We start from the raw sequence: 72,089 nt of genomic DNA, 5'->3' as shown, positions 1-72,089 counted from the left end.
TTAAGTTTGATCTGTCTTTATTTTTGTCTCGTAAAGTGGTTTCACATAATTCTGATAATGTCTTCGAGACTAATTTAGCAAATAATGGAAAATTTAAAAAGGAGTGTTTAGCATATTAATATATTGTTTGAAATAAGAATTTTTATTGAAGACGGTACATATAAATTTTTTTTTCGTTAATTTTTCCCCAAATGTGTTAAGTATCCAAAACAGTCTAAACATAATGGTCAGTTCACAAAAACAATTTGTTTGCAGCAGCATTAGCAAAGCTCTCTCTTCGAAGCCCCTATTCACTCACTATTAATACTTCATCTAATTTACATTCTGGTGTAGGCTCACCAAGAAACTGAAATTACAGAAAAAGAATTAATATAACAACGTCATGTTATCTAAATTAATATTACTCGTTGAATAATAAGCTTCTATAGTTACGAGGCGATTTCATCCATTATTTCCTAGATGTTTAAGTAAGTGATATAGTATGACGCAAACATTGTATTTAATGTTCCGATATGTTTGTCCGTATTAATGTTAGGATGTTTCATTCTATTATTCCTATGTTTCAATGCTAACAACCGAAATCAGCGATTTATGTTTTGCTCATTTTCTATTAAGAGAAAAGGAGAAAAGAAGATAAAATTTGGTAATCACATCGAGGTTGACAATCCTTTAACCGAGCTCCATGTGAAACTTCTGAAGAGGATAATTATCGCACAGTAGAAAGGCGGAAAATGAATATATCTAAAGGAAACGTTTTATAAGTTATCTCAATGCAGTTCGAATGAACAAGCATTCTTCTTTAAGATTCAATTAATAAGTTATTTAAATGAATTGGTATTGTTAATGCAAAATAGTTAAATGCATTTAATCGTTGACTTACAGAGATATGTATCTATCAAATGATTTAAAGGAAAGAGTAATATTTCACCAGTGCCATCTTTACTGCAGTGCTGTGTATGAAATGCATTTTATTCCTTCCCATTATGACGTTTTTCCCCGCAATTTCTGTTATGTAAATGATAAGCGAAGCAGAGCTTTCCTGAAAATGTATCCAGTAAGGAAAGCTGGTACACAAAAGTATTTGGATTCCGAAATGATGGGATACTTTCGCTACTTTCAAAAGCAGGGTATAAAATAATACTAAAGGAAAGATCGTTTAAGTGGTGAACGCTCCTAAATCTATCTATTTCTTATATGCATAAGAGCCACATAATACTCAGTTTTTATTACACACAAAAATATTGTGCATTATTTTTATTTTTATGGATATATAGGTCTTACTCTAATGTTTATATTTTAATAAAATCAATTTTATAAGGTCATAAAGTAAGTAGACTTGCAATTCTTTCTTAAGCTTACCGTCCAATCATAGGCAAAAAATAGCTTCTATTCATTGATTTTATTTAAGATTTTAAACTGAAACTGTCAGTGTATTCAAGATAAATCCTTTTGTTTAATAATTTCTGGCATATGCATGTGTTATTCCTGTTTATATAAAATAACAGATAAATGCATAATTTAATGCAAAAGAGAGCTCATAGCATGATAAATTAAAAGCTGTAGATCAGTTTCAGATTTGACGTTTGATGCTTTGGATCTGCATTGTAAACTATTAGAAAATTTAAAATTATTATTGCCATATGGTGAAGGTGGAGAATTTGTAACAATACTTACTTAAATAATATTATATGTATATATAATATTATGCATAAAAGTACAAAAGCTTAATTTAGGAAAATGTCATGATACTTTTATGAGATAATACCAACATATTTAAGTGACTGCTTTTTTGAAAAGTTACTACGTTTTGCTGAATTAAATTAACTGAGGACTTTTTGCTTTAAAACCTCGGCAAATGTTAAGATATTTTGATTACTTTCTTTGGGGACGTTTGTGATGTTTGACTTAAGCTATGTAAATGTTTAGTCTTATATTAAAATGGGAAGGCTCTCCTGAAAATATGTAATGCATATAGATGTATAATTTGCATGCCAAAAATTAAATAATATTATATTTTCTTTCTGCTATAACATTTAAATATCAGTGTACTTTCATTTATATTATTTAGGTTGTAAGATTACAAACCTAGAAGTTATTGCAATGTATCTGGAACGTTGAGAACTGGTAAATGAATAATCGCTTAGTTCAAAATGATAGAAGCGTAAACGTACTAAGGGTTGAATACCTTTTATTATTCAAAATAAGTTTAACAGACGGCTCCTTCCTTGGAGTTTACAATAAAGCCTCCACATAGGCTTGGATTTAGGAATACTAAGAATTAAAACTTAACTAAAATTAACAAAAAATGATACAGCCCAAGCTATTAAGATTCTAACAGTGTTGGCCACTTAACGCTAACTAACAGCGAAAGTATCTCGGGCCTAAGGTACGAATGAGCGTAATAATAGCTTAAGAGAGAGTAGTCAAAAAGGCGAACGCGCGCTGCTCAGAATATCTAGCTCTCTAATGAAATCAGTAGAACTTCAAAGTTAAATACTTTCTCCTCCTTTATTTGCATTTAACCGCGATTCTGAAACTACGGCCTGGCAGGAAATTGTAAGCTGAAATTAAGAAAAGAGAGGAAAGTAACTTTAACTAAAAATTAACTGTTAGGAACTTGGGATAATCCTTACAAGATTTTGTGAAGCAAAGGTCTTGGTCTTTGTTTTCATTAATCTTAGCTCAACTAACACGTTACGCCGTTTACCAGCATATTCAGCATTCGGGTTCGGTATTCAGCGTTCGAGTCCCAAGCGTACTGAGACAAAATTTCGATGGTACTAACTAAATGCCCATAGGCTCGGATCTACATCTCGTTAAAAGCATAATGTGCCTGGATATGGTTTCTGATTGTGTAGTTTTTTATATTAATAATCAATGCTGTAATGTATTTTGCAGTAATTGACAAAACAGGCAATCTTCTTATTAGAACATAAATTTTATTTCTAGTTCACAGAGATAGATAATTTGAAGAAATTATTTTGTGGCAAAATTTTCATACTACTACTAGCTGGTAAAAACTTCAGAATTCTAGTTTTAAAACAATTTCTCTCGTTGCTGAGCAACGGTTACATGATACAAACATGGCTTTGCCACTTCAATAATAAATATATTTATTTATTAAATAACAAGATATTACAATGGTCTCGGATCCGCAAGAGGCTTCTATTTTCACCTCAGTGGGATCAGTTGCAAATCTCCGGTAAAAGCACAAACATTTATAAATAACCTATACATACGCTTCTATTTTTATTCCCCGTGGTATACTAGACGAAAATTAGGATGTATTAGATGAGATTTCTTATGCAAAGCGTACAAGGGATAACTGCCTGCGGGGAAGGATGACTCTGAAGTATCCTGGATCCTGGATCCTGATCCTGGATCGTATTTCCATTACATATGAACTACAAATTTTCCTATACAGCTAGCCCGTTTCGGGAGATTTGAGCTCCGGTCAAACTATCAGCGTTCAGTGAATTTAGCACATGGCAGCTTGTTGACCTACAGTTGGAAGAGAGTTTAGGCAGACAGCTTTCCAGACGTGTTACATTAACTATACAAGCGAAACCAAGCTTTCTCATCTGAAAGTAATATTGGTTCCGAAATGAATCACTGAACATAATGACAATGACTCAATGGAATTACAAATTTGCTTACTTAATTTCGAAGTAAATTTCTGTACATTTTCAATAGTAATTTGAACTTTAAAGCATACATGATGCTGAAGCTGAATACATTTTAATCAAAAAGTAGGAAACATATATTTTAAAAATTTAGCATTGTGCAACATAATAAAAATTATCTAGCACAATGCTAAATTTAATAATAATAAATATAAAAAAAAAAATAATTACTGCTGAAATAAGTTTTACCAATACAAAAATTATTGCTGAAATATGCATCTTAACTACTTAATATTTATTTTACAAATTTAACAAATGCTTTTGTGTTGTATAGCATACAAATTTAAAGCTTATTTAAAATTGTCAAATTTTATTTATTTTTTTGTTTTAGAAAATTGGAGAATAATTTTAGCCACTGAAAATTTAATCTCCTGCTAGTCAGAAACTTGCTTAGATAATATTAAATCCTTTGATGAAGCTTTAACTGGATAAAGAAGTTCTTCTGAAAATACTAATAGGATAAAATCTCTTCTTTGATGGAATACAAACGAGATAGCGTTTACGCTTTGATGAGCAATCTCAGATAAAGTTTCTCCTAAATTTTCGCATGGTTAGTTAAAAACAAATAGCCGGCCAATGAAACACTAAGTTATGGTATAAGAGAGAACGTATTGTTTTGTAGAATGAAAAATAGCTACCGTATTGTTAAACCCAATTATCAAAAGCTTTCCTTTAAATTACTGCACAGCGCTAGGTGAGTAGCATGCTTTTCTCTTTTTTTTTAGGTTCTCATAAAATAAATTAATCAAGTATTCGGTTCACTGATCCTCCTACGCAAGAAATATCTCTGATTAAAAATGTGAGGCTTCTTTTTGATTTAAAAACACTTGGGTATCATAACAAACTTTCCACTTCGTCAAATATGTGTGAAGTGCATATTAATGAATGTATTTTTATATACGCTTGTCTGAGTTAATTTTAAAAGCAACACATTCAAATGAGTTATCGGAAATTCGAATTACAAAAGGCTAAAAACTTATTATTCATTTGAACAAGGAGATTAGAAGTACGTAATGCACAGTTAAACTTTAAGATGAACCGTCACTTGATATTATTTTTTTTCAAATCTTCTCATTTCTCGGCAGTAAATTTGATTTCGGAATTCTGCATTTGTTTAAATTTTAAATTTCCTCAGTTGGTTTGAATTACAGATATTTCATCACATTTTTAACTAAATGCATAAATGCATCTTTTTCAGTACATTAGGATTAACCTCTTTAAAGTAATAACTGTTATTAATCTGCGATGAAAGTAGACGAAGGAAGCGTTTATATATATTACTTTAAAATTTTCTTAGATCATTGTATGCAATTTGAATGTGTAGATAAGGAAAATTTCATAAATACAGCATCAACAGGCTTTATGCATACAGAATGATCTCATTTAAATACATTTAGGAAAGAGTGTTCAAGGAAAACCACTAAGAATGCGTTCTATTTTTTTAATGTTCTAGTTCTGTCTATGGAATACCGTCAATTTTGTCGCCAAATGAGAGTTTTTATAGAGCGTTTTGATTAAGATTTTAAGCTTTAAGAAATCTAGATTCCTTACAGTAGTGACATCTTCCTTAAGGGGATATAGAAAGACCAGGATGTCCATAAATTTCAAAGGATAGTGGGGGTTTTATCTTTTGGTAGCACAATAAGCATTCACATCTATTCGTCAGCCAAGCATTGTAATTTATATTCTGTTTGGTATTCCTGACAGACCTTTGACTTTTATCTAAAACCTTTTGAATTAGTCTATAATATATTGTTGCGTTCTACGGGTTCGTGGATTTAAATAATTGACTGTAACACTTGATGAAGAATCAAAATACAATTATTTCGCCAGTACTGCACAGAAGAGTTCCAAAGACACGTTTACAGTTGTCGAAAAACTATGATAAACATGCTGAAAAAATCAACAACCCGGGCCTCAGGCTACAGCGCTAAAGAGAGCTTCATAACAAAGCACTAAAATACAGCTCCCGTCTCGGTTCGGTCGCTCACAAACTAATCTCTAAACTCAAAGCACTACTAAAGAATTCAACATACTTCTTAAGGTATCCGACTACGTTCTGATCGTCAATTTTGAAGAAATTTTTCAAAAAAAAATTATTACTTTAATTTAAAGCTTATATTTTTAACTTCCAAAAACTATTTTTGTTTTGTCTCTCCGGTGATTAGAAATAGAGTTATAGCTGTTTTTGTTCTACACCATGAACCGGAATTTGCTGTTTAAAAGGCCTGAAGTTGCTATTTAAATGGCCGGAAGTTGCTATTTAAATGGCCGGAAGTTGATGTTTAAGGGACACAGACTGCTCTAAACACAAATATTTCATTTGAATACTGTTGGCGACATTGAAAAGATGATTTTGAAATACATGTATTATTATTATGTGCTTGGAAGCAAGATTACTTTCGAAATTTCAGTATTATATTTGGCAACATTTTGGTTTGCGTTTACATTCTGATTTGATTACACTCTGATTTAGCTTGCTTGCTGTTATTCAGTATTATTTTTTCATCTCATTCTGCTTTTTTATTTTAACATTGTGATAAAAAAAATTTCACTTTATTATTGTAAATGTCGTAATGGGTCGGCGTGGAACTTTTCGTTCTAAAAATCAGCGATTTGCTGGAAGCAGATGTACTGTGAAAGCTTCTACCAGTGAATCAAAACTAGGAAACAATAAAACATTTCCTGAAAATTATAATGAAGCTAATAATGCTGCTGGTAGTGAAGCTGGTAAAAGAATATTTGATGCTGAAATTTTAAAATCTGTATTTTCTGCATTAGCCTGTCCAGTTTGTTTCGAAACTCAAAACAATAATGAGAGTTTTAATAACGTAACATACCAAAACAAGTGTTTGTTGAGTTGACAACATTGTGTCTTGGTTCCTATATAGGAGTAATATAGTTTAATTATGGATTTTGGGGTATGTTAAAAATATTGGGAAACTTCAAGAGCATTCCCAAGGGAAAACCACTAAGAATGCGTTTTTTTTTTTTTAATATGTTCTAGTTCTGTCTATGGAATATCGTCGATTTTGTCGCCAAATGAAAGTTTTCGGGCCAAATCTGGCAACTCTTACCCCGCTTTGAAGAGAAGCTATGTTATCGCAGCCGGGTATTTCGTAATAATATTATATGTATCAAAGAATAATATCAACCGTTGAAAATTAAATCTATTTCTCATTGGAAAACCGACTAGGTATTGCCAAATTCTGCATTTTGCTATCGTTAAGTCCATGTCTTCTCCTTTTTCACTACCTCTTACATTCGCCAAGTTCAGTGTCATAGATATAGAGAAAAAATATAAAACTTTTAGTGTACAAGTAATTACTTACTCTGTCAAAATATTCGGAGAATGCTTGTTGGGAAATTCTATCTGAAATATGAAAAAATAATTATCTGTTTTTGATTAAAAACAGAAAAAAAAAACACTCCTTCTAAAGTAGTGGCATCTTATCGAATGGTAAAAAAATGCTTTAACTCTGTTTACATTATAATATAAAAACTACGTTCGGTTTTTATAGGGAAACGGAGCAAAATAAGCTTTTACCATGCAGCGCTGTCCTTTTTGATGACTCTGGTACTTAAAACTGCCATATGGCATTATAATAGGATGTACCTTTATTCCCCATGGTCATCCACATTTACTGGATTCATATAGCAATAGTTGAAAACTTGGCTTGTTCCCCCAATAAACAACAACAAAAAAAATCTGCTATATTTGAAAACATTATGCATAAGTATTCATTCAGCCGACAATTCAGACCAAAATAATTCCAATTTCTTTTTTTTTTTTTTTTCAATTTTTCGCTATAATTATATTAGTCTTTTTATGTATGTTATTTTATCCGTAATATCTTTTCTTGTTGTTTCATAAAATGTTAAAATACATGAAGATATGAACAAAATATACATTGTTACCGCCGATCTCGAAGATTATAGTACTGTTATTCGCACTGTGCTGTTTTGCGCATTAGAAAAAATCACATGTGGGAAGAACCTTATGAAATTCATAATCAGCACTCAGAAAAGTATTATTCCTTTACATCTATATGCATAAATGTACTTTTTCACTTGTCCACCAATCTTTATGATTAATCTTCCTAATTATTTTGTTTACTCATCGATTTTTCAAGGCTATTATATAAATAGCATTAGGAAATCGATTGGATAGTGATAGTGCTTTGTGGCCGATGATTTGTTCTTCTTATAATAAAATTTATTTTAAGCTTGATGAAGAAGACTTTAAAAAATAAATTATTTTCACGAATTTAAAGCCAATAATTTTTCCATTGTTATTGGGAGCGCTATGACTAGAGTCATTTGAATACAACAAAACCACGAGGACTATATGTCTGAAAGCAGGGATGTCTTCGTGGAGAACTTCCTGAATTAAAAGACTCATATTAACCGGTTACTGGAGGGCAGCTGAAGCGTTTATTAAGGTTAGCGTTTCAGATTAAGTATGCTACAATACGGTGAGGGAAGTAATTTCGCGAATTATAAGTTCAAATTACTTTCTTTAGAATACTATGAATGGTTAAGCGAATTTATCGTCACTCACAAAATATCAGCTGAGTCCTGCGAAGAGTAATCAGAATATTGTGTGACCTATAGAGGGCATAACCAAATTCATCACTCTGCTTTGGCAGCTAAAATTAAGTAATTTGTTTTCTTATCGCATCTCATGCACTTTTTACTGCCTTCATTAAACATAAACCAAGTTTGTTATGCTTACCACATTTATAAATACTTCTTTCCAAAATATACGTGTTCAGTACATCAAATAAGCTTCTGTTATTTATGTGTGTTTGCATTTTAGCAACAAATATATTCTACTGATCGAAAGTATAGAATTAAAGGCAGTCAGTCTCTGAAAAAAAAATTCTAAAACAATTTACTGAGCTAAAGTTGGTTTAAAGGATAGTGTAATACTTCCTTTGCAGTTGAAGCAAACTGTATTGATGGAACACAGCAATGACTTTATTTAACACTTTAATTTCACAAGATAAAAGATAGATTCAGGAAAAAAGGCGACACGCAAACAAGAAACAGAAAACGTATTTAATTTTTTAAAAATAAAATAAATACTTTCATCGTGCGAGAACGGCATGCGGCTCTCGAGCCTGCGTTTCAAACACTATCGTTAACATTGTAGCTTAATTAGAAGCAACGCCCTCACTGGGAATCGAACCACGGACTTCTGGAATACGCACTCAGCGTGCAGACCACTACCCTACAAAGGCATGCTAAGGCGAGAGAAATACCTTATAACATGCACATTATTCTTCATCAATTTAAATTGTACAAGTGTTTAACAACAATATTTAAAGCTGTTACAACCTCTCTCCAAACGGAGAGACTTTTTCCCAAGAAAAACGTTCTGTAAAATTCGAAAGTTTATGAGCTCGGTTTTCTCATTTATTTAAGAGAAGTTAAATAAATGTCTGCCACTGCAACAGAATCTGGATAGTTGGACGAAATGCATATAGCTGTGACAATATATTTTTTCCAGTCCTTGAAGTAAGTAGCTGACCAACATTTATTTTAGTGAATATTTCGGAAAATGACTGGTACTAACATCATTGGAGACTTCTTTTTGTCATTTCCCTTCCCAGCGCGCTGACAAGCATCACAGGGTTTACAAAATCTTGGGTTTCTTTGTAACACCTCGTCCAATAAAAATGTGTTATATAAAACAATATAAATTCATACTTAATAAATACAAATGAACACTATATCTGTGAAACAACTAGAGCAAAAGTTCATTCTGGGTTAAGCGGTAGGTAACTGTGTGTATAAGTCACTTAACTGAACATATCAATCAATATTGTAACAATAACATACTAAGTGTGTGAGCAGTCATAGTGAAACATAAAAACATAATACGTAAACAATTCAATAATTGCGTTGTGGAAATATTGTTAACACACACATGGTGGTAACATTGTTGTTGTGAAAATATTGTAATGTTTAAGGTCCAGTGTAAAAGATAATTACAATAATTGCCCCCACACATGGTGGTAACATTGTTGTTGTGAAAATATTGTAATGTTTAAGGTCCAGTGTAAAAGATAATTACAATAAATACAAACAGGAGAATAAAATCAACTTACGTTTATTTAAGGTAGGAAAATATTATGATTACAAAACATAAAAAGAGAGTCATGACCTCACTAAACATTACAATTAAACGTGGTGGCTGGATCAATTAAAGAACTAATTTGAAAACAACAGAAAGGGATGACATACCCTTCTTTAACATATTTGGGATCCATCATACATTTTAGTTTTGTTAGCGAACATTATTTCTCAAGGAAACCTTGGGATAGTATCTGAAATTAGAAAACAAAAAAAAAGGGTTAGATTGACGAGACTCAACAAAGCTATTGTTTCGGAGGCCAGGCTTCCCTCCTATTACTGCTTCCAACCAGCAGGACACAGGTCTTCCCTCCACAGGCCATCAAGACAGCGTAAATTTTAGGATGAAAATATAGATGTTGCAGCCTCTCTTCGGTGCTGGTTAATTTACGTTGCTACGTCTACAATGAGGCTCACCTCCGAGCTGCTCGCCCAAGTTGACATCTTTTATGTTCTCCTGAAATTTCCGTTTTTCGTCTCTCTTCTGTCGTCCCCGTCACTCTCCCCGTCTGCCGAAAAAACACTGCGCAGCCGTTTTAGTAACTGGCGTGTTTTTTGAAAACTTGGCTTAGATGTTGACTATCAGGAAGCCAAAAAAGGGCAACCCACACTCTGGATCTTCACGGGAAGGGGTTTGCCGACTACTAAAAGGAGCCGTTTCTCGCCATTCCATCGTTCAACCTCCAAGGCCACACCAATGTGTCATCACAACTGCAGGCGGAAACAGGGGGGAAAGAAACTAGCCTCGCTCCAGAGTCCCAGTCGATAATGCAGATCTCCTGTCTCAACGAATATTTTCCCCCACCATAAGTATGCTGTAGAACACCACACTGCTAGCCTGGTCCAGCAAAACAGGGTCCTCTTTTCGTGAAAACCACATGGTAAAACTATCAAGCACTTCGCCCCCCACACATGGTGGAACGCTTAGCAGAAAGGAATTTTGGGGTGCAGTACAATTGCTGATAAGAATTTCCGCTGAAGGAAAGAGGGCAAGAGGCGAAAAATCTCTGAACTAAGTTAATACAAAATGACTTTGGGAAATTTAAAAAAAATGAAGCTACTAATTACACAACATTATAATTCATAATAAAAATGTCAGCACTGTAATAATTGTTTCCTCAGCCACCAATTGAGACTAAACACAATTTATCCAAAAGAAATACAAATAGAATCAAATTATTTTTCTTCTACCGCCAGTCAGAAAGTATGTATTCGTTTAACGTTAAAAGAAAGAGGGATACAAATTAAATTACTCAAAGTTAAGGAAAAAAAATTTAACACACAAAAGTGCAACAGCAAAGTTTTAAAATAAAAATTAAAGTTAAAAGTTAAGCAACCTTAAGGGTCAAAACAACTAAATACAAAACCAAAAATCTTAAGTCCCTAAACTCAAATTAAAATTAAACAACTTCAACTCAGAACTTTAAAGCAACCTAACCAAAAATTAAGTTTACAAAAGTTACAATTTAAATTTACAACCAACTTTAAACAGCAAAAAAAAAAAAAAAAAAAAAAAAAAAAAAAAAAATTAGAACTTCAATTACAAATCAAAACTGAAATAAGCAAAACAACTTAAGCTTAAAAAAATTTATAACGATTAATAGATAACAAATGTCTGGCCGGCCTACCTTTGGCCTTTTTAACTCCCAAATGACCAGAAGTTCCTTCGTGGCACATCTTTATAATTGACAACTTGAGGTTTTTATGTATAACTACAAGCTGTCTTTTAAAGCCCGTTTTATCTGTCTTTTTAACTAAAAGGTCCGTTTCTTAACGTCTTGGTTGATTTTAGATAGTTCCTTATGAGTATACTGAAGTCGTGAAATTTCTTTTGAGTCAATGCTTACTAATTTCCTGAGAGCTTCATCTTCGGTGTTTAGTTCCGCTAATTGAACTTCTTCAAAGGCATTTCTGGTTGCTACATTTTCTTCCTTCATAAACGAACTAATAACATAAGGCAATTCAATATTAACAGGAATAATAACCTGGTATCACTAATATTACGTTCAGTGGGCAACTAATAAAATAAAAATACGCATGATTATTCGATCTTGGTCGGTGCCTCCAAAAATAAGTAAGACTGTGAATTTTCTTTAGCACTTGAAACAAACTCCATTGATGGAACACAGCAAAAGACTGTATTTAACACTTTAATAATTTCACAAGATAAAAAGATACATTCAGGAAAAAAGGCGACAAGCAAACAAGAAACAGAAAACGCATTCTAACTTTTTTAAAATAAAATAAATGCTTTCTTCATGCGAGAACCGCATGCGGTTGTCGAGCCTGCGTTTCAAACATTGCCGTTAACGTATATATTATTCTTCATCTTTTTAAATTGTACAAGATTTTAACAATAATATTTAAAGCTGCTACAACAGGCTTTGTAACTGCGTGCACTGCTTATGTATCCATATGATATTTTACGATGTTTTCATATGCTACTTTTCTAATTTCAGCGAAAACATTTGTCAGTCCTGTCCATAGCTATGTAGGACATACTGAAATTAAATAAACGTACGGTCTTCATCACACTACAGGATGGAATGCCACATTCGCAACTGCACCCTGCAGATGAGTTTTGACGTTTCGTCTTCTTGGCTAACATACAATGTAACTTTGTAGATAATATTAGTGAATCATAGCTGTCTTGTAAGTACCACAGAGACAGAGAAAGGGTGTGTACAGTCTGTGTATCGTACGAAAAGCCCTTGCCAGTTAGTCTGCAGCAGTCTGTTGCCGTAGAAACGAGCCTTAATCCATTTTCCGTAGGGGTGTTTTCAAGATTTACTCTTCAGTTTGCCATCTTGCCGTATTTAAAGATGAATTGGCAACCCTTGGGTCGCCCCTATTTGAAATATACTAGCCCTGTTGCTGTAGCGATCGCCACCCGCCAGACACTGTGGCGGAACCTGTTCTCGAAGACAGACAGTAGGACCCTTTTATTTGACTCAAAGTTAACAGACGACACCACTCGTTCTTACAAAAGCCAATAATTTTGGCTTAAATCAAAGATAATGGATTAACTAGAATTAAGAAAATAAATTAGTTAAACGGTCGCACAATTATAATAATGCACAACCTGGCTCTGACCTAAGGGGTGCATAGTAATGGCGAGAAGAATGCAACGCCGCAAGCTTTCAGTAGCAAGAGAATACATTTAGCAACGTGGCCTTCAGGAAGGAGAACACGCTCCGATTCTACACTCTATCATCTTCCTTTAACTACTCTCTTTCTTTCACCTCATTTAAATATTACGCAAGCTGGAAATTTACATTCTGGCAGGAAGATGAAAATGAGGAAGATAGGGAAGCAGTTTAACATAAAATAACTCGTTAGAAACTAAACCAATACACTACAACGCACATTTTGATGTTTGCTATCACGCTGTGTCATACTGCATTTTTCCGTCTGCCCATTTCTTTTAATTTTCTTATGAAGTAGACAAGCCTTTCTTGCACATTTCATTAAAGAAAGTTTCAACTTGAAATAAACGGGAAGAGGAGTAGAAATCATATGATTAAAAGGGTAATTAAAACAAAATTTCCAAAATAATTTTTATCTCTTTCAAATAATTATTTCAAAGTTTTATAAACTATATAAAAAAAATTCATACCTTTTAAACAAATCATGCTCTTCCTTGTTAAATACACTCGTGTTCAAAAGTAAAAGGATTTTCACATTATGTCGAACGTCAGAAATAATAATGGACAAATTTTAATGAAATTTGGTGCAAACATGCATTTGTAACAAAGAAAGAGATGTATCATTCAAAACTCATTTTATGTATCAGTTTATTTATCAGTGAAACTCATAATCTACGTTGTGACACCGAACTGAAAATGAGACTAATGTGGGGTATGGTCCCCTATACTTGTGACAAATCTTTTATTTTAAAAGGGAGAAGAATATCATATATTATCTCAAGCAAAGTTTCAGACCGTGAACAAGAGGAAAAATTAAAAGAAATTTTCAGATACCTATAAATTTTTAAAACGTAGATTATCTAGAATCGCCACTTTCATAGCTTTTTTAATTCAAAATTGATGTCGTTATCCTCTTTTACCTCATGATAATTTGCTAAATAAGCACTTTTCCAAGCTGCCATAATTTCAATAAAATATTTAAAATTGGAAAAAAAAAACTTAAAATATGGAATAAAATTTCGGAAGCGTTGTTGAAAGGGAAAAAGAGACTCACATTATTGCAATAAAAATATTGATTAGTGCTAATGTCTAGTAAGTAAAATAAAATCTTAATGGCTTACAGTGTCGCATATCAGTGCAATATTACCTTGTCCACTGTCAGGCAGCAAACAAAGGAAACATAAATTAGATTTTGTCATAAGATGATCGCACGCACATACCACTGCGATATTATTGTTTGGAATTATGAAAACGTGCTCATGTACGTCTATTGTGCGAAAGCGGTCTACGAAATACAAGAACAAACATAAACCTCAATACAGAATATATGAAGTATGAAACTTGTTATAGGTTTTTGTTTTTGGTGAAACTTGCATCCAGGTATTTGATGCATCTCTGACCAAAAGAAACGGATTATTTACACCGAATGTCCTTACTCATTATATTTTTAATATCTCCTTACTTCTTATCAACTTTAAACAATTTCGATAAGCAGAAATTTCGAGACATCTTTTGAGGTCCTACTACAGGTCAGGTCGAAATACAATGGCCACCCAAAGTTGAACTGCATATAATGAGAGTAAAATTAGCTGCACTCTGTTTTGACCTCAACAAACCACAGGGCTGTACAAGGACCTGCCGAGTACCTTGAGAAATGTCTTGTAGTTGAGCTCTTTGGCACTTACAAAGATTTAGAAGAGTTGGTGCCTTTCATACTTAACACAAACTTAAAACAGGTAGTGCCTTTTGCGCTTACATTAAATGAGAACTGTTGGTTTCGCACTTGTAAAAAGTAAACTTCTAAAAATTTTACAATTATATAAAAATTTGCACGTATAAATATGAGATACTTTATGTGTAAGTTAAATAACTAATTTTCTGTTACAAAATATGTATGCATAATATCCATTATTTACCAGGTCTTTTACGCAAGGTTTGTTAATACAAAATTCTTTGATGTAAAACTACTTAATGGAAATTTCTTTTATGCTATGCAAAGTTCTGTTCTATGTACAATTTGTTTTTGCAATTCCTTTATCCAAAGTTTTTTAGTGTAAAAATTCTCATATCTTACTTCAGAAGAAATTTTATAACACCTCTGATTCATATAAACTAAATATAAAAAATAACTCAAAATGCTCGCAATGTTATAAAAATTTACTGCGCAAGAACTAATTACCTGGCATTCTTCTTAATAATTATGCATATTCTATTTCTACCTATTTGTCTATTTTACTTAATTTATATTTTAGAACTCTATGCATCATTTGATTGATTAAAAATGTTTGATAAATCTAAATAATGTTATATATGATATTAGCGAAGACAGAAGGTATTCTAATAGTATATGGTATGTAGTTGAGGGTAGCTTGCGTGATGTTCAGCAATGTTTTCTTTTTTCTTTCTTTCTTCTTCTTCTTACTTAATTTGTGTATTTATGAAATCTTTCTGACAGATGAAGCTGGTATTCTTCATAGCAAGAGCTTACTAAAGTTAGGAAGAAGTCTTGAGAGAAAACAAGCAAAAGTAGTTAAGCCATTACAGCGGGCAAGAGGCAACTCAATGGAACTTTTTTTGAAGGAACCTCTTCTTTTCTGTTATTTGAACAACGTCATTTCTGCTTGTCATTTTCAGAATCTTTTCTTTTCAAAACTCTTTGGTATGCTTGAAATAAATCAGCTTTATTGCATGGCTACTGAGGAGTTTCTGTGACAGTAATACTTAACTATTAATATATATTACATTGCGACAACTATTTATATTCAACATGGATTACTGCGACAAGATAGACTTATGATACAAAATATTAATAGCTATTTAATAAACATATTCCTTATCAATGGAAAAACCCCATAATTTGATGGAATCGATTCATTTTTTAAAACAATCTGAAATAAATGAGTTCATATGGCACAAATGTAATTATATGACGAATTTGCCAAAACTATTTTGTCCACCAAAATGCAATAATTAGTCTAAACTACACACTTGGGCAAGATATATGACATTAAGAATTCGTAAAATCGAAGGTTAATTTGCATAACAATTTTCTGAGGAGATTTAGGCCTTTTTATTTCTTTGTTAAGTAATTGATGACCCTTCTGCTGCTATAATGATCTAGAAGAAAATAAGAGGTAAATATTGGAGTGTTAAGCAGCGAAAAGTTATTGACCAGGTGAATTGAAATTCCTTGCATACAAAAGCGACTTCTTAGAATACCCGCTTTCGAATTAATCTTACTTTCGATTTGCTTTGTTCAAGAATGAGCTATTTGGATGGTGAAGAGCTCTTCTAGAAGACTGTTATCGGTTTGAAGAAACCATTGGGTTTAGCAAGTAATGTTAATGATGAAAGGAACTAAAGGAAGTTAATTCCTATCCTTTTGATTTTTGTACTATTAATTTTGTTATTTCTTTTTTTCTCCATTTTAATCAGTGCATCTGTGCTTGATTACGACTCTCCGTTTTAAGAGCTATAAAATTTTCACGATTTTTCTTTTTTTTATCTGGATGTGACGAAATATATTTTGTAGTAAAATCTTGTAAAAGTCATTAATACTTTAAAAATTTAAACCGTTACGCATTCTGTAATTTCTTGATCTTTTGAAAACAATAACAAAAGAGCTAGAGAAATTTAAAGATTGATATAATCAAAAGTAATAGATTCCATATATAGATGTAACTACGTTCTAGCATTTACGTTATTTTTGTATTATAAAAGTTCAACTATCGGTATGTGTTTTCCCATTTCCTCAAAGCTCAACTAAAAGAGTAGCATAGTACATCTATATGTACGGCAAAATCACATTGCAAATCCGGATAAAAATGAAAACTTTTAATCTGCAAGGTTTATTTTAAAGAACATCTTAATTCGTGTTTAGTATTTTCTTTACCTTGTATTCCTTCCATAGTCTATCACCACAGTGCAGATTAATTTCGGTTTAAATAGGGAAACATATGCAGGAAGAGTTGTGGACAGCCGCTGGAGTATTGTTCATTCATGAAACGCCCACCTATGTGTTGATGTTTATTTTGAAATCGCGTTATCTGCAGCTGTACTAGTAAAGTGTTGAAATTCATCTTCTGTGTTGAGACAGAATTTAGACATTTAAATTTCTGAGACCTTGCAAGTAGCCTGTGACTAGTTTCTGTTATGTTTTACCTGTACGGCAAGATTTAAATTTAATAAATCTCTAAAGATTTTACTGTAGTTAGAGTCTTATGTCAGAGTCTTGCAGACCCTACTAGACTGATATCGAGTTATCTCTTAGTCTAAAACAAAGCACGAAATCTAAAATAAGGTTAAAATAACCTTTTTTTATTGAAGTCATAAAGAAAAAGGCACTATTTTTAAATCCGCATAACAGAACTAAAATTTCACTGTATGTAAGGTAGTCTGAGGATACACATAAACTATTCAAGTTGGCTCAGATATTTAACAATGCGTACTATAAAACATCGGCTAGCAAAACACTGAAGCTGGAATACAATTTAGGCAGAGCTGGTGATAGTAAATAGCAGCAAGACACTGATACCAGATGCTCTAATCTAAACTATGAAAACTCTCAGCTTAAATACACAAACCTAACTTACATTCTGGTAAGCACTACGGAAAGTAAAAGTTATGGTAAAGGTTTAAATCATATTAATTAATTAATAAACATAAAACGAAAAAACAAAGCTTTTAATTAAATTTTAGGTATTGCTCACGTAAAATTTAATTAAAAGCTCTCTGAACGTAGCATTCTATTAAATGCGAAGATTAAAATTGTTATAAGTGGAGGAAGGTTAAAGATGTATTTTTTTAACACTCTACACTACAAATTCTGTAAAATAAATAATCATTTTAGACTGACGAGCCAAAACTTTATGACCATCCCCACATTTTTAAATGAACTCGTCTGGATGACGTGGAAAGCACGTGATTAAATGGGAATGGTATTTAACTGCTACTGGAGAAGCTAAGGAATCATTCTTGCACTTACTTTTTGTGAGTGATGGGACAGGCTACTGATCTAAGCGAATTTGATAGAGGGCAGATTGCAATGGGCCGCAGACTGGCAACGAGTATCTTTAAAACCGGTACTGCATGACTGGTACGTTCTTCACGATCTGTCGTGGTTAGTAGTATTTAAGCAAAGTGATTAAATGACGGTGAAACCAGCAGTAGACGCCAAGGTTTTGGACGTCTACTCGTCATCAAAGAAAAAGGACTTCGGAGACTGTCCCGCTTGGTACATCAACATCGGCGTCAGAAAGTGGCTCAGCTGACAGCCCAATATAATGCAGGTCCAAGTGTAAGTGTTTCGGAACACTTCAGCAGTTCAGCGAACAGTGTTGGATATGGGACTGCGCAGCAGACGTCCCACTCATGTGCCTCTGTTAACCAAGCATCATTATCAACTACGGTTAAAATGGAATCGGGAACATCGAGACTTGACCATGAATAAATGGAAGACAAATTCTTGGTTGAATTCTCATTCATCATGTAGATGGTCGTATCAGGATACACCGTCTTCGAGGCAAACAGTCGCCCAACCTGTACAGCAACTCATACACAGGCTGGTGGTGGCTGTATTATGCTTTGGAGGGCGCTCTCGTGGGCGGCTCTGGAACCTTTAGTTGCGGTAGAACAAATCATGAAAGCTGCGAAATCCTGAACATGTTCGCAGCTTAACTGCAGATATGTTGCAGCCTTACATGGTGTTTGACTTTCTAAGTGGAAATGGAATCTTCCAGCAGGACAATGCCCCATGTCATTAAGCTCGAACTGTGGTAGAGTGATCCACAGAACGTAAGGATAAATTCCAGTTAATTTCCTGGCTACCAAACTTGGCGGATTTTAACCCGATACAGCACATTGGGATGCCATGGAGCCACGGCTCAAAGTTCAAACACAATTATGTCGAAATATTTTGACTTTGTGTGACCACTGCTGAGATATTTGATAGAGTTTGTTGCCACTCTTCTATCAAGAACTCTAGCATTTATGCCAAGGCGAGTTACAGTTGTTTTTCAGGCCAAAATTCACGCAACGCGTTATTGAGTAGGTGTCATAATGTTTTGCCTCTTCCGTGTATATTTTCTCTCATTTGAAGAAGCCATATTTTTCCAAATGCCTATATTGTGTCAAAGACATTTAAATTTACCCGAGTTTGGCCCCATAATTTATAATTACTATGAATAAAATGCATTTTATCATCGAAATTTCTCATGATATTTATGTTTCTTTCCATTTTTTTGATATATCTCGAGCAACAATATATTGTGTAACGTTTCAAAATATTTTAAGGAAATTTAATTTCCGAAAAGTGGACTAAACTCTAAGAATAATAAACAAACTGCAATAAAAATCCGTGGAATAAATATTAAAAAAGTAAAGATTTGTAATAACGTAAGCAAGATATTACATTACCGAAAGAAACAACGCAGGTTGTCTAGTTTCTAAACAAAAAATTACCTTTTCATATGTATTACAATAAGCTCGCGATTAACAAGAATAATTTAACCGAAAAATACGTCTAACAGTTTATCTGAACTTTTTCAACAGAGTAATCTAGAAAATAAGTTCACTTCGTTAAGTAAATTAAATCGGTTTTCAAATAAAGGAATTTTGAATATCATTAAAAACTTCGGAAAGAAGTTATAAATGACAATAAAGAACAATATTGTTACGTTTACGTAGTTAGTTACGGGGTTCGTGCGGATTTGGACTGAATAACGACGACACTTGATGAAGTATCGAAACACACTTTATTTGGCCAATGTTAATCAGGCCAGCTCTAATAACACTTTTTACAGTCATCGAAGATCTACCATAAACACGCTGGAACAATCAGCGACACAGCCTTCACACTGTCAGGCATTAACGGTGGAGATAGCTTCCTGCAAAGCACCCGACTCTGCTTTTCGGTGTACAGCTCCCGACTCTGCTTGGTCGTTCTCGGAACTCCACGTACTCTCGAGACTCTCCACGCTACAACTCGCGATGCACTCGACGAAACACGAGCACAGCTCCTGACTCTTCGGTTCAGTCTTTTCCGGAGCTCAACACGCTCTCTCGATGATGCACTAACCGCGATACACTAACAGACTCCTTCAGTGGACTCGACGACCCACTCGGCAGTCGCTGCCCGGCTGTCAACTCGATCGACTCCGCAGGGATTGACTCGCTAGACGAGACACACTCACTCGATGAGAGACGCACACACTTCCTGACTGCAGACCAGCACGGTTTATATAGCGTTCGGCTTGTGTTCGGGAACGTTCTGGACTAAACCGGTAAGAATTCGTTCCAGAAGGTTCTCCAACCGGCCATGGTATATCGCCAATTTTGTCGCCAAATGGGCGATTTCTTGCCAAATGTGGCAACCATGCCCTCCTTGTTATTTTATGGAAACCCTAAAACTGCTTTGCGGGGAAGCTATCTTACCGCGCCTTTGCATTTCGTAACAATATTTATTAGAGAACGTGAACAATATCAGTGAAGTGAAATTCTCATAAAATAGTCTATTAGAACGTTTTTTTTTTGGCAGAGTTTTCCTTTACTATTATCTATGTTCTTTCCTTAAAAAGAATCAGCTTATCACTCATTGTGATGTTGATCTTCCAAGTAATCGAAAAAGAAAAATTATTTTAAATATTGTTAGTGATAAATGTAACATATATAACAGATGTTATAATAACCTTTTAAAATGATCTAACTACATCTTTCTAAAAATTCTCTAAAATTATTTCTTTCACAGATGCAATGCTCAAACCTTAAAGCATTGCTTTATTAACTCTGCAAGTAATTCCCACATATAAGCATACAATAAAATACAAACAATGTCTATAAATAACAGAAATGAAAACAGAAGGGAAGTGATATGTTTGTCTACCGCTTTAGATATGACGCTCACAATTAACGGATTACATGTACTTCGCAAAGGATTAGTCTCTATGGAATCAAATCTAATGGAGATCTAACTAAAATCGTGAAAAGAAGGATAAAGGGATTCTGCCGAAAATCAGCTAAAGAAATCATAATTAAACTAATTCCATGTCAGAATTATACAAACGTATTTCTTTTCACGTTTAATGGGCTGCATTTTCTAATGCATATAATGATAATATAAGTAGCTGTTAAGCACATGATTTAGGATTTGGTTAAACTATGGATTGTAATTACAGGCTTAAAACATTTAGTCGAAAATTTTACCGTTTTAAATGTTTTTGTAAGGTTTATAACACTGATAATTAAAGATAACCTCGAATAAGTAATATCTTAGGCTTAAATTTCCTTCTGCAAGCAAACATATCTCTGCCAGAAAATATGTATATTGAACATGAGTTGATAGTTTTTACGAGATTCTAAAGCATTTCCTTCTTCGAATTTGATATGTTTGTAAATTGACTGGAGCTCTCTTTATAAAAAATAAATACCATTAATGCTGGTTATATGACGGTTCTTACTGTTTAATGCACAGAAAACCTTTTTCATGCAGCAATAAAATCCCCGTTATTTGATTTTCAAATGGAAGGTAATATTGAATACTATTTGCGCGTAGAAAGCCCGAAGCGTCCGAAATATGAAAAACATACGCATAAAATACGCGATTCCACTTTCAGTGTGATTTGCAATATCATTTCGAGCAGTTGTAGCTAGAGGGCAAAACATAACGTTTATATAATACGTTTTGGATGATAAAACGCTAATATTTTTGGATATTGCAAATAAAATCTCACCATGGATACTTCTGAACCGATTTACATGGAAAAAGCATTTAAACGTAACTCTTTTATTCGATGGCTTTAGAATATTTCTTACCATCAGGTCTGCTAGTGATCAAATAATGCTTATCATTGAATTTTTCTCATGAATTTCCTCGCTTAGAATAGAGAAAATAGCTTCAGAGTCTTTTATAAACTGAAATCTGAATACAGAATTACTTTCAGTTGCATAACTACTCGGAACATATTATATTCTTCAACATTAGTTATACTTATGTTTTCTCCTTTCGCACATTTTCCTTTCTGTCGAGTGACTTATGCATCAAACTTTAAAATTTCTTGTAAAATGTTTTAATTTAGGTGAACGTTAAATGGGAATATCTATACAAGGAAAACTGTATGGAAAAGGTATTTTCTCTAAAAACTTGCCATTTAATTGGAAATGCAAGGAAGCTTCTGCTTCAGTTTTGTTTATCTAAGGATCATAAACATCTGAAGTATTAAAGTTATGCTATCCGACATACATTTTAAATGCACGAAAATGGATTTACCGATTCAAACTTTATTTAAAGCTTTAAATTTGTACCCCTGATTTAGAGTAATGAATTTTAAGATGTAGAGTTATTAACGGAATTTCTTCCTGAGGGAATTGTGTTCCATTCCATACGCAAAAGAAAGAGCTTGCAGTTGTTATGCACGTAACTTGACTATTGAAACTAAATTGCAAATCTTAGTATAAGCAAATGCGATAAAAGCTAATACTAACTTTAAAAACCGTTAACTGTATAGCCGCAATATTACTCAACTGAACACGAACTTATCCTCTTCTGTTAAAATACAAAATGAATATTACTCGGGACTAGTGTTAAAGAATACGTTACTCATAAATAATAATTGTTTTCTTCCTAAAGAGATAAAGTATTTAATAAAATATTATGTTCTAATATATGCGTACATTTTTTTTATATTTATGGCTATGAAATATGAAAAGATTATTCAAATTCAAATTATAAAATTGAAGTGAAAGTTTTCAAGTCATTGACGTAAGTAACAGGTAAATCTCAAGAGAAAGATATAAATTCAAATGATGAATTCAGTAACATTTAGATGGCAGTAATGGTACTACGAAAAAGATTTGAACAAGCAAAATATTCACGTCTTAGAATGGCGTTTTAGTGTTAGGAATACAGTGCATAAGAATGGCTTATCATCCTGAATATGTCCTATGCGATAAAATCCGGCTGCAAGGCTATCTCATTCTATTTTTAGGAATCCGTTAAAATACGTTTATCTATATGATATGATTAGGTATACATATAGCAGTAAAAACAAGGCAAGCGACAACGTGTGAAAGTCGTAAGGATTTATTTTATTCTAGCCAACTAGTTTTAGTTTTTCTTCCCTTTCCCTCCTGATTTCAGTTTGCCGGAATGTAAATTTTGTAATGACATAGATGCAAATCTAAACGTGTTTCAGAAGCAGTATTTAAGCTGAGTTTTAAGAGTTCTAAAGCAGTTGTACTGGACTTAGCTCGGAGTTTATGCCGCGTGTTTGAAATTAGTTCTCTGGTCGGTGTTAGACACTTTTCTGATTATACTAATATTTCTAGGCTCGGCTTTGCGGTTCGCAGTCCATTTAGCGTTTAGTTAAGCTAAGGAGCCAGTCGATAGATATCTTAATTCATTAGTGATTTGTTACTTTCTTATTTTCTGTTAAATTTACGTTAGCCATAAGTGGTGGTGATTTGTGAGCACCAATTGCTTGCATCTTTTTTATTTTAGTTAAAATAAAAATGTTATTTTAGTTAAAATAAAAATGTTATTTAAAACCTTCCTCTGAAGTATTTATCCTCAAAATACATAGCGAGTATTCGCTACCTCGTCTTCTACGTAGAGTCTCCAGTGTATGTTACCAAAAAGAATCCAAAGACTCTATAAAGTTACATACGATATTTAAATGCTGAAATTTAGTTTTGGAAATTAATGAAGCGTCGCAATGCATAAAGTAAGAATTTTCTATAAGGCGTAAGGTGAAACATGTTTCATGCAAAGAGAAATGTAATGTAATAAATGAAACCGCAAATAAACAGACCTTCTATATCAAGTGCAGAACAGTGGGAAAGCTTTTTTATTTTTTTTATTTATGCAGAACTTGATTTCTTTTGTCTACTGATGTTGAATGATTATGCGGAAGGAAGCGCTTCGAAATCCTTACTCTACAGTTAACGTTAAAGAAAACTTAGTATTCTGCTTGTTATTTAATAGAGTTCATGGATTATATTGTGTTTATACTCGTAATGAATTTAATGGTTTATTACTAAATCACAGTTATCTGTAAATGAGTTAAAAGCTTTGGTTGGCTTTTCCCAATTTATCATCCAGTGCGTTGTCAGAGGTCTGCAAGACTGCAATAAACTTCTTCGGTTCCCTCTTCTCAACTCCAAACATGCGTTTCGAGGCCAGATGTGGGGAATTTTCGGCCTCATTGTAAGTGTAAACCCTATCTGGTTCGTTTATTATAGGTTACGCTACACGTTCTGATAGAAATGCTGTTTAAGATATTCTTCGAAATTTTGCGAAAAGACAGAGTTTGGCACTTTTTGAGAGATCAGACCTAATTTCTCATAAAAATTTTTGTATTATGATGGCCTGTTCTGGATGGTTAGAGAGAGCTTCAGAAAGCATTTTTTTGTGTGGATATAAATTATATTTATTACTAATTCCAGAAATAGGTAATAACAGAGGAGATTTTAATTTTTCAGAAATCTAGGGTTTAAACTGGATCAGAAACTAGGAGAATTTTACTTTATTAATGTTCGAAACCAAAAGACAGAATAAAAGGAAAAAAAACCACCTCGCAACGGCCAACGAGCCATGGCCAACGCGCTACGGCCAACGAGCCATGGCCAACGCGCTACGGCCAACGCCTCTCTTGTCTCAGCGTTTTTATTCGGTTTCGTAGGGAAGGAAAAAAGGTGAAATAAAAGATACTATTATCCTTTTCTCGCCAGTATCTTCACCAAAGCTAGACATTCTCTTCTATTTCTACACATGATCTTTAAGGGGAAATTTTTATCTCAGTTTGGTTTATTATCACATTAGAAAATCTGTAACGCGGATATACTACTATTTATGTGTCTGTAGAAGAAGTATGATTAACAAACAAGATTTGTGAAGAAAAATTGGAATCAAGAACGTCACTGTCATATTTTCCCTGTAGCAGATCGATTATGCAGTGAATGCTCTATGTAGATGTCTTATGTCTATATGTCTATCGTCTATCTGTTAGCAAATGAACAGAAAGGTGTAAGGAATATTAGTTATCCGAAACGTTATAGCTTTTCAGTAACATATGTAAAACATTTCAGAAATTAAAGAAAATATAATTTATGTATGAAAGTACTGCAAATTGACTGCTAGCCACTGAACCCGACATTTTGTTCTGAATTTTAAGTAATAACTGCGATTCTCTTTCGGATTACACAATCCCAAGTGCTAAGCTACACGTATTGTGGAAATTATGTTATGTGTTACGGGAAATTGAAAAGACTTAAGTACACCCAAGTCACGTTCGATTGCTCTGATACTTGTTCAAGGTTCCTTATAAAATTCCCACTGCACAGCTTTTCCTAGGACAGGTGTGCATGTAGTACGCTGCCGACCAATATGTTTGCTTTCTCATAAAACTCCAGCTTAATCTGTGGTGCAATTATTCAAACAATGAATGACACGGTAGACATCTGTGTGGGAAGCGGTGTCGATACATGTTCCTTGCGGCTAGTCCATTTCAGTCCGTGTGCCCATAAACATAATATATATCTGCAAGTTTCTTATTACTAAATTGATATGTGTGCTAGCAAGCCGGCATCTATCATCAGACTATCGCTTCAAGAATCGTCATCGTTTCGTCCAAGCCCTTGGTGGCAGTTGTTGGACCGGTTTTTTTCCTCTTCGCTGCTGGGAGTTCAAGGGTGAAGGACGGGCTTCGGCTGTCTCTTCACGGACTGTCTCTTCACCTACAGCCGTGTCATTGATGCACGTTTAACTTTCCTGAAAAGTCCGATAACTGTAGTTTTTTTATTGAATATCTTCATTCTATATGCAGTTGCTGAAAATTCATCCTGGGTGGAATGAAGATTTAAAACAAGAATCTCAAACGATCTCATTGTGCAATTTAAGACTCATCCATTGTCTATCGCCACGTGGTGACTGCTCCAAATTAATTCACTGGTAGAAGCTTCAAAATCAAAAGAAATTTCAAGATGAGTATACTCCTGGTCTGCATATTTCTTCGATTCCAGATATTTCGTGATTTATAGAAAGTGATGCAAATGGATAGTGCTCTGTAGTACATCGATAAACGAATGGACGCTCGGTATTAATAGTAGGACTTTAGTTGTGATCTGATATTTAATTTTCTTGTTTATTTGTGTGAGCTCAGCAATAAAATTTTTGATAGGAAAGATAAAAAGAGTGAATAGTAGTTGTGTAACTTGTATTTTCTTCTTCAACTATCACAACGTCTGGGGTAAGTACTTTATTTTGCTATCCTCTGTAGGTCATACATTTTTATCCCTATCATTCGTGTTATTGCGGAAACAACGTGATGTACTCTTAATCATTGTTATAACTTCATCGCTGATAAAATTGATATTCAAAATTTTGGTTATCACTTATACACCTGAATAATTATATTAAATATTTCTCATAGCTTACAGAAATTAACACATTTTTCATTACATAAGAAATTAAAATATATAAGTATTTTTACTACTACAAATATTTTCACTACATATAGCTCTTCTTAAATATTATTTTCACCACATATGGTGCCGTAATATTATTTTTCTACATATGGTGCCGTGACAAAAGAAATAACTTAAAATCATTTAGTTCAGGTTGAGAATTCAAATAAAATGTGTGACCTATAGTATATTTGCTACACATATGATTTATATTGTTGAAAATTTATGATAAATGATGGGTAATATGCCATGAAAGAGTAATTCTATTTTGGATAATTCAAAAATTCAATTTCATATGTATTGTTATATATATGTGCATATTTAAAGAAAGTTTTAAGATATTTGAATCAAAAGCTGATTTCAGTAATTTCATTGGATTGTGGTATGTAATGATAAAATAATGTTCAGCAGTATTAGAATCCAGAAGTGTTAATGAGCAATGTACTTATATTGCATCACTAATTTGATATATGCATGGTTAAAGTTACAGGAGATCCTAATTAATTACTAAATAAAAAACAAATTACCTTAACTTTGCTATCTACTCTTATATGCATGTTTGGTAAATGTATATTTAAATTATCAGAGAGAGTACTAAGTGTTTGTGTAAAATAATGTAGATCTCAATAACATTAAAATAGAAATAGCAGATTGTAAGGTAATGCAACATAAGTAACTATATTTCTTCATCCATGTCAAAGCTTAAAGGTAGATCTAACATTGGTATGGAAACTTCCCTAGCTTCTGCTCTGCCCACATTTAGTGGCAACTTATCTGAAAATGTAAATTTCTTTCTTGATCAAATAAATAGTGTTGCTAAATTAGAAAAATGGTCAGATGAAAAGAAAATAATCATTCTGAAAATAAACTGTAGGGATAAAGCTCTAGATTTCCTAATTAATGATCCAAGAGTGGCTAAGGAAAATAAATTTGAAAATTTAGAAAAATTATTAAAGAATAAATTTGCACGAGTTGAATCCTTTCAGGACATTCTACAGCAATTCTCAAACATTTCTCAAAAGTGTAACCAATCTGTTAGGGAATTAGCTGACGAGATTACTACAACAGCGACAAAATACATAAATGAAGATTCGGTTGAGGATTCTAGTTTACATAAATTAAAAGAGAAAATGAAGCTCACTAAATTTCTTGAGGCCCTCAGAACAGACATTAGGATTGAAGTTAAGAAATTGGGTCCATCTTCCTTTGATAAGACTGTAGAATTGGCAAGTAATATAGAAAATGCATTGAATGATGAGAAAAAATATTTGAACAGTATAATGTTGAGCAAAATTTAGAAATTAATAATCTTCTCAAAGAAAGACTTGAACAGAATAAAATTATTCAGGAGCTAACAGATAAAGTAAATCAACTTTCTCAAAATAAGCATATAAACACATCTTATACAAGAATAAATCACAATGCTTCTACATCTCAAAATTCTAGCAACTTTAATAGTGTATCTTGTCATATATGTAGCAAAAGACACTTAACAACAGATTATTGGTATTTTCCTAGGCAAGACCAGCATAATTTTAGAAACAACACATTCAGGGGACACAGACAATTTCGAAACACTTGGCGGAGGAACTATCATCCTTACAGAAATAATAGTCAATACAAAAAGGTCAGGATAAGCATTTAAACTAGCTAAGGATTCTTGCCAGATATATTACAACAAAAATTTTAGACCCCTTGCAGGAATCCGCAGAGACTGGGGTAATAAAGAACACCTATATAGACATCATAATCCAAAAAAGATCCATAGTAACAGCAATAATGTCCAACACAAGTTTGCAAAAAATAAAAGATGTAATAATAGAAACTCAACCAAATTGTTGATGTCTTGTAACTCAGAAAATTCTAATTTTCTGCCGATAATCAAACTTAAAATTGGTTCTCAGACTTATGAAGCTCTTCTTGATACTGGTGCAAATTTATCTTTAGTCCAACCAGATGTTATTGAAGAAATTAAACAATTCACTAAAGTTGAATTTGTTTCTCGGATGGTAAGAATAAAAACTATTGAAGATTCATGCATCCCTTACATGTCTGCAGTTAATTTAAAATTCAAAATTCAAAGTAAATGGTTCACTAATTTATTTTATGTCACCCAAAACAATTGGAATTCTACTTATCAGATAATTCTAGGTTATGACTTCATTCAAAGCAACAAAATTTTGTTAGATTCCATAAATAAGAAACTCATAGTAGATAATACTCATTTGGACTTTGAAGAAAATTATCCCAATAAAAAATTAAGCAACTCAGTTAATGTAAGAAGAAAAAATTGTAATTTAAACTCATTAAGAATGGTTTCTAACATAACTGTCCAGCCAGGTCAAACTCAAATGATTTCTTTAGCTGTTCCTGAAGCTTTAAAACAATTTAAAGAAATTTTGCTTTCTCCAAAGCCATCACAAAATAAGTTCCATATCAATGAATCTTTACATATAGTTGATTGTCACAACCACATTCAAACTATTGTTGAAACCAACACCAATGAGAAATTAATTTTTAGGAAGAATTCTGTTATTGGAACTGCTGTGCCATTTCACTTTGAGGATATTGTTAGTCCCAAAAATCATGAGACTTTACAAATCAACACACTAAATCTGCAAGAAGTAATTAAACTTAGAAAAGAGGAATTAAATGTATCAGACTTTAAACTAGATCATTTAAATGAACAAGAAAAAAATGAAATGATAGAATTGCTAATGAATAACTATGCTGTGTTTTCAAAATCATATAATACTTTAGGATCTACTGATAAAGTTGTACCTGAATTTAAACTTCTTCACAATTTCCCAATTCAAACTAGACCTTACCCTATTCCTAAAATTGCAAAACAGTATGCTCAACAAGAAATTGCAAAATTATTAGAAGCAGGCATAATAGAACCCTCTTCTTCAAGTTATAGTTTTCCTGTAATATTTGTTAGGAAAAAGAATTTACCTGGTGAAGATAAAAATGCACCAAAATTTCGTATGGTTATAGATTATCGTCTATTAAACTGTATCACAGAATCATACAAAATTTGTTTACCAAAAATTTCTGAAATTTTGCATAACATTGCTGGTAGGAAATTGTATTGTGTACTGGATTTGAAATCAGCCTTTTTCCAGATCAATTTGCAGGCCTCTGATAAAGAAAAGTTGGCATTTTGCACCGAACTGGGTAATTTTCATCCTTGTAGACTTCCCTTTGGAGCTCGCAATAGCACTTCTTATTTCCATACATTAATTTCAAAATGTTTAAATGACATTAAAGGTAGTAATGTTCAATTTTTTCTAGACGACATTATTATTGCAGCTGATAATATGAGTGAGTTAAAAGTAATTCTTCAAAAAGTTTTTTACAGATTAAAATCATTTAATTTAACTCTAGATCCAGCTAAAGTGCAGCTCTGTAAATCTGAAATAACCTATTTGGGTTTCAATATTTCACAAGCAGGTTTTTCTCCTTCTGAAGAAAATATTTCAAAAGTCACAAGATTTCCTATTCCAAAGGATGTAAAACAAGTTCAGGCTTTTCTTGGCATGATGAACTATTTTAGACAACTATTTTAGAACTATTAATCCATAATTTTGCTGAGATCACTCAGCCAATAGTACACTTAACTAAAAGACATGTTCCCTTTGTTTGGAATCAAGATTGCCAAGATGCTTTTGATAAATTACAATCAATAATGTTGGACAAACCAACTATAAGGAACATTGATGATAATCATGAGATATTTTTGATCACTGATGCTTCTAAAGTAGCTATGTGTGGTATTCTGTTACAAAAGATTGATGATAAATTCTTTCCTGTAGAATTTTATTCCAAACTTCTCACTCCTGCTGAGTCTAGATACCCATCGATCAGGCGTGAGCTTTATGCTATTTTTTCTTCTGTCAAGCATTTTTATGAACATTTATATGGCAAAAAATTTACTATTTTAACTGATGCTAGACCACTCACTTTTCATATGCAGCTGGATAAGCAGCCTGACATTGTTGCCAGATGGTTGTTGTATTTACAAGATTTTGATTACTCTCTAAAACATATACCTGGTTTTTCCAATCCTGCAGATTTTCTTTCTAGAGTTCCTGAAGCATCTCATAATGTAAACAATATCAACTTGTTTCATTCAGATAATACTCAGTTAAGCATCCAAAATATAGTTAATCACCAAAGAAATGACAAAAATATTAAGGATATCTTAAGCCAAATTAACAATAATAAAGCTGATATTTGTAGAAAATATTTTATTGATAAAAAAAATGTAGTAATGATAACATTAAGACCTAGAGCGCATCATTTAAAGACAAGGCATTTAGAAAATAAAATTCTACTTCCAAATTCTTTAGTAAAACCTTGTTTAGAGATTGCTCATGCTCCGCATTTTGGTACTAGTAAAACTTATGAATTCATTAAGAAAACGTATTTCTGGAAGGGCATGTTTTTAGATACAAAACACTTTTGTGAAAAATGTCAACAGTGTTTGGAGAATAAACCAAGGTCATGTAAAACAATTACAAGCAATATAAAAAATTCTGATTTAGCACCTGGAGAAATGTTAGCAATTGACATTGTGGGTAAATTGCCCAGATCAATCACATGATGGCAAATTTTTCATTCTAACTATTATTGATCATTATTCAAGATATTTAGAAGCTATTCCTCTGTCAAATATTTCATCTGCTACAATAATAAGGTGTATGAATCTTTATTTTTCAAAATTTGGTATTCCAAAAGTAATTTTATCTGATAATGCTTCAAATTTTGTTCAGCTGAATTTGAAAAATTTCTAAAAGATCTCAATATTGAACACCAAAAAAGCTCCATTTATTATCCACAGTCTAATGGAATCATAGAAAGAGTTCATCGAACTATGAAAGAAAGCATAGCTTCTTTATCCAATAAGGTAATCGAATGGTCAGATAGATTAGCTTTTTTCAAACTATATTACAACAATTCTAAACACATAGTGACAGGTTTTACTCCCGCACAGTTATTTTTTGGGCGAGAACTCAATACACCTCTAGATACAAATAATGAACCGGCAACGGTAGATAATCCTTCACAATACTTATTACGTCAGAGACAACACATTAAAGCAACTAGAGAATTAGTGAAACAAAACGAAGAAAAATATTTTCAGTCTCAAAATAAAGTTGTTAAAGGCAGAGAACCACCAAAATTTAATATTGGAGATGAGGTATTTTTAAAGGCTTTACAACCACCTCATGCTTTTCAGCCAAAATTCAATGGACCTTTCAAAATAATAAAAATTTTTCGAAATAAAAACTACTTAATTCAAAACATCGAAGACCACAAAACTACAAAAATTCATTGTAGCAAATTATTTAAAAGAGTTGATCCAAGGTTCAATTTGATTAATTAAGAACATTTATTTCATCGAGCTTGTTTTTCTTGTTCACTAAGTTAGAAAAATTTAAATAAATAGAAAACATACACACATTTGTAAGTGTTAGGAATTTAGTGGATTTATTTCCAACAAAAGAATTCTTTTTTTTGAGATTTCATGATTAGTTTGGGTGTCGGTTGGCCACCTTCATTCATACGTTTGGTTGGCTGCAGGCTGGTCCGGGTTGACTAATGTCATGGAATTTACAAAAAAAAAAAAAAAAAAAAAAAAAGTGTGCAGTACACTTAGTGATCATTACAAGTAACGAGCTAGACATGAAAATTGTGCTACTAAAACAAGCAAAAAATTGGAATCAAGAACGTCACTGTCATATTTTCCCTGTAGCAGATCGATTATGCAGTGAATGCTCTATGTAGATGTCTTATGTCTATATGTCTATCGTCTATCTGTTAGCAAATGAACAGAAAGGTGTAAGGAATATTAGTTATCCGAAACGTTATAGCTTTTCAGTAACATATGTAAAACATTTCAGAAATTAAAGAAAATATAATTTATGTATGAAAGTACTGCAAATTGACTGCTAGCCACTGAACCCGACATTTTGTTCTGAATTTTAAGTAATAACTGCGATTCTCTTTCGGATTACACAATCCCAAGTGCTAAGCTACACGTATTGTGGAAATTATGTTATGTGTTACGGGAAATTGAAAAGACTTAAGTACACCCAAGTCACGTTCGATTGCTCTGATACTTGTTCAAGGTTCCTTATAAAATTCCCACTGCACAGCTTTTCCTAGGACAGGTGTGCATGTAGTACGCTGCCGACCAATATGTTTGCTTTCTCATAAAACTCCAGCTTAATCTGTGGTGCAATTATTCAAACAATGAATGACACGGTAGACATCTGTGTGGGAAGCGGTGTCGATACATGTTCCTTGCGGCTAGTCCATTTCAGTCCGTGTGCCCATAAACATAATATATATCTGCAAGTTTCTTATTACTAAATTGATATGTGTGCTAGCAAGCCGGCATCTATCATCAGACTATCGCTTCAAGAATCGTCATCGTTTCGTCCAAGCCCTTGGTGGCAGTTGTTGGACCGGTTTTTTTCCTCTTCGCTGCTGGGAGTTCAAGGGTGAAGGACGGGCTTCGGCTGTCTCTTCACGGACTGTCTCTTCACCTACAGCCGTGTCATTGATGCACGTTTAACTTTCCTGAAAAGTCCGATAACTGTAGTTTTTTTATTGAATATCTTCATTCTATATGCAGTTGCTGAAAATTCATCCTGGGTGGAATGAAGATTTAAAACAAGAATCTCAAACGATCTCATTGTGCAATTTAAGACTCATCCATTGTCTATCGCCACGTGGTGACTGCTCCAAATTAATTCACTGGTAGAAGCTTCAAAATCAAAAGAAATTTCAAGATGAGTATACTCCTGGTCTGCATATTTCTTCGATTCCAGATATTTCGTGATTTATAGAAAGTGATGCAAATGGATAGTGCTCTGTAGTACATCGATAAACGAATGGACGCTCGGTATTAATAGTAGGACTTTAGTTGTGATCTGATATTTAATTTTCTTGTTTATTTGTGTGAGCTCAGCAATAAAATTTTTGATAGGAAAGATAAAAAGAGTGAATAGTAGTTGTGTAACTTGTATTTTCTTCTTCAACTATCACAACGTCTGGGGTAAGTACTTTATTTTGCTATCCTCTGTAGGTCATACATTTTTATCCCTATCATTCGTGTTATTGCGGAAACAACGTGATGTACTCTTAATCATTGTTATAACTTCATCGCTGATAAAATTGATATTCAAAATTTTGGTTATCACTTATACACCTGAATAATTATATTAAATATTTCTCATAGCTTACAGAAATTAACACATTTTTCATTACATAAGAAATTAAAATATATAAGTATTTTTACTACTACAAATATTTTCACTACATATAGCTCTTCTTAAATATTATTTTCACCACATATGGTGCCTAATATTATTTTCACTACAATATGTTCCCCTGCAATATCTTCGCTCTTAAATACATCTGCGAACATCGCCCTTTAGCCACTGCTGGTCACGGTTTTGGACACAATTACCTATGTAAAACTTGCTCGTCATAGTTTGACAGACCAGAACTCCAAGTCTGTAAATGACCTTTTGGGGCACTCTGTATTTATGCGATGAATAACGCTTTAACTGTTATTTTAGTGAATTTAAGTATTAAGAGAAAGGCATGAAAAGCATTTAAGGAAAATAGAACTGTAGGAGATATTAGGTTATTTTTAAACCAGGAGAGATCAAAAATAAGCAACGCCTTCGCCTGGAATCGACCCACGGACCTCTGCAAGCCCAGCGTGCAGACCACCACACCACGAAGGCATGCCAGAAATGTAGGAGAAATACCTTATAAACTCCTCCTTTAAAGGGCGACTGGGGGTTTTAGGGGACCCAGTCGCCAAATCCTGGGTGTGGAGAATCATCATCCACCATCCTTTTAGTTCGGGCGCCACTGTAGAGACATTAGGTTAATTGGAAGCAGGAAAGATGAAAAATAAGCAAGGCCATTGCCTTTGGAAATGGTCCATAGAAAACTTCCTTTGGTTAATTTCTTCGGAATCCGTGGGTTCTTTGAGTGTGAACCTCCGAATATAAATGTTAGACTAAAAAGGGTTATTGCGAAACATTGTGTCTCTAAACGTAAAGAAATATGATTGTTTTGGAAATTGAACTTACATTATTAAGTTAGAGTTAAATTGGAATTTGAATTTGTGTTTTTAAGAACTAGTGATTGATTTATTATGCCTTATACTTTCTATGGTGTCTTGATGTATTTGTATACTTCTACGGATAAGGTTTAGCAATTTATACTGAAAACTAAGCTATTTTTACTTTGGGAAAAATACTGTGTATTCCTTTCTATATTATTCTTTAGTTTTCTAATTATTAGATATCAGAGACATTCACAAGGTATAATTACAGCATTTTAGAAAGATCAAATTTATTGAAAATGTGGATTTGATCTATTATATCAAGGCTCTAGAGAGAAATATATCTGTCATAACTTTACAAATATTAAAATTTAATGCGTCTTAATAATAGTAACCAGTTAACGATTATAACTGCCCGGCACCAGTTAGTAAAATTTAGGTACATAAAAGGCTTAATTCATTATATTAATTTTCCCGTAACAATAAAAAATGTTATTTAATCTACAGATATGGGAAGCAATGAAATAACAGAGTAGGACGTACTTTTAGTAAATTCATGAAATCTTAGAATTCATGTACATGGGTTTTAAGAAATATGCTTTATGCTGAATCTGTATAATTACAGAACAAAAATATGCGCTAACTGATAAAAACCTTGCTCGATTCTTCTCACAAAGACATTCAAAATCTAATAACATAATTTTAGAACATATTGCGTTCATCCATCACATTGTCTTGGAAATCATTCGGAGAGTCTAAAACACTGTAAATCATTATTGTGAGCTTATTTGCTTTATTTTACTTCGGATCTGGATAATTATAATATTTATATTTTATAATATAATTTCACTCTGAATACAAATGCAAACAACACGGTCAATATTACAAAAAATAATATTTCTATCAATAATGCACAATCTATCACTATCTTTCTTGTATTAAGAATGTAAATTGTCTCATGAAAACCTAACAAAGTTATTCTTATCTCAGCTATCACATGAAAAATTAACAAAGCAAATTAAATACTTAGAAGGAAAATGAACAGGTTAGGCATCTTGATTGATCAAAGACCTTTTGTATGCATAGAATAATTTTTATTAAAACTGATTCTAGACATCGTTGCTTAGATAGCCAGCCTTATGTTAATATGTTATAAATTTGGAGTTATTTCTTGCACTACATTCTGCGATTTGGTTATTTAAAGTTTGAAAAAAAAACACGATAGCTGTTTGTTTCTAGGATCTTTTACTTCTCTGTACGTCCAATATTCACAGTACGCTGGAAGATTAAGATATACGATATGCTTCTGTTGCGGTACACTAAACAATACATAAAAGCGAAGGGATAAGTGAAAGTCGTGAATTGTAAAGAAGATAATTTTATAAGTCGTAATATTATAAGTTTTATTTTATAATTTAATTACGTCGTGAATTTTAAAGAAGATAATTCTTGTTTATTGTTTGCATACTAGTATCTAAAATTTCTTTCAATAACAGAAATTTCTGACTTAAACCGTAACGATTGTTTAATAAATTGCTGTAAACCAGATGCTTTTGTGGAGAACTTTCAAAAGTCAACTGGCTCATATTTACTTGAACTGCAAATTTTAAAACTAAAAATTTATACTTTGTACTTTGAAATACAGCGTTTTATTCATTTTCAAGAGAATAACAATTACAAAATATTTCCAGATAAAATGCTTCTTTTTTCATGAATGACATTAAAAACAGTTAGGTGATTAACTTTTGTGCATAAAATATATTAAAGATGTATTCATAAAATTGAATAAATCTTTTTGAGCAGTACGCAAACAATATTTGAATACAAAATTTAAAATTCCGTTGTAATATGCTATATATCGAAATCATAATGAGCATTTATTTTTTCACTTTATAATAAAGACAGTTAATGCATTTCAGCTCCTAAAAATACATCAAATTTACAATAAAAAATGACAGTTCTTTCGTTTAAATTTCATTCATGTCTCATTCGGTCACGCTTTGACAAGCAGGCAAAATATTGCTGCGTTTCACTGAATGCCAGTAATCCCTATTGTCTATATGTTAGTGACCGAGAAATTCATTACTACCAGAAGCAATATTTCTGAGATTAGAGAGGATATGATGCTGACTCAGTCATTTAGGACCGGATGATGAATTTAGTTAAATATTTAGTTCCACAGTGAGTAGAGACTACTATTGTCTCGCTCTCAGCTATGTTTGGCGCATTCAAATTCATTATTCAAGAGGATCCTTTCTTCAATTTGGCTGAAAGTTACATGAAGCTGTCAAATATTGTACTCGAGGAAACTGGTTGACTTCATTTTAGGAGATTCCCTCTTCTATAACTTTGAGAATTTAAACTTAGTTGCAAAGATTAATCCTGAAGTATATACAATTTTAGATATATTGTAGAGACATTAGGGTATTTTGGAAAAGCCGGAGAGATGAAATATTAGCAACCGCCTTCGCCGGGAATCGAACCGCGGACCTCCGGAATACCGGCTCAGTGTGCTGACCACTACACCACGAAGGCGGGAGAAATACCTTACATACTCCCCTTTTAAAGCGTGACTGGGGTTTTTAGGGGACCCAATCGCCAAATCCTGGGTGTGGAGAATCCTCATCAAACAACCCATTTAGTTCGGGTGCCACTGTAGAGACATCAGGTATTTTGGAGGCAAGAGAGATGAAAAATGAGCAATCGCCTTCGCAGGGAATCGAACCACGGACCACTCGAATACAGGCCTAGCGTGAAGAACCACTATACCACGAAGGCATACAAGGAGAGCGGGAGATATACATTATGATATATTATCTTTATTATTCCGCATAGCTTATTGCAAACGTATTGCTTTTCTCAGAGAAGCAACATATTTAATAATATGAGATTCTCCAAATAAGAATTTTCTTCATTGCGTGTATATCAATCTAGAAGCATATCATTGCTATTTGTCCTTTCACGTGCTTAAAATATATTCCGTTCAGATTTTTAAAATTACCTCATTCAGCACTTGTAAGGTATTTTCCCCTCTTTACCAGTGTAATTGAAAACTACGTCTGGCTAGCATGGGAAGGTCTGGAGCTCGAATACTGGCAAATACATGTTTCTTGCCTCAAAACTTCTAATGATCGTAAACATTATTTCATTTACAGTAACTCTATGCTGCAAAAGAACACAACATATAATGTTTCTGTCCTTCTCTGAATTGTTCTACAATTTCATATAGATCAGACGCTTTTAGAAATAGGTTCTGAATCAAATCATATTGCCGAGTCTGAAAGATAGGTATGATCTCAGAAGCGTAGATTTCAACTGTTATAGAAAGCGAGTGAAAAGCGTTTTCTGTGGAAGGGGGATGGTTGAAGTCACATGACTCAAAAAGATTGAACGAAATTTTTCGTAGACAGGTATAAGTATAGTGAAACCGCGCTCACATGTAATCATCACAAATAAAATAAAACAACATAAATATCATAAAAGCCGTAAAATTCTAACTTCTCTCCAATCGTTTATTTTCTGCGAAGTGAATTTGTTAGGGCCCTTGCTGTTATTAACACGTTTGCTCTTTCCTGCATTTTCCTTATCTTTAAGTTCCCTTGAATAGAAACTGATATAACTTTTATTCATACGTATGATTGCATTTAAAAATGACATTTTCATGATTCTCTTACTTCTTCATTTTATCTGCGACTTTCATATTTGAGCTTCTTGCCATCATTTCTAATCACATACTGCAACTTTGCTTCTATTTACATCACTGTGCTTCTTGCAGTTTTATTAAACGATATTTCCCTCTATATCATATTTGTGCATTTTATATGTAGGAGGACATCATGAATATAACGAAAAGAGGCTCCCATCTTACATATAATCAAGAAGAATTTACATTTATTGTCACTATTAGAGAAGAAAAAACTCAGTGCGTTATTTGCTGCAAGAGGAGTTTTCCCCATAGAACAATTTGGTGGTAAAATATGTTTAGCATTCAAAACATTTCTGTTTAGTTAGTTATTTCAATAAAAAAAAAGAAATATGTTAGAAAGTCTTATTTTTAATAATTATGTCGGCAGTATAGATTTTGAAAACAAGAACACTGCTGTAAGAGATAAGCCCAACATTTATTTACAGGTAGCTAGTACCCCAAAATCCAATTTAAAATCTGCTCAAATGGAATTTTGTTTTCATTCGAGCGTGTTCACATGAATTCACATAAAAAAGAATCACAAAAAGTCAACGAGTATCATAGTTTACATAAAGGCGCTTATTTATTTCTATAGAAAATTCTATCGCGTGTATTTTCCTCTATAGGAAAAACTCCTAGCAGGTTTTGAAGAATCTATGAAGCCAAGAAATTTGAAATAATATTTGCAGTATACTCATTTTTGTGTTAAGAAGCAAAACCCTTTTGAATCTTTTGGAAATTTGCTTAAAAGTAAGAGCATATATCCAACACAGAAACGTCAGCAGCAAGAACCCAGCTCTAAGTTTTGCAGTTCGTGCCACTTAAACAACAAAGCAGAAAAGCACATACATTTAGAGAGGCGTTATTCAAACTGTGTACTCTCAAAATAGATAAATTTTATTGGGAAATAGAATAAGAATAAAATATCCATAGAATTTTTACTACCAGAGAATATTATTGCAATCCGGGATAATCCTTTATAAAAGATAAAATGTGCAAAATTTGATTCATATTCAGTTCAGCGTTTTGGTTCGAATAATGCTGCATGGTGTTCGCTGTTAGTTGTGCTCGCAAGGCATTTCTTTGAAGTTCATATAACGAAGATTACCTGCAATGCTTTCCCTGACAGCTACAAATACGAGCCCATATTTCCGAAAAGGCTTCACGTTCCATTAAACAGATAAACCACTGTGACTCAATTTTTATAGTTGTTGTATAGATGTAGCAATAGCCATTGTAAGGAAAATTTATGGTTTTTCAAACTTTCGCAAATAGCTTTTCACCACAGTTGAAATGAATTCACTTCTTGATACATCAACTGATATTCATCTTGAAAACAATTCGATTTGCTTTAAGACAAGTCTTTAGATTATTCAGTTTACAAAAAATCATGCATTGGCATAGAAGAAATTATGCATCGACACAAATCAGTTATACCTTTGTACTCAAATGCTCGATGGCGGTCAAACGAAATATAATTGGTGAAGTGTTGCCGTTATGAAATCGTATGAAATATCTTTTATCAAATTTGTTTACCGGTTGGAAGATGATTAATGAGTCATGCGCCTCACTACATCTCTGAAATGATAAGCATTCGAATAAAATAAATTTTCAAATCTGAAAAAATGAATACAAATATCATAAGGTAATTTGACTGCTTCAAACTTTCATATGTAAGCTGGGAAAATGGAACAGCATCACCAACATGAAAACTTCTGAATGTTTGAGTCACTTTCTAGTTTAAATGATAAGAAACAATTTTTTTTTTCAATTTCTAAAAAATCGGAGTTTTGTAGTATCTGATTTCACATGAGACTGAACTCAGAATTGTCTGAATTCAGTGATGATGACTTGGGTTTAGTGAAAAATTTATTTAAAACTTCACATGGAAGCATTTTGGGAGATTTTCAAGACACATTTATGCACTTTAGACTAATTAAATGGTAAAAGATGTGTTTATTGAGAAATCATTCCGAAAGCTAAAGTATCTGGTGTGAACTCCTATTCACTGTTAAGAGGAAAAGAAATACTTTCCTCAGATTTCTTCTATTTGTATCAATGAGTCAAGCTGTCATTGCTTTCGAAAATGAAAACTAACCAATGAAGGATACCTTAAGTTGAAAATGACCCGTACTGTGTCCTTTCAAAGCTTTCTTCGAGTATCTCAGTCTTCATGAAGAAATATTAACTATGGGTTCCTCATTAACTATTATATTTAACAAAATTGAATGAATTCTAAAGTGATTGAATTTTTAAAGCATTTTATTTGTTTATTTAGTCTACTAAATAAGTTTTAAATGTTTAATTAATAATATTAAAAATGGAAAATATTTTACAATTATTTATTTAATCAGAATAAATTTGAAGGATTTCTTGGATTTTGATGAATTTGAATTTTTATTATTCCTGCAATAAAATGTTTCGAAGTAACATTTTTCATATAATTTTGATGTCCCTTTGATCCAAAAAAATCTTACAAATGGATAAGATACGTTGTTACGATAAGAGGAATGGGGTATTAATGTTTGAAAACCACTGGCATATAATAAATTTCAGCAGAAATAATTAAATACAGGTCAAAAGGAGCTGCTGCGTATAGTATGCAGTGATTATTAACGGATAGTAAGCGTATTTTGTGAAGGAATCTGAAAATGCAAAGAAATTTTGCATTTTTTTAAACAATGAAAAGTGAGAAAATAATTTGTAATTTTTTCAAATTCAATGTCCACTGAAGTATTTCGTGAAAGGTCGTATCAGCGCTTGCAAGAAGTAACTAGAAATTCTCATCTTCATTTATATGGATTACTTCCTTTCCATTTATAACCCTTACGATTTTGGCTCCAATTATTTGAAAAATAACCTAAGGTCTTGGAATGAAACCAAAAAGGAGAGATTAGCATTAAATTTGGTTCCTAGAATAAAATAGCTTCTATAGATAACAACTGGAAGAATTATTTTTATAAAAATAGGTTTTACTTTAGCTCATTAAGCACAAGACAAATTAAAGTTTGAAACAAGAAATATATAACTGGGATTACTGAAGGGGAAAGAAATATTTTAATCGCTTAAAAAATTTCAGGTTTCGTTGCTTTAAATCTATGTATTGTCACTGTTACTTGTAAATTTCTAACTTTCCGATTTCAGTAAAGAACAGTGCATTGAATAAATGAATCGAAATTAGTTATTGAGGCTGCCTGAAACTTAATTAGCTTACTGGCGTTCAAAAATGAATAAGAAGTTGTGAAACATATGAAAATTATGAAGTAGATTTACGCATAAGCAATATTGCAGCAGCCATTTCGTAAATCCAAACAATACAATCAGAAGACGCGTGCAGATTTAAATGTTGATATAGTATATTGAAATTTAGGTTTTATTTAGTTTGATTTTAAAAACGGGTGATAAAATATACTCTAGAGGCATTAGGTTTATTTTGAAGCAAGGAGTCATGGGAAATGAGCAATACACTCACCGGGACTCGAACCTTGGACTTCTCGATACTCGCCGAGTGAGCTAGCCTATACTGCGAAGACATGCTAGGAAGGCGAGAGATATACCTGATATACTCTCCTTCTTAAAGAGCGATTGGGGATTAGGGGACCCTACCACCAGACCTTGGTGGTGGAGAATCATCATTTTTTTTTATGGTTTTCAGCTCGGGCGCCACTGTAGAGTCACTATGTCATTTTAAATCAGGAGTAGATGAAAAACGAGCAATGCCCCCGCCGGGAATCGAACCTAAGACCTTTCGAATACGCGCCGAGTGTGCTGGCCATTACACCAGGAAGACATACTAAGAAAGTGAGAAATACCTTATAGCACTTTAAGAGATAAAGTTCTTATATTTAGAGTAAGGCTTTATTTAGCTTGATTTTAAAAAAAAGTGATAAAATGTACTTAGATAACGTTCTTCATTGGCTTGTAGCAAGAGGTATTCCGTTGAAGTGCACTCATTAGAATAATAAGCGCTATTGCACGAAATAATAGTTTGAGCCATACATTAAAAGAAAACAAAAACAAGGTAAGGAAAAGTACCTATGTGATACGTAGTTTAAAAAACAACTGGACAGCAATGACTTGAATTTAAATCAAATAAAAAATGGAAATCTTCAATATAATCCCGTTCATTATTTGCTAATATTCCTATGGAATCTTCAGCACGAAAATAGGCATTGATTGAGAGATCAAAAATATTTAAAGATGCTTATTTTCTATGCAATATTTTGAAATTCCTGACTTTCACTATACTACATTAAAACAACTGCTGAGAGTAAATATCGCCAAATTAAAATATTTCATTGCTACTGCCAAAGAAACAGAATTAAATAAAGCATATTCAAAAACGAGACTTTAAAAACATTTTTTAAATCACATAACGAATGTCATAGTACATTGTTCTGTACAAAACTTGAGATAATTCAATTGTATCTAAATTGTTCTTTTTATAATGAATAAATTCACCAGGAAGCAAAAATTGCATGGCTCAGTGCTACAAAATAAGCAAATTATAAAATGATGAATTAAAAAACTAGTGAATAATTTAATGAAAAATTCCTTTTTAGGACAGTTTTAGATTCAAGTATGCAGTAATTTATACCAAGGTATGTTAAGTTACAAATCATATTGTGACAGTTTTTTGGAGCTTTTTCCATTATTTTAATATACATTAATTGATATAAGCTGCATTAATCTGAATTATCTGTATTATTAATTAATAAACTAATAAATTCCTGATTTCTAGTTTCGTACAAATGAATCAAGGAATCGAAAAACCATATGTATGTAATTTTACCCTTACGGATTAACTTATTTTTTCGTTGTTTCATTCTTGAGCGACGAGTGTATATTTTATAACAAAGGCAAGTTATTTCTATAAATTATATGTAGAAATAAAAATGAAATTACCATTTATTTTGAGGACATGTTTTATTAATGATATACCTTTTGTATATGTATGCTCATGGGAGGATTGAATCAATTAAAATATCTGCTCTAGAAGGTAAGTTCTCTGCCTGTGGTTGAACGAGAAACTGAAAATTTAATTGGCATTTAGTGAGCGTTTTTAGAGTTGTCTTCTGTCCGGGATGCATATACGGAGTTTGGATGCCAACTCGATGGAAGGTCTTAGTATTAGGATGTGCTTGGTCAGTCATTGTAAGTTCTATGGATATGATGATAGATAGAATGGCAACAGGTTCATGATGACAGCAAACGATGATTGAAATGCTTTCAGCAATTAACAGAAAACAAAATTACAACAGTATGACATGGACATAGTAAAATTAAAGCTACTTATATAGGATAACGTAGTGGTCAAAACATGTAAACACTTGGATAATCAAATAAGTAAAATGGTAAGTGAAATACATTATAGTGATACTTATTATTAATAATAACATTACGGTAGTGACATTTGACACAAGTGACAGACGACTGAACAGTAAATGTATTCAGAAATATAAGTACATGATATTCAAGGAAATAAATATGTACAGACCTATGTATTTTTATGAAGTATAATAAGCCATTCGTTAATTTGAATGTTTTCAGAAAGTTCCTTTTTAATTATTAGCATATTTACTTTAGTGTGGTTTTAAATTTTATTGCAAAGTTGTCCTATCTTTAACTTTTGGGCACTAGTTCATTAATTTGAAAGTTATCAAAGTTATTTTTTAATCTATGCATATTATTTGTGATATAAGATAAGTGAAAAAGAGTGTATTTCAATTGCCAATTTTGAACTTGTTTTTTATATGAAGTAACCAAAAACTAATCCTGTCAAAAATATTGTGTTTAGGAAGCAGTCAATTCCACTACAACAAAGGCAGAAAGACTATTAGATTTCATCCTGACAATCGTCACGAATGTTTGGTGATCAAGCATATGAACAAAACATCAAGGGCAAAATCTGGCGTACTGCATGTGCCTGTAACGTGATGCGCAAGTTGGAAGGGCTCCAGTAAAATTTGCAAGCATAGATTTTTAGAAGACATACCTATGAATTATAACGTCGTTATGTAGAAAGACGTAGTAAAAGCAATTGACAAGCATATAGAATATTGTTTAACAATGGCTGTTACTTGAGTAGTGACACAGAGTAAAGGTATATGAAACTGCTAACAATTAGCGTTTAGGAGTAATACGTATAACATGAGCTAAGCCTAAAGGCTTGAAATATATGAGGTTTTACTTGATCTGGAACCTAGAACAGCTCCAAAACTAACAGACATGAAGCGAATCATCGCTATATCTGAAAGTAACTACAAATTATTTGAAAGGTTTAAAAAACCATTTTATTTAAACATACTTTACAGCGTAAACGCATTTTACTTTGCTAAAAAAATCGACTACAGCTCTTGGTGAAATTACAAGAACAGTCAAATTCATGTTAATACTTGAAATAGTAGTCAAAAGTGACACAGTAGACTGGTATTTCTGAAGCTTTCCTAGCGTGCCTTGGTAGTATAGGGGTTCTGCACGCTGGGCCGGTATTACAGAGATCCGTGGTTCGATTTCCGGCGAAGGCGATTGCCAATTTTTCATCTCTCCGGCTTTACCAATCAACCTGTCTCTACACCGTTAACCTAAATATAAGGAACCACAAAAGAATCCTTTTAGGACAAGATAGTCTACAATAAAGAGGAACTGATAAAATGCATTTGGGGAAACTATTCCTTAGGTTATTATGTACGGTAGAGGGAGGTAAGAAACAGAGCATACGACCTCGGCCATTCAGGCAGCCTTTGGTTGTTTGAATGAAAGACCATCTTGGGCGCTTTGATTGCTGTAAGAGTTAAGGCTTATATCATATCCAGATCAAGAATAAGAATTATTTTACATAAAAAAGAACAGTTTAAAATTATGTGAAGAAATCATACATTAGTAGCTTGATTATTTGAGTGACAGTCTGGTTGCATGAAGCTGGCTGCCATAATTTTATTTCCGAGTTCGAACCCCAGAAAATGAAAGGCTGTTTATAAATTTCATAGTCAAAGACCCCTCGATAGGTTGTTGTTGAGGCAAAGGCATAAGATACCTTTTGATACGTGCTCTGAGGAATTCCCCATTAAAATTATCATAGATCTTTTCCTTCCTAGTGTGTGTAATTCTGTCGCCCCACATTATGTAGCATGGGCAACGTTTTCGGATATGAAAACTAAATGGCAAATGGATTTTGACCTTTCTCGATGAATGCATTAAGTTGCTCGAGTCTTGTCATTTTGGATATCACCATCAGCATATTTATTTGAGTATCAAAACAATAATGATAGGAAGCACTCTATTTTTTTCCATAAGGAGGATATCATATTTATTTTTGTCTTTCAGAAAATGGGTTTTCATGGAAATGAATTATTTTTGATACTCCAAATTCAACTCATGCTCGTTTTAAATGATCTGATCAGTTCCAAAGACTATAAAACTATATAATTAACAAGACAGTGAAAGAAAATTATTTGCGACCAATCCTTGGCACATCGCAAAGTATTATATTTGAAGAATGTTTAATATTCTAGTTCTCTGCAAATTTCTCTTCGCTCTTATATCATTTTATTTCTTCTGCTTATCATTGAATATTATAAGAAAGTTAATTTCATTTCAAATAAAATTTGCAAGCAACCATTTTTCCTTCAAAAAACAGAGTAGAAAATTTTCCATTTTTTGCTTTCTTTATTTACTTATGTTAGCCTTATGAGCCTTGGATTAATGAGGCGAAACTGCAACAAAGTTATCGCTAGCATCACTTTTCAGTTAAGCAGGACTTGGGCGTTCGTACACAGCAGACTTGTCCTGAAAGGAATTAACAAAATTACATCTGCAAAGTAAGAAAAGTGATAAATTACATGTTCTGGAAACCCCCTTTTTTCTTGAATAAATATTATTATCTTGAAAGTCAGATTTTGATTTTTTGCACATATTGAAGACGTTAAATACTAAATGTTTCTGCATTAAAAAGCATTATTTACCTCATTTACTTTAAAATTTTACACCATGTGTCTTTTTCAGGCCAGAGTTGTTTATTTTTTTTTTTTTTTGGTATCTCTATTATAAATTTGCTGGAAGTATACAGCACCAAAATAAACTTTAATAAATGTATCAAATGCTATATTAAGTGCATTGTGCTAACGAAATGCCTTCGTTTTCATATCCTGAAACCATCTATCGGCCAAAAGATATTTCCATTTCCAAACCATTTTTACTATTTATTTTTCAAAACTGAATTTTGGATCCTTTTTAACTAAAATAATTCATTATCAGAAATTGATTGCCGTTCCTTTTGTATCAAACTTCTTGAAAACATTGAATTCTCTTTGCGAAAAAAGTAAATGCAATATATTATATGTTGGTCAGAAAAGTCTGCATTATTCCGCGACGCCTTGCAAATTTAAAGTTATTTTTCTCCAACAAATTTTCTCCTTTGTTCTGAAATTGTATTTCGCTATACCATACACTCATACCATATGTCGCAAAATTATTCTGTGAAAGTAGTGCCTTCTGCTTTTGGCAATGCTCCGAGAACATGGTGCCGAGTTCTTCCTGAAAACGGAAACATTGTTTCGACATTAAGAACAAAAAATGTAATGCGCCAGAAACTAGCTAGCCGTAAGTTGATAAAAGAATCAAAGGCGAAATTTTTCTCCTCATCTGCTGAGTTGGAAACAGCATCTGTTCATTTTGCTTCGTTGGAGAAAGACATTTTCTTTGGAGCCCCTACGGGATGAGGAAAATTGTTTCCTTAGGACAGGATCTTTACGGATCATAACATGGGGATACTGTGTCTGAGCTGCTAGAGATAAATTCACTAATCTTCAATGGGAAACTTAAAAGAAAATTTCTCATGTGGATAATCCCTAGTATCTGACACCAGAAAAACATCGACTGAAAATATGTCATCGACATATTAGTATAAGATTTCCGGATTGTTACAGTTTGCTGAAAATTTCAGAAAGCAACAGAAAATTTATAAAGCATCATATTAACTGCGCATAATCTCGGAAACTTCAGATTTACCTTAATTATTAGATTTTAACTGAGTTAAATTTATAAAACAATAAGGTAATAATTTAATTCCTAACTAGTTCAACTTCTGTTCTTTAAATGTTATGTGAAAGCTAATGAAGCGAGTTTCACTAGAACCTTACTTACTTTCTAAAATAAAAAGAGATACAGGTATTCAACTTAAGTTTATTTTACCTCAAATCTTGTGACAGTTAAAATAAAATATTATAAAACAAGGTTCCCAGCCGCCTTAACATGTCGGTAAAACAAAAAAGTCATTAAACAGTCTTTAAAACTTACAAAGCTGAATAGTTCTATGACAGGCTGCAACTAAGGTTCGAGATCTTACAACTATTCAAAATCTTAACTTAAAAACCAAGTTCGCCTTGAAATTCTATATTTACAAGCTATTCCTCTAACTTTATACTATACTGCTTCTCATTTTTGCATTAGTTAGTTATATTTAAATATATTTAGGTTAGTTAGTTAAACTCAAATATATTTGGTTTCAAATTTAGCTAGTGCATTTCAATTGAAATTGAAACAATTTAACTACTAAGGTTCTACAAATATTCTAGTTGCTCATCATGAACTCTAGAACATATAATTTGCAGCTTTGTATAACAGAGAATTATCTAAATCTCATAAGCGATATCGATAATTAACCTGAAGCCCACTTAAATTTTGCCTAGAAGTTTTCTAAAAATCATTAGACAAGCATCAATTTCTTTTATTCTCAGACAACTTTTTTTAGAGTAAGTGACGTAATTGTGACAAGAGTGGGTGAAATGAAAACAAAATATCAACGCACTATAATGTGAAACTGGTAGTGAAATTATATAACTCTATATAACGTTAAAAGTTCCTATTTTCCTCTCATTTCATATACGCTCTAGAATATTTTTTCTATTTTTACACTAAACAGTGCTTGTAATTTGAGTGCAAATAAATCAAGAAATGTATATTTTCTGCTGCCTACTATTTTGAAATTACTTATACAGAAGAACGCCTGAAAATTCACAAAAGGATCTTTTCATTAAATGCTTGCACCTTTGTTTCTTATTTCAGTTTAAATCATTAAGAAACTTAATAGGGATGGAATACGTCATATGGTTGCAATGGTATTTTATTTACACACGTGATATTTTCTGTCTTTACATCGCGTTAGCAGACCAATGCAACTCATCAGACCACATTACCCTTTGACAATCCTCAGATGTCCAACGTTTTCTTTCCCGACAACACTGCAAAGGAATTCTTGCATATCGGGCAGAAATGAGTGGCTTTTTTCACAGGCATCCGACTATGCAATATTATCCTCTGCAATTCTCTTCGCATGGTTCGAGCTGAAATCTGTTGGGAAGAGCATTGGTTCACGACCTGAGCCAGTTGAAGCACAGTAAAATCCCTGTTCTGCCGAACAATTCGTCAGAGACGACGCAGATCACTCGCTTGGAAAACTGTGCTCGAACCGCAGTTACGTCTTCTAGAGAAGGACTGTGGGTTCTGATTCCAACTCTTGAAAACCTTTGATATGGCTGCTTTTGAGAACCAAGTGAATTGAGGTTTGCTGTCTTCGAAATCGAGGCCCCTGCTAAACGGGCACCAAAAATAAGCCCTTTTTCAAATGGAGAAAGATCTGTCGTTTTCCCCATTTTACTTCTTTCATCGCAAAAATCATACTTTCATCTTACACATTATTTATACTAGCATTCTAACCACGTGTAACCCACGTCATAAAAAAATTACATACTTCATTCCTAGCACGCATTCAAATGAAACTCTCAACGGTTTCTAATTCATTGGCCCAGTGTGTGTAAAACATTTTTTTTAACTCCTTACGAGTCGCAAAGATTTTATGAAAATTGCAGTAAAATTAAGCAGGCTTACTTACAAATTTGAAGCAATAATTCTCACTTTCCAAATGAAATACGCAATTATTTTAAAGTTAAAAATAAGTAGTAAGCTGCTACAGCACCGTATTGAATTTTATGGAAATGCCTCAATTAGAGTTTCGTTAAATTATGCCAATTTCTAATATTTCTAGAAGATTAGAAATTTTTGCAAATCACGGAGTATTTTGACGATCGGTAACAGCTGGCAAAATTTCCTTCCGTACGTATCGTGATAATAATACGGTTCTGTTGATGCTATGATCAGATTCATCACCGCTATGTAAAACATCCATTTAATTCAGGAACGCCCTTGGATACAACGATAAAAAAGCTGTAGGTAATCCCGAAACTGATAAATTTCTCAATAAAAAATCGCTTATACTGCATCTAGTTTCCCTAATAAAATTTAGAATATCAGCATATGTTTTCCTTAAACTGCATTTGTATTCATGAAATTTCTGTAGTTTTAAATAGCTTAATATCAAAACTTATGGTTATTCACATAAGTTAAACACTTGAATTATCTTCACTGGTACTGCTTAACTATAGTATTAATACAACATACAACTGAAAAGTAAAATTAAACGAAACTTTACTAACATTTTCTGGTGTGTTTTACAAAATTTAAATGATAATATAAACTAAGTCTTCTTGACAAGAATTTACATTGCCTTGATGCTGAGATTACGATTATTTACAATATGCCTGGCTAACCTCAATCCTAAAAATACTTGGCTGGAATTTTATGTAATAACGTAATTAACTTTTTAAAGAGCTTTAAATCAATTTTTAAAGATTTAAATTTTATGTTTTAAGAAATTCAACTAATACCTCTCGGTATCTCCTTCGCAATTAGTGCAGGCGATGCTGGGTAAACGGCATCAAAGCGGTGTACACTCCAATATTCTCAAGATTAACATGCGGTTTCCAAACTATGCGATTAGCCATCAGCCATTGGTATAAACTCTTGCCCTGAAAGAATATCATAGCAGACCAAGAAGAATATGATATAATTTAACTTAAAAGGTAACTGTTAATAAAGTTAAGACTAATAGTTACAACTTCTTCAGATCTTCAGAAAGTCAGCATCATGGTTGCGAGATATATAAATAGATATTTGAGCCCATGAGGCTAACGAGTACGAGCAGTCAATAAATAAAGGAACCCCCCTTCAAGTCTGATTAAAGAACTAGGCGTTAAGTGCTACAGTAAAACAAACTTTCAATTATACAAAACTTCCTTATGAAATTAATTGCAGGTCAACCTCTTCTTTAAGAAATTTGATTGTATTAATCTTCAGCTTTTAAATGAAAAATATAATTAATTTCAGTTATGATAATAAAAGAAGAAAGTACGGCCTTGAATTTCTTGGTTTCTCTCCATAAGTATAGACAGCTTTAAATGAATATATACACAAATACCAAGAGATTACTTCTCAGAAATAAGTCTGAAAAATGGAGTTTAAATTCGAAATAACCTTAATATTGTTTAAATTATTGTGTTTACTGTAATGCGTGATAACTTACTTTATAAAAAAAACAACAGTACATCCGAAACGCTATGAGATCAAATACAACCATTTTTATTGGTGTTAACAATAATTTTATTATAAAGCTCAGCTTAAAATAAAATTTACGCAGGAAAACATCAAACGAATTGTGCGATAAAGGAATAAGAAATGATGAAATTCTTTAAAAACTTCATTTTAAATTTATTTTATTCCAATATACGCTAATTGTCCATAAATTTATTTACAGTTCACAAAGCGTATTTGTCATAAAAGCTTTCAGATCTTAAAATATCGACATTAATAAATAATGGTTTATTGCCGTCAAAATTTTTGGAGAAATGTGTTTGAAATTTAAACTAAAGCACACTTCCTTACCATTGATAAAAATCATTGCTATATTAACCAGAAGATTAAATCTAGTGGCCTTTTTCTCCACTGCATTTTTATATTTTATAAACACATAGTCATGCTGAAAAAGTAACAAAATAAGTTTGCAATTATGGAGGTAATTTATAATGACTATGAAATTCTGCTACCGGATAAAATTCACGAATGAGCAAACATGGGCATATCAGAACTTTTAATTTACGAAGTCCAGAAGAAACTCTTCAGCACCATCTGACATCTCTCGTCCTTTTGATGACAATTTCTGACATCTCTTGTCATCCATTTGATGACAAGAGATGTCAGAAACTAAAGGAAGAGCTGTTATTATGAATTTTTGCGTTCTCCCTTTCATGTTTCCGTGTTCCTGTACTCGTATCACGTCAAGCTAGGAGACGATTCGTAGTTGGAAACCGATCGCGAGCACAGCTAATTTTTGATGTTTACTGCTTGGAATAACCTAATAATTCTATAAAATGATTATGTTGAATTGGAAGAAGGAGAAAGATTCTGTTGATAATAAAATAATATTGCGCATTCTCCAAGAAAATTATGTTTTTAGGTATTTACATAGTGTGGAAAACTGATAAGTAATAAATTCAGTATTTACATAGTTTTTCAGTACTTACACTGTTTTTCAGTATTTAACCCTCAGCTGAAGGGGCTGGCGTATGGTACAATTTTAGAGGTGCGGCGTATGAAATACGCCAGGTCGTTTTTCGAGTCTCTTGAAACTATTTAATCTTGTACATGGCATTAATAAGGTGATTTGTCATAGTAAAAATGATATAAGAAAAAGAATAACAGAAAAAAGCAGTAAAGATTGAAATTACGAATTTTTAATTAATTCAAAATGTGGAATGCACTGGAAAGGTAATTTAAAATTAAATAGTATTCTGTATTATTTTCTATATGAAAATTATGAGATCATAAATCAAATTTACAAATTATAAATATTCCTTAAAGAAAAGTTCGGTAAGCAATAAATTTCACAAATGAAAAAATTAAAAACCTATTGTTAATTTAATCCTCCTCAGATTGTCCCTGTTCACTCTAGCGGAGTTTGCAAAGTTGTACTGTCTTGCACAGATGATTTCTGCAGGTAAACTTAGAATACTCAGAACATTTTTTGGTAGTGTAATTATTCTTCATTCTACCGCACTCAACGCAGCGTCCTTTGATCTTTTTTGCAGTTGGTTCCACGACCCTTTCAGCCGTCTTGTTCGCTTCTGTTGTTACCAGCCTTTTAATAATAGCTTTGGAATGCGACAGAAGAAATGGCATTTTCAGACAATTCTGAAGATGTTATTTCATCGAAGATGTAGTTAGATGTTTCAAAAAATATCTTCTAAAGTTGATGGTTGCATCAGGTTTGGCGAAGTTCAAGAGCACTTGCGAATTTATGCCCGGTACGTTTAGCAGTGCAAAAAATATTGCCATTGTCTACCTCTTGGTTTTTCGGGCGATAGTGAAATTACTACAAAGTTGGTTCTATGGTGTCAACTCCGCCTTTACATTTGTCACAATCCAGGATTATTTGAGGTTCATTCGTTTCCTGGTCTATTTTGTCATCATCGTGTAAAGTACTGAGCAGTACTATACACACTTATTTTTTTTGTTGCATATGAAACAATTGTCATATCCTTTTGAAAACCAAACAGAGAACTGCCGACTTCTTTTGTTTTTGATGGCTGGAATTCATTTGGAATTTCCTTTTTATTTTTTCCACCATAATTACAAGTGTTATACCCTTGGTAAGAAGATATTGAACTATCGGGTAGCTTGTATACCAATTATCGGTCATTAGGTTACGGTTGGAACCTTCGTACGCAACAATTAGCCTTTTGACAATGTCATTACTTGAATTAGAAGCCTCGTATAGTCCTGGGGGATGATTGCCACAATAAAGTTCAAGCTTCAATGTATAAAACGTTCATGAGTCAACAACTGTAAAAAGTTTCATACCGTACTTTGCGGGCTTGTTGGGATGAATTGAATAAAAGAGCATCTTCTGCGAAAGGTTTCCAACTTCTCGTCGATTGTGAGTTTGTCACCTGGTGTATAAAAGTTTTGACAGTTCTGATTGAAAGATTAAAAAATTCTATTAGTGCAGCAAGCGTATCAGCTGTAACAATACAGAGGTGTATGATCATGATTATAATTTCTTTATACTGCTGTTTAAATGTTTCAAAATTTTTGTAAATATTTATTCATTAAAAAAAAGATTCTACGATAATAATTTTATTTCTAAGTTTTATAAATGTCAACAGGATTAGAAAAACACAAGCTTGTTAGCCATAAAAGCATATCTTATTGCCAAGAAATTACGTATTATTAGAATTTTCATGCAGTAAGAATGCAATTTTTCTTTTCAATATATATCTTGTCCATAAGAGTAATTATATGGTCTAAATTTTCACAACCGTTGGCCCCAGACATATACTAAAAATTACAAAAACGATTTAAATGGAAAAAATATTCGCTTTTTTGTCATTTTTAAAATAAAAAGATTCATTTTAAAAAATGCAAAATCTAACATTCATATGATCTCGCAGTACATGTATTTATATTTAGAGAGAGTTCATACTCACTCTAAAATATTAAACACAAAATGTTTGAACTCCGTACAACAAAAGTTGGCATAAGTATTTAATTTTTAAATTTGTGATTTTTATGAATTTCACAGTTAAAAATTTAAGCATATTTCTTTATTTGATGAAATTCGAAGATATCCCGTTGCAATGTGTAGCATTATAAAGTGTAGCGTTCTTTGTATAAAATTCGAATGCTAAAATGTGCCAGTAATATTCATGTGCAGTTTTCTAATTATAGTATCATATTCTAACAGACAAATAATTCATTAGGCTAAAAATGGTTTCTATTTTGAATTTATGCAAATAACTCTGAAATTAGCTGAAGACTGCTTTTATTTTCTAGAATACAAATTCTATAAGAGATAATGAATAAGTTGTCCTTTTTTAAAAAAATTATGTAGTGATATTTCAATTTTATTTTCACTCAGATTTACGTACTTATCTCTTCAAATGTTGTACGACCTCTGAATGTTTAGAAAGCATGACATAAAGTCTTAAAATTAAATATCGTAATCTAGTGACATGGGAATCAAGCATTTTGTATTTTAGTTTTCAGAATGAATATACACATTAACTATATGTAACTATAAGCATCGGAGTTCGGATAAAAGTTAATTTTGTAATTTTTATAAAACTGTAGAAAAATGAGTTGAAAGTGCGAGACATAAATGTGTACGTCGTTTAGAAAATTTTTGTTGGTAGTGTATAACTACGATAATTAAGTTGCGAAAATAAAAGCCGCATGACTTTTATATTTATTTATAATGCATGCATAGATATGTAATTCTAACACCAAAAATATTCTAAATCACGCAGACATTCATGTTGTGCCTGCATATGTACAAGCATTCATGCATAAATAAATACTGGTTCGAATTTTCAAGTTGAAAATTTAATAAAAAATTCAGAAACATTTGGCTTTTAAATAATAAATGTTACTTAGCAATAATACCATTACTGAATACATAAAAGATGTAAATTTTATTATACCCTACGCTTAATGTTAAGTATCAAAATCAATCATAAAAGTATGAAATTGGGTTATTTTACAAGATTCGTCTTTACAAAACGAAAATTATTTAAATTTCGGGGCCGTGAAAGTACGCAGAAGTTGCAACAAGACTTGATGATCCTCCCTGAAAACGAGTAAAGAGAATGGGTAATCAAACTTAAACAGTTGAAAGGTTGTGTAGTAGGTTAACTTCTGGTCTTCAGTGGAAATACATTTGTTACTGGAAGTGTTTATATAATGTTATATATGATAAAAATTCCCCCAAATTCTCCCCCTGCTTTTATGTACATCTATGCTAATTGAGTTACTACGCAATTCAGATTTGTACGGTTTTACTCTACATTAAAGTGCCACTTTCTGAAAAATTAAACACAGTCAGATGAGAGGCGTATCATTTACCATAAAAATACAGCGATAACAACTTTAAACTGAAGCTTTATAAAACATATACTTAATAATACATCAAACTGACGATTACTCAAAATCAGGAATATAACGAAAGGACAATAGCTGAAATTTTTGGTTAATTGAGAACAAACATTCAAGTCAAATTAAAATGTTAAAGTAGTTAAACGCGCGATTCAATACGGGAGCTAGAAGCCTACGTGAAAACTACTTATCGAAACAAAACCCGATAAGCCAATTCGAGCCGCAAGGATACATAACAAAGTAATGATCACCCAAAGTTTCCAATAGCTCTCTCTCAAATTCGAAAACTCTGCGCGCTTATTTATGCCTGAACTAATTTTATTTTTATTTTTGGTGGGGGGGGATGAGGAAAGAAGATGAGGAAGTGAAAGTATAAGCAAACTATTTAGATAGCTACTTTACTTAACATTAAGCCATATAGATTCACTAAAAATAAATTTTTCACACGTATTGTGAATTTTGAATTATCCTGTATATTACTTGAATTCAAAACCATACCAGATTAAATTAATTACAATTTTGGTTAAACGTAATTCTTTAAGAAAATGTTTTTTTTTTTTTTTTTTTTTTTTTTTTTTGTCCGTTGAAAATAAAAGGAAAACAGAAATGGATCGCAAATATTCTGCGAAGCTACATAAAGCTTGTATATTACTGTTAAGATCAAAGCCATTCACTTGTTATACAACTAAATCCGTTTATTTTTATACGCCAATGATTAACGATGTACAAAAGAAATTCTTCGTCGAAATCTTTAGCTCTGTGAAAGCGAATACTTCGGATTTTCTGAGAGAAACAGGTCCCGAGGTAGAAGGATATAACGACTAAATGAGGAGGCACAGTGTCTTTGCGAATCGATCTCGGCTGCTGACCGGGGTCGATTCGCAAAGACAGAGTGCTTCACCAAGGAAGCATCAGCTGGCGCATTGAAAAAAAAAAGAAAAATAGTAGCAAAATCCTGACTTTATCTTCAGCAACATGAGAGTGGAATAGAATATAGTCCAATAGCCACCGTGTTCCTTATTTATTTCGGATTGATTATTTCTTTGCCTAGGCTGTATCTGAATCTTCCGTTGATATTTCGTAATCTGTTACAAATCTGTTTACTTTGTCTGTATATGCATGTCCCTTGTTAACCTGTTTGTTACCTGTCGAATTATTTACAAATATAGGACTTGTATAGAAAGAATCGAAAGTCTTCTTATATTTACAAATATAGAAGTTCTCAGGTCCCTTCATATTTCACTCTTTGAAATAAATAACGATAAACAGTCTTTTCTCTACCCACCAATTCCAAATTCACATATTTTGGGCAACACCTGCACCAGTTACTCAGAAAGATATTCCTCAGTCTCTGAAACGCACCATAGGAAACCTCTAAGTCAAATAAAAGCAGGAAACCAGCCCTTCTGAAAAATTATAATTTAATCCTTTTGTGCCTAAGAACAGTGACTTCTCATGATTATGATGGAAATTTTGTGTCGATCATATGCTATCTTTTGAATATTGCAAATTTAATGCGTAAGAAAAATATTTTGTTTCCTCTGATAAGAGTATATAATTATTCCCTTAATTTTCAGAAATATTCACATTTAGTTGTCTGTTGCATAACTATTATCAAAATTTGTTAAATTACAAATCCCTGCGATAACTTCGATGATTCAATTTGTCCATATATTGAATCATATTTGATTACTCTTTCATTCTTATAGAGTACTTGATTACTTTTCGTCAAAAGGAAACTTCTTCATTAAAAATCTAACATAATTCAATGGGAGAAACTTCAAAGATCTCTCGCTTGTTTGCGATAGAAAAATTAATTTTTTTCTTTCAGTCGTAATCATTACAAGCAACAAATTCAACAAATGTGCTAGTTTAATACTGCGGTGTTTGGGAATTCCAAACTCCATGGTGGGTTACTTTCAAATTAATAATTGCAGCGAACTCATTAAGTATGATTTCGTTTGTCTTAGGTAATCATGTATTTCATTACTTTGAAGTATGTTTTATTTTCTAACCTTGGTTGAGTGTGTAAATTTAGGAACCAGTATAATTTTAAAATTGCAGATGTAGTTCTTTTCTCCGATTACTTAGAATTTAAACATTAATGTAGTGAGTGTAAATTTCATATTAATGACTTCACTCATTTCGGTGAAAAAGGTTTTTATAACTGCATTGCTCTTTAAATACTAAGGAACAAACAGTGTTTCCTTTACAGCATTCAAGGAAAATCATGAACACAAAATGTAATTTACGGTGAGATTAATAATGTAAACTGTCAAGAGAATTTGCATAACTGAAAACTACCCGTGTTTTATTTAGCAGGTACCCAAATTTTCTTCGTTATAGACCTTATAATGTTCCTGTGCAACATTACTTTGATTTTAGAAACGTATTAAAAAGTATTGAAATGTCTAGATCCTTACAGCGTCTACAATTTCAATACAACCAAATTCAATACGTGAAATGTTTTAGACTGCTTCGCTCCTTTTTTTTCCATCAGAAAGACGAATGCATTTCCAAGAGTGCGAGCGATGCAAGGGCCGCAGCCCCGCATACTCGTGCGTGTCGTAGTTAGCAAAGCGATTGAAAAACCTGCTTGTCGTGTATTTATGCACGTGGTAGTTCAGCGATTCTGATTAATGTTGCGATGGTGTCCATGATGATGAACTGCGTGGTGTGAGAAATTTCCGTTCTCACACAGATAAAAGGAGAATATAATGAAATCTTTGTTTAAACTACGACACTGTTGCTCAAACATGCAGGTGTACTGGTTTAGTATTATACAATATATATTTCGGATATTATTGTAGTTATATTATTGCCGTCTATCAGTTATAAGTTTCTTTCATTGTTTTGCTTAAAAGGAATAGTTTAAAATTTATCTTATCCTAGTTCTTTGCAGTTTAGACCTGAATGAATTTGTAATTGTGATTCTGTGTATTTCGCATTGTCGGGACAAGGAAGACACGAATGGACTTCAGGTGAACAATTAGCAGAGACACCAAATGTGTGATGACAAAATAGAAATTCGAGATAGAAAAAAAATTACAATTGTTAATTTTCAACTTCGAAGCACAATCAGCAGCATCATTTTAAAACATCGTATTTAAGCTCCAAACAAATTTACACTGTTTACAGCAATTTAAAAGTGTTACATTCTTGCTACTATATTTCATCCTCGACGCAATATAACCAACTATCTGGTTTCAGATAACTTTAATTTCTAACACTTCGATTTGTCAGCCTGCTACTTCTCAGTTTACATTTGATTCAGTTGTAAGGATTATGTTAATTTTATTAACAGTTAAATTTTGAGTTAAACTGTTTTCCTGTCAGATTCTTAACTTCAGCTTACTACTTCCGGCCAGAACGTAGTTCAGGAATCACGTCTGAATACATTATGAGGAAGACCGGTATTTAACCGCGAAGTTCTACTTGCTGAGTTAGAGAGAATCGGAGTTTCTGATTAATGCGCGTCCGCCTTTTTGGCTACTCTCTCTCAAAGCTGTTATTACGCTCTGCCGTACTCAGGCCCTTGATAACTTCGCAGTCAATTAGCGTTAAGGGGCAAACTCGGTTAGAATCTTGATAGCTTCGGCTATATCTCTTTTTGGTTTAGATTAGTTTTAGTTTACTTTTTAGTCTTTTAAGTTAAAGCCCAAGTGTTGGCTTTTATTGTACGCTCCAATACGGAGTTCTGTTAAATCTTATTTGAATAATAAAGGGTTATTTATCCTTCCATCTTGTTGTTTCTTCTCACACGAACGTAAGCGATTATTCGTTATCAGTTCTTAAGGTTCTTCACGTTCAACTGTAAATCAACTACACACAGTCAATGTAATAGATAAAAATATTTCTCATAAATTAACAAAACGTTTATAAAGCTATAGTCTGCGAACCACAAGTAGCCCTTTTCGTCATCCCAGAATATCAAAAAAAGACAAAATATAAAATTCAAATTAATTGTTTATACCATACTAGAGCTGAAAATCTGAGAGTTTAGAAATTACATATGGCAATCGTCGATCACTTTTTCTACTAAAACTAAAATCTTACGAAATGTATTACCACTTACTCTACCTACTTCCTTCTCTGGTCTTGGCAACGAAAAAGTGATTTAAAGCACTATTGTGTTTCAATGACTATGGTGCGTCTTACCAGCATGCATCCAAATATAAAACGGATATGTAAGAATCGAACGGCTTTCCAGCTCCTTAAAGTGAGTATTAATATTCCAAATTCTATTGTCATTCAATCATTTAAAAAATATATATATTTGAGTCAAAAAATGCGCAGTTTTAGGAGTATCCTATCTATCTAATTTATAATCCAATAAATGAGCCTTTTATAGGACTGAGGCGAGAAGCAGCGATGCAGTTGACGAAACAAATAACATGATCTTTCCTTTCTTTGAATTTTTTGACTCGAGCAGTATTTATCCTTCATTGAAGGACTGTTTATCTTTCTACCAAAAACTGCTTATTCATCGGTAAATGCCAGTGAAGGCTTAGTTGCTGGCGAAAATAGAAGAGAAAGTACCAATGATTTCTATGTCTATTTCAACCAAGGGAAAGAAATGCTTTTCAGCAGAAAGTCATTTAATTAAAAGGAAAGTATAGCCACGTACATGTACCAGAAAAATCTAAAAAAATGGACAATCAAAGCAAACCAGGCAATATTTTGAACAAAACATAGTCTGCTTGAATTAACTCCTTAATGATTAACAACTAATCCTAATATCTGATCTGAATTTCAGTTTTGCAATTAATTGAAATGAACTTTCTAATTATTTGAATGCATCTTACGGAATATCGAGAAAGAACGCAATCATATTTAATATCAACTATTCTTTGTATTTAAATTTTACCCATTAACAATAGAAATACGACTGCTATCAGTTTGACAGTTTAACATTTGCTTTTCATCTCTACGTCTTTATTTGTGGGCTTAGGCAGCTGAAAATTGCTGAAAATTTATGAATTTGCTTAACTTTACATAAAACCTGTACATAAATTTACAAAATTTTGTTTGATTGCCTAAAACGGAAGAAAATATATTCCATTCCTATTCAATCTAGAGTTGTTATTTTGATGGTATTATGGAAAGCAAGCAAAAAGATTTAAAACAACCCTTTAAAATGCTATATTCTAAATAAGTACTTCAACTCTTCTCTCCTCAGTTTCCGTCAACTGAAGTTTCATTCGAAAGCGATAGCCTGGCAAACACCTGTTTGTTTCGTCAACTGATTAATAAGCCAGAAGGAAGTACCATTTCTATCTTCTTCAGTGCAAAATCGCGTTGTAGAGGTTTGATAAATGGAGAAATCCAGCAACTTCTATATGATTAGCATTGCTCTAAATGAATTCCCCAAAAGATAGTTTTTTCCTAAATAAATCACATGGGAAGAATAAATATTCGAAGTGGCTGAATATTTTGTTCAACAAAACTTTAATACTTTAAGTATCTTATGATGATTCTGATGTTGATGAACAAACCACATACACACAAAAAAAAGAAAAATAAGTTTTGAGTTTGCCGCAAAATTCCCCAAAAATTAAATAAGCAAAAATTATTTTTAAATGATGAAGAATCTACAAGATTTGATGTAGTATGAACACCTATCAATAGCCAACCACTGATCTCCAAGCAGGGAACCCTACAATAGCCAGCCAATAACCAATATCCAACCAGGACACTATCATCGTTAAAATATTATTGGTAAAAATCTGGTAAAATAACGACAAATGCAAAGATAAATGTAGAAAATGAAGTAGTTTCAAGTTCGTTAAAATTACCAGTGAAACAATAAACGGTCGAGAAAATAGTAAAAACTCATACCGAAACAGAAGCTCTTCGGCAACTTCAGAATTACAACTTGTCAGGATTATTGTTCCTTCTAACTGACTTTGGAAACATCACAGCAATCCTGTGTATGAACAGGGAGCGTACTCAAGCTATGTTCGTGTGTTAGTAGAATAGCCAAACAAGTTAAGAATTGTTAACGTTGCCCCATTATTTCTCACAGCGTACAGTCTCTCGCACACTTCAGGATACAGAAACCAACACTTTCCTAAAACGTAAAAAATAAGAAATATTCGCTTGATAAATTAATAACTAACTAAACTAAATAAGAATTAAACTTAAATACTTTACCGAGAATATTAACGCAAAGATTGGCTTTTTGAACCTGTGCATGTAGTGAGCTAGATGTTATTATATCAGCAGGAATTAAGTTCTGGCCTAAAGGCAGATAAACAAAATATGTGTAAATCTCTAATAAATCAGACTGGATCGCAGTTAAAGTAATAAACAGAGGAGCGTTCTTCCACACAACATTTATTCAGGAACACCAAAGACGAACTGATACATATACATAATTGACATCACAGTTTCTTTTTACAAACAAACACTACCGCCATCTATTGGCGATCTATGGATACACAATCCTAAACTTAACACTCCCCCCCCATGCATCCGTAAACGGATGCATTAATTTTATTGAACTTCAAGATTATAAAGTCTTTCAATTGGTCTTCTAACAACACCCTTATCCAACTGAATCTCACAAGATCTAATTCGATCATTTCTTCCATGAAATAATTCCTTAATCCTACCTATCTTCCAGTTACAGCGTTTCACATTATCTTCTCGTACAAGTACAACATCATTAATTTTAAACACGGGAGAATTCTTTGGAGTTTTTGAAAACATGACTGATCTTAATTCTAACAAATATTCTTTATAAAACCTTTTCCAAAAATGCTCTAATATTAATTGCCTATGCTTCCATCTTTTAATCAACTGAGATCTTGTAGATTCTAGATTAGATTCAGTTGAAGGTAAAACAGTCAATCTAGATCCAGTTATAAAATGAGATAGTGAAAGAGGATCAGGTTCATTTGTTTCATTGTATACATACGTTATAGGTCTAGAATTAATAACAGCTTCAACTTCAACTAAAACAGTATACAGTTCTTCATAATATAAAGAAGCTTTACCTAAGATACGTTTTAAACAAGTTTTTACAGATCTTACCAAACGTTCCCAAAATCCGCCCCACCAAGGAGCACCTTCTGCAATAAATTTCCATTCAAACCCATTTTTACCAAGGAAATTTAGAACCTTTTCATCTTTACATAATTTATACAAATATTTTATTTCACGATCAGCAGTTTTAAAGGTTTTAGCATTATCAGAATATATAACTCTACAAATACCCCTACGTGCAAAAAATCTACGTAAGGCTTGAATGAAGCACTCTGTACTTAAATTTGATAACAATTCTAAATGGACTCCTCGAGTCACTGCACAGGTAAACAATGAAATATACACTTTTGTACCATCCTTTAAATACAAAGGGCCAGCGAAATCTATGCCACTTACCTCAAATGGTTGAGCTTTCTCCACTCGGTCAGCTGGAAGAGGAGCCGATATCTCGTGTCCAGCTTTAGCATTATATTTTTTACAAAATCTACAATCATGTAACACAGATTTTACAAAACGTCTAGCTTTTAAAATCCAAAATTTCCCTCTTACTTGCACTAAAGTTTCATTTACACCACTATGAAGTACCTTTTCATGACAATTCAAAATAATTAAACGAGAAAAATAATTATTTGGTAATATTATAGGCTGAATTTCATCGACATCTAATGATGATTTTACTAATCTACTTCCAACTCTTAAACAACCCTTTTCATCCATTACTGGATTTAACCCAAACAATTTGGAATTATGAGATAATGGTTTTTTACATTTAACATCATTCAACTCTTCAAAAAAATACTCACCTTGTGATAAGATAATCCAATAACGCATAGCATTACATATTTCATTTTTGGTCACAGGACCAATCACTCTATTCTGTGACTTTAAATTATTAATGAATCTAAATACATATGACGTGACTCTTAAAAGTTTACCTAAGTCACTTAAGTTTTCTATTTTTAACACAGGTTGTAAAGGTTGAACACTGCTAGTAACTTGAGTCACAACTCTTTCTTCAGCACTATCTACTATGTTACAATGCTCGTTCACTTTAGGCCAATTTATTTCATCTTGAAGAAGCCATGGAGGTCCATGCCACCACACTTGATCTACTATAAGATCACTCACTTTAACACCGCGTGTAATTTTATCGGCTGGATTATCTGAGCCAGGACAATGATGCCACATGCTCGGGGATGTTTTGTCTTGAATTTCAGACACTCGATTTTGTACGAATGTTTTCCATCGCCGTGGTGAGTTCTTTATCCAATGAAGCACAATAAGAGAATCTGTCCATAAATGAATCTTAGCTTGAGTAAAATGCACACGGACTGTAGTTACAAGTCTTGCACCTAACACTGCTGCCATGAGCTCGAGTCTTGGTAAAGATAGTTTTTTCAGGGGTGTCACTCTGCTCTTGGCTATCACTAAACTTGTTCCACAATATTTTAAGCTACGGAATTTCACGTACACTGCTGCTCCGTAAGCACTTTGAGATGAATCGCAAAAACAATGTAGTTCCAGTGTTTCAGGCGTTTCATCAACATCACAAAAATACCACCGAGGTATCTGGATATTAGGTAGATCACATAGTTGCCTATACCATTTATTCCACTTGTCTTGCAATTCTGGTGGGATAATTTCATCCCAATCAACACCTTTCAGCCATAAATTCTGAAACAGAACTTTTGCTTGAATAACATATGGAGCAAAAAACCCAACAGGATCGGAGATTTTTGAAGCAGCTTTTAAAACACAACGTTTTGTTTGGTCATTTGACTGGATGAAATCAATAACGTCTTGTGCATTAAAACAGAAGATATCCTTAATTGTATCCCATTGAAGTCCAAGAATCTTTGAGGGGGAATCACAGTCAGGCAATTTAAAGCTAACGAAGTTGTCACTTGATTTATACTGGTTTTTTACACTATCCGAATTAGAATTCCATTTGGTCAAAGTCATTGATGCCTTTTTCATTATATCATTGGCTTCATGATATATCTGTATAGCTTCCTCCTCCGTATCTGATCCACAAATAAAATCGCCAACATACATGAAGTTTTCTAACATTTCTACAGTTCTGGGATGGATGTCTTCAAATTTCTTTATATGATGCTTAATGCAAGCGCTCAGCAAAAATGGACTTGATTTTGCTCCAAACATTACACGACACATCCGATAAACTTGAATTCTCGGATTGCTCAAACTTGAATTCTCATCAATCCACAAAAATCGCATTGAATCCCGATCTTCAGGTGCAACAGAAACTTGTAAAAACGCTTTCTCAATATCTGACGTAAATGCAATTCGATGAAGTCGAAAATTTATTAAAACTTTCAAAAGTTCAGGAAGAAGATTTGGTCCTTGTAGTAAATTATCATTTAGAGATTCATGATTTTTTTCCTTTGAAGGAGCATCATAAACAATGCGAAGTTTCGTAGAATTATGATCTTCACGGATGACAGCACGGTGAGGTATGTAGTAAGTTCGTCTCCCAGATGGAGTACCAAGATCGACCTTTTTTACGATTTCTTCCTTAAGCTGATAGTCAATCACTTCTTTATATTGCGCATAAAAGTTCAAGTTTGATTTAAATTGTTTGATCAGATTTAAGAACCGTCTTTCAGCATTCTTAAAATTGTCTCTTAAAGTCACATTCTGATCTTTCCATGGAAGTCTAACTTCGTATCTATCACCCTTTTGTGTAATCGAGTTGTTAAATATTTGCAAGGCCATTTCATTTTGTTCTTCGTCAGAAATATTTTTAATTCCTATAGATTCAATATTCCAAAACGATTCGACGCTTTTTAGAAGTTTCTCTTCTACACTTACGTTTAAACACGCATCATGGATTTGAAAGTCTGATGAAGGAAATTTGCCTTGTATACACCACCCAAACAAGGTTTTCATAGCTACGGCATTTCTGTTTATCCTTTTTATTTCTTCGCTTGCTATTTTCCACATAATGTCCGCGCCGATTAAAACGGAAATATGTTTCATTCCATCGGCGCCGCCGCAGTCTGTCAAAGTGACGCCGAATGCTTGGAGTTTGGATTTGATTTCTACATCTGGTACTCGTATATCGGCATTTGTTATGACTGGTACTTCAATGACTTCGAGATTTATGGATTTTTCAGGGTCATTAATATTCCGGAGCGTAAGTTCAACTTTCTTTCGCCGCCAATGTTTCCCGTTCTTTTCACCGAAGGTATGCAGATTTAAAACAGTTTCTCCTTCCACTGGTAACTGTAATTTTCTTGATAAATCTTCTCGAATTGCAGAGATTTGGCTACCGCCGTCAAGAAGACATCTCACAATACAATTCTTATTTCTGCCCTCAGCCACAGCATACACCGTTTGAAGCATAATATTAGATCCAGTTTTGGCAGAAGAATTTTGAACAATTTCCGCGGATGTTTCGGTTTCCTTATTTTTTGCACTGGAGACAGCTGATGCGGGATTCACACACACACTTTCATGATGTTTACCGCGGCACTTTTTGCAGGAAAACTGTGTGTTCTTACAGTTGATAGCTAAATGTTTACATCCAAAACACAGAAAACATTTTCCTGTACGTTTCAAAATGTTGCGTTTCTCATCAGCGTTCACCTCAGTACATTTATATTTCGTATGATCTTCTTTGTCACAAAATATACATTTGTATCTAATTGTTGATAAAGCTGAAGCAGTCGGAACTTTCGGTTTATAATTCAGATAAACTTTCGTGCGTTGTTCATTTTGACGAAAGTATGGTTTCTAATTCGTTTTCGCAGAGTTCATTAAACTTGCAGCTTCTCGACAGTTAACTTCCTTTTTTAAGAATTCTATAAGTTAAGACTTTATATCAAATCCTGCTTCCATATTTCGACTTCGATTAAATTCCAAATTTAATTCCTCTGGAAATTTCTGCAAAATGATAGGACAGAGAATATTTCCATAACTTCCAGAAGTAACGTTTAACGATTCTAAACTTCGAATGTTGACTTCGCATTCATCGTACAGCTTACGCAGTGCTTTAACATTTGAAATGTTTCCCACTGGTTCAAGGGATAATAATTTATTCATATGCGAGGTGATAACAACATCTTGTCTTCCAAAACGTTCTTTCAATATTTCTACTGCGGAATCATAATTCTGGTCACTTAAAGCGAAACCGGAAATGGCAGATAAAGCATTACCTCCAAGTAAGGATTTTAGGTACGCAAATTTTTCAGTTTTTCTCAATCCACTATGATTATGAATTGTATTTTCGAATTGGTTCCAAAAGTCTAACCATTTACACGAATCTCCGTAATAAGTTCCGATTTGCAGACGTGGTAACTTCACTGTTTTTGTTTCAACTGGAAGTGCAACATTAGCCGTTTCGTTCTGATGAACTGTTCTAGAAGATTCCGAATTCTTCTTCAAAAATCGTTGCATTCTTCCTCTCCATATAACAGTTTTATCCTGGTATTCTTGACTTAAGGTAACTTCATTTTCAATCTCCTCCGAAGTTACTTTCGTTTCTATTTCTGAATCTACACTTTTCAGTTCATTGATTTTCTCAATTAACTGTTCATATAAATCCTCGATTATCTCAATTTTCTCATTTAGCGGAATATTATTTGCTAAATTCGATTCGACTTTGCTTATCAGTTTCGTAGTTAATTGTCTTACAACCGATCGTTTCTTTTTCAAATTTCCAAGAACGCCCTCCATTTTCGAAATATTCAGTCTGTCGATTTTTCTGGTTCGTAATAATCCCGGTTTGCAGGCACCATAAACAAAATATGTGTAAATCTCTAATAAATCAGACTGGATCGCAGTTAAAGTAATAAACAGAGGAGCGTTCTTCCACACAACATTTATTCAGGAACACCAAAGACGAACTGATACATATACATAATTGACATCACAGTTTCTTTTTACAAACAAACACTACCGCCATCTATTGGCGATCTATGGATACACAATCCTAAACTTAACAGCAGACACGAACTGACTGAAATGCACGCGCGTAGCAGGTAGCAAGAAGGCTCTTAGTCTCTTAGCTAGAAGCCACTTAAATACCTTTTACAGTTTACAAACTCATTAGCATAAAAATCCTACTCTCACTTATTCTGGCTGGAAATGGAAAATAAAAGATGATAAAGTTTAAAATAAAATAAACATTAGTAAAAACTTAAAATCCTTATAAACTAAGCAACGTTATTGAACTAACTCGATGCCTTTTTAGCCCTTTTGTAGGCTGTTTGTTATTATTGTGCAAACGGAATATAATATGTGTTGTGACATGGCTTTCTTTTTATAATACAATGCAGCCCTTTAGCTTCAAAGCTATAATAATGTTTCAAATATTAGACAAAGTAGCTAAGAGATCGCCGAGATCCATTCATTTACTCTGTAGTTCTGCCTGTAAGTGAAATCATCATAATTTACTCTATATCAGTGGAAGAAGAAGAAAACCCTGCTAGAACTGAACGTTCTTTGTCAAACTCTACATTATATTACAGATAATGCCATACATAAACTACATTATATTACAGATAATGCCAGAAAATTTCACCAAAATGTCGCATTTCTAACTCTATAATGTAAGGTGTTGAAATTCTAGACTAAATAGCTAGAAGTATTTCGGTAAAAGTTCAGAGGAGTAACGCCTGTCTTATTCGATAATATTTTATATTCATCTGCAGTCGGTGCTTGATTGTGCACAAAGATATACGGAACACAACTCCTAGGAGTGAGTTTTCACTGAAGTGTTTCAAATAAGACGACAATATATATATATATTATTATAAGCAAAGTTGTAAGAACAATACAAAAAAGACCAATTTTGGTCAACATTTTTTTTGCGCAATGTGCTGCAAAATTAAGGAAATGAGAAGAGAAAAAATTATAAAGACTTCATTTAAAAAAAATTGGGGGAAATTTTACTTTAAAACTTTAATATTAAAACATTTCAGTTTTTCTTAATTACTTTAATTTTTTGCAATTTTCACACAAAATATCTTTCACTTATTTTTTTAACAATTTTCACAATTTTTCAACAAAACACACATTTCAAATTACAAACAGTTTACATTTTTTTCACATACCACTTCACTTTAATTTCCTTCAAGCAAACGTACATCTCTTGATTGGCTCAGTTACTTAACTCCCTAAATAATTGATATTACTACCTTTAGGATTTTTAATTTAATTTGATTTAATTTTTAATATTAATGTTTACAAAATTTTTTTACTATAACAAAGATAGCAGCTTGACACTCAACTTTACCTACATAAGCGCCATCTATATAATTTGAAGAACACACTTACTTCTCTTTCACAACACTTTTGCAGATCCCAACACTCATATAGTAGGTAAGTTAGAATTAAAACTTACTATTTACTTGCTTTAAGTATTTTTTTTAAATTTTTATGTAGTATCTAAGTATTTTCTAAATATGAAATTATATTTTTAAATATATATTTGTTTTTTAAAAATTGTGAATTAGTTCTTTTTGTTTCTTATTGGTTTATATGGATTATGTATAGTTCTTTTATAGTTTCTTTTTATTGATATGCATATTCGTGTAGGGAAGTTTCTGTAGACAAGGATTTCTAAAATACATTGGTTTCTAGATTTTTTTAATTATTTTATAAAAAATTAATTTAAAAAAAATTTAATTTTTTAAGAAAAAGTTTAATTCTTGACTTTACTTGCTTGTTACTCAAAAGACTTCATTAGTATTTTCCTTTTTGAACTTTAATTCTTAAATGTTAATACTTAAATGTTAATTTCTAAGGGTACCACTTTATTGGAATTACTTTTGGTTTTGACTTTTACCCTTGCCTGCATGAATGACGAAACACGAATTGAATGATTGGAGAGTTAGGTTTGGAGGCAACTTCCCCTTGATAAGTCTGTCTCCTGCCTACTCTACGGTCATTCACATATGCATTTTTTTAAAAAATTGTTTAATTTAATTTTAATTTATTAAATTAGTAAATTTATTTTCATGGATAGATTTTGTACTTGATTTGCTTATGCTTCTGATTTTAAATGATATTTTAGATTAGTTCGAGAATTAAATCTTTTACATGTTTGCACATTTTTTTAAAAATTATTTTAAATTATTTTGACTTTTTTCCTTTTTTTAGAATTTAAATTTGCTTTTTTACTTTTATACGTATTTGTTAAGAATTTAAATTTGTTTAAATTTATATGCATATATATATATATATATATATTAATTCTTCACGTTCTTAAGTTTCTCATATTTAAGTGATTCTCTGTCTCTTTTCTCCACATACCATTATTATTTCTTACATATATATAATGTTTGAGCGAACTCCTCCCCAATCTAAACGAATAAACTACTTAAACACTTGATAAAGATGCCATTACAGTAATTTTTACAGGATAATTATATGAACCATTCACAACTCAAACTGAATATCTACGTATAACTCTTTTTTCCTCCTTTGACCACAAATTTTTATTAATACAAAAAATTAAAGTGTGTATATTAATATAACACTTTAACTGTAGGATGATTCAAACTAGCTCCTTTAATTAAAAAAAACTTCCAATAAAATACATTTCATTATTTCGAATCTCTTGTATATCTAACAGATACTTTTCAATAAATACTCTTCAAATAAGACGATAAAATTTCAGGTTAATTAATTAGGACAAATTAATCGGTGACTGTATTACTAATAAATAAACAAGATAGGTAATAATGCAGTGGACACTTTGACTTGATTTACGGTATTTTCAACTTAAATTGTAATTCTCATAGATTGACTAAGCAAGGGAAACACAAAACTGGTTTTATTTTTTCAGTACACAAATTCCTGATATATTTAATGGATATGACTGACAAAACACTCTATAATAATTGATCTATATAGAAACTTTATTTACATCTTAAAACTTACATATTTGAAAAATCTATTTATCATCAAAACGCGAAAGCATGTATTCCTAGGCCTTTTTAAGAAATTGGTTTTTATCATAAATAAGTTCAAATACATCTGATGAAATCTAAAACAGAACTCAATTTAATGAAATTTGAGCACTACAGATGAATATACTGCAAATTTTGCAGAACAAATGCTAACTTTATTTTGCTTCATTATAAGCGCATGATTTATCTTTTCTTTTATAAAAAAAAAGGATGAAATGGGGGTTTTGCGGGCACAGTGATGATTTATAGCATTTTACCACATGATCTGATTTATGATTTGTGAAGGCATTTTTTTTCTTTGAGAGAATTATTCATCTTTCCGAAACTTATTTTCTCGTCTAATTTAAACTTCATCCAGCAGATTATAAGATGAAAGTCATTTATAAAACTGATTTCCTATCGTCAGAGATTCTTAATTGAATTAGGATATTTTAACGGCTTACAGTTTTGACCATATAATAAGGCATAAATTTAGGGATTACATTTTGCTTCATTTGATTTTAATCAAAATGGTGACATGATTGTCAATTTATGTATTTAAGCTGAGGCAAATGGAAAAATAAAATCAACAGTTTCTGACTTATCTTAAAATAACGTAAGACTTAAAGTAATCAATTTTATTTTAGCTCTGATATTTCCATAACACCGAACCTTTTTTATAAGATGAACATGTAGGTGACATTTAGGAAAATGCAACAAAACTGAGAATATAAGAGTTTGACAGAACTGTTAATTACTTATGTCTGTACTCATAAACAGAAACACCAAGCTGTATGACAAGATTCTAGCAACCTGCAAGATCTAGGTCCTCCAATTATTATTTTTATTCTTAGACTCATGGTTGAATAGACTGCAAATGAGTTAATTTATTATTTAGAGGCTTAGTAAGGAGCTTTTAGTTAAAATTTAGTGTTCTAATATCTGAGAAAATTAAACTGAATCTTAGTTTACTTAACTCCCTATCAGCTTTTGATTTCATCAAATACTTTAATTGGTTTTATAGCTTTGAATTACTCATGCATTAGACAGGCTCTACATTTTGGCAAAGCCCTCGAAGGCTATTTACTTTAGGACGAGGCCTTTTGTGGAAGAATTTCGAAAGAGTTTGCGTTTTTGCTAAACTTGGAAAAGGCTAGATCAACAGACAAAATCGACCCTATCATTTTGCTTTTATTCCACTTTTTATTGATGAGCTTTCTCAACATTCATGGAAAATCACGGCTATATGAAATAAGAATCATTAAAAACGAAACTCTCTAGCTAAATAATCTAGTGTACTACGTGGAGTGGAAATGTATCTAGTAAAATGACAAGGTTTTACAAAACCCTTTAAAATCCTAATTAGTTGCATTAAATGGTATGAGGGTTAGTGCTAAGAGCTATCGTATTGTTGAGGCAAGGTTTAAATCCTGGTGAAGGTAAACACATATGTAATGTCATTGCTGCATAGGGTCATTTAAAATCGAAAGTCTGCTCGGTGAGGTGATGATAGCGGAAGAGGTTTATGAGGCCCTTAGACATGTCCCTTGGAGTGTTCTTCATTAAGTTTGGAACAAACCTGGAGAATGTCGTTCGATCACCCATAAGATGCTCTGAACCTTACCCAAAGACAGTCGCTACCCTCTGTCCAATAAATTTCTTGGACCATCTGATTCAAGATTAGGACCATTACAGAGAGAAGCAAAGTAGAATTATGAAGATCTGTATGTCTTTGTCTATACACACCAACATACCTATGATTTGAATATAAATATAATTTCTACTATTAATAATTGCATACCGCAGATGAAATTCTATTTTTAGTGACGCGGGAAATAGTCATGAAAGACAAAATATAACCGACTGAAGTAAAGATTAATTATATCTGAAACTATCAGGTATAACACTTCTTACTCGAAATATACCCTTCAGTCCCTAACATTGAAAACGACATAGTTAATAAAATGCCAACGTTATTCTGTTGCAAGTTGTAGCGAAGCGGTATCTTAACTTTAAATTAATAAACCTAAGAATACATCACTGCGAGTGGACTGTAAATTAACCTTTATTCGGCAGTTTGAACTTTCGAACACAACACAGCACAAATGTAGCATTTCATTGGTTTTACTCCTCGACCTTGCCTGGGCTTCACTTTAAATGTCCCGG

This window comes from Stegodyphus dumicola, chromosome X2 (assembly GCF_044657685.1).
Source record: "Stegodyphus dumicola isolate Sdum_Otavi_A_Nest chromosome X2, ASM4465768v1".
Taxonomy (NCBI): Eukaryota; Metazoa; Arthropoda; class Arachnida; order Araneae; family Eresidae; genus Stegodyphus; species Stegodyphus dumicola.
This window is presented reverse-complemented; position numbering follows the sequence as displayed.